The sequence below is a fragment of the Rhinopithecus roxellana genome, chromosome 17, assembly GCF_007565055.1.
Source record: "Rhinopithecus roxellana isolate Shanxi Qingling chromosome 17, ASM756505v1, whole genome shotgun sequence".
NCBI classification, from domain to species: Eukaryota; Metazoa; Chordata; class Mammalia; order Primates; family Cercopithecidae; genus Rhinopithecus; species Rhinopithecus roxellana.
This window is the reverse complement of record NC_044565.1, coordinates 113,105,883-113,177,971: the sequence shown is the minus strand read 5'-3', so window position 1 is coordinate 113,177,971 and position 72,089 is coordinate 113,105,883. Positions and strand designations below refer to the sequence as shown.

General features: G+C 35.9%; 1 pseudogene; it reads left to right on the top strand.

The window, feature by feature from the left end:
- The first annotated feature begins 16,204 nt into the window (after window positions 1-16,204).
- On the top strand, window positions 16,205-62,471 carry LOC104681701 (annotated as a pseudogene).
- Window positions 62,472-72,089: the final 9,618 nt, after the last annotated feature.

Below are 72,089 nucleotides of genomic sequence, written 5' to 3'. Positions count from 1 at the left end.
CACTTGAATTTTTTTTTTTTTTTCATTTTCTTACTGCTTTAAACATTTCAGCTATTCCCCATGCTTTCAGGATAAAAGTAACTCCCTAAAACTAAAATATAAGTCTCTTCCTCAACTGACCCTGAACACCTTGTGCAGTCTCATCTCTAGCTGTTCAGTCCAAATATTTTTTGCTGTAGCCGTCATTCAAAACCACACAGGGTCGCACACTCACTATTTTGAGTGTCCATCTTTGTGGCATGTCCTTCCCTATTTCTGCCTTTCATGGCCCAAAATCTGTCCTTTGGTAATAAATTCAAATTCATCAGCATCAATCCCCTTTCTCACCAACAAATTTTTTAAAAATTTAAATCAAAATGAGTTTATTTCAACCACTGCTCTCTGCCAGATACTATGTAGGCATTGCTGATATAAGGCTATATAAAGGCATAGATACTTGCCTTCATTGAGCATAAAATGTATCTGACCTTCCACTTTATTCTAGTAACAATACATTATCTAAACTTTCACACTTCCTGCAAGTTTATCCCTTACACCGGGATAGCAGTCATAATGTTTTATTTGCCTTTTTCTCATATCGTATACCTAATAAAAGTATCAATGATGCTTTTATTAAATAGGTTTTATGATTTTTGTGGATGAAATTGTTAGGAAAGTCTATATGAAATATATTGAATTTGGGTTTTCCTAAAATAGTTAATTGGGATTGCAGACAAAAGGAAGACATTGTAGAAAAGGGGACATAGCATTAGAAGCCAAAGAAGAAAGTTTTAATTCAACTTCTGGGCCACACAGTAAAGTGTCCAATCTGACTAGGACCAAGAGGACTGGGACAAGTGTTTAATGAGCTGATTCAGAACAAAAGATTTGAAATAAAATGTTCTAAAGTCGATGGTAGCAATGGTTACAGATACCTCGTATTCTCAAAACTTAGTACAAATCCATGATCTTCTTTCTTAGTGTATCCTTCTCAATTTTCCCTTATTTCTAACCAAACACAAATTCTAAAATATTTGTGGTTGACCAAAGCCCTGTAAACGTTAAGATAGTGTAGGTTTCAAAGCCAGGTTTGCATTCAAACCCTACCCTTTACTAGATAGTCTGCTCCTCAAATTTGAGTTTCCCTCATCTTTGAAATGTAGGCAATGACAATCTGAAAGGCTTATGGTAATATTAAATAATGTACATGTAAAATATATAGAACATGCCCCAGAAATGTGTTACTTTTTTGCTTGTTTCAATGACCTCATTTCCATAAATGATAATACTTCGTTAATATTTTGATCTGTTCTGAAGCACTCAGCTAGCTCATCTGATAGGCCGATAACAACGTGACAAATGCAGGGAATCCTTGTTGTGTTCACCATTCAGGAGTTCACAGTAGATCTTGCTAATCAATTGTTTTACTCCTTCCTGCTTAGAGTAGATAGAGCCTTAGTTAGAATGTGGCCCAAGCTGGCATGTGAGTTAAAACATATTTGCAATCCTTAATGAGGTTCCCACGAGAAAGGCTTAAATTCATAGTAATATCAGCAAAGATATGCTATTTATATGTGCAATAGCTTCTGGAGACAAGGCATTTTCCTTTCCTTCATAATGCATATTGGATCTTCTTATTTTAGCCCTCACCAGTTAGGAGTTAGAAGTCTAATAACAAAAGGAGTACACGGGAACAGGATGAGGTAGAAGAACATACATAGGTCGTCCCTTATGATGGTTCAAATTAAGATTTTTAGACTTTATTAAGGTGCAAAACCTTCACGATTTTGGCATAACATACAGTTTTCAATAAACTACGTGAGATATCCAATATTTCGTTATAAAACAAGCTTTGCATTGAATGATTTTGCGCAACTGTAGGCTAATAGGTTTTGAGCATGTTTTTAAAGGTAGGCTGAACAATGATGTTTGGTAGGTTAGGTATATTAAATGCATTTTAATCTTACCATATTTTCAACTTATAATGGGTTTATCAGGATATAACCCCACTGAAAGTTGAGGAACATGCATATATGTGTGTGTGTGTGTGTGTGTGTGTATGTATATACTTATATGTATGCATAAGCACCTACTAAGTGTATGCTAAATGTAATTTTGTGCTAAGATGACCAAACAGAATAAAATACAAACTGACTTTAATTTCTAGGTAAATTGAATATGAAAGTTTAAATCTTAATCAAATTGTAAGGACTAACAAAATATAGACCTTGAGTTATATAGGCCCACTATCCTTATAATATTTGGATATGTTTAAAAGACTATGCTAATATTCTAAGATATAATAATTGCACGAGCAACTGATAATCCTATTTAGGATAAAGAAGATTCTACTGTGGATTGGAGCTCTGAAGAAATGATAGAGTTACCAAAGCCCTGAATATATATCCAGAGATACATATTTGCAGTACAACACAAAGATACTGCAGACAAGTTATGATTTATCTCCATTTAAATGGTGAATATAAAATCCTGTTTATGTGATTTATGGAGTCTGAGAAATGCATATTTCCTTTTGGAGCATTAACAAATGACTGAGCATTCTGGTCAAGAGAACCATTAATTTAGGAAGAGGATACACTTGATCTTGCACTTAATCGAGAAACACATTTCCCTAGATTAAGAAAAGAATCCAAGAGAATTAGGAATGCAAGGTTGTCTCCCATGCAGAAAGGTCAGAGCAAACCCAAGGCGCTTTATAAAAATGGCAAGCTTGGCAGAACAGTACGCAATGCCTACTGTTTCCACAGCAGTGCTCAGGATGGCCGGGGGGAAGAGAGAAAAGGATCTACCATGTTAATCTCTTGCTTAAAAGTCTCCAGTGATAACTTTTTTCTAAAGCAGAGGTTTTCAAACTTTTTCAAGCATCTGAGGCAGAATTTCTCAGCCTTGGCACTATACATATTTGGGCCCAGATAATTGTTTATCAGGGCTCGTACTGTGTATTAGGGAGAGTTAGCAGCATCATTGGTGACCACCCACTAAATGCCAGCAGCATTTCCAGCCCTTGTCACCCAATGACTCCAGGCATTTTCCCTGGGAAGGCAAAATTATTCCCAGTGGAAAACTGCTGAACTAAGACTCATTCATATCCTCTCCACCTCAAAAGCATATCAATTATATGGCAGAAAAAAAGCAGAGTAGATCTCAAATCACTGCCACATACAGACTCCTTTTACTACCTATGTGCCCTAAGAAAGGTGTATCCCTTTTTTTCCCTTTCTACATGTCTATTACAATTCATCTCAGGTCCGGGTTCATCTCAAAGCTGTCCATGATGATGCCAGTTTCAATTAGCTGTCTGCTTTTTTTTCTCACTCATGCATCTGTAATGTTCATAGAATTTACCATACTGCATTGCAATTTTTTGTTAACTTGCCTACCTTATTTTTTAGGCAGAGAACTTCCTTAAGGTCAAGGAACCTCTCAGCCAACTGTTTATGCATAAAGACTTATGTAAGTGTTGTGGACAGACTGACTGAAAAAATGACTGAGAAAATGAATCAATGTGAGATTCATTTCTCTTATGTAATGTGTAACTTAAAGAAATCGTAAACTTAGATATAGATGTGGAATATAGTGGCAAAATAAGTAAAATATCAGATATTCAGAGGAAAAAGGAATTAAAGACCCCAGGTGGGAGAAACTAAATTTCAACCGACTCATACTTAAGGAACGCACAGAGAATATAATTGCCATCTGTTTTTTCTTTAGTGACTGGAATTATACAAATATGAGCTCTATGTATAGTAGAAAATGCTGAATCTGTGTAAAGTCATTATGTGGGCAAAACTTAAGAATGGAAACTATTAGAGTTGAAATAAGCCTCCACAAATTTCTAGCCCAACCTCTTCATAAGAATTTCTTTCATCAATGTCCTTATTATTTTTCCAGCCTATAAACCCTCCTGTTGTGAGGATTTTATGTCTATGTTACAAATGATGATCATTTAGTTTCCTTAAAATACTGTGGTAAGGTCATACAACATTTTCTCTTTACTATGTTAAATATTTCTGGTAACTTCAATATTCTTCTTGTGGCTTGCTTTCTGACCTCATCGTCAAGGTATATTCAAATGAGCAAATACTGGGAGTAAACTATTGTGGTTATCAATTTCCAGTTTAGGTATTAGTTGTACAAACTAGTAAGTGCCATTTCAAACTTCCAGTATTCTCCCTCCTTATCCGTAAAGTTAAGATAATTGTAATTTACACTCAGATTTTTATAAGAAATATTTGAAATAATGTAAATTTTCAAAGTGACACTTAGCAGGTGCTTAATAAACGTTCATTTCTATGCTTCCTCTTCATTCTGTGCTCCTCTTATGTATTCTCATTTGATCTGTTATGACAAATTATCCTTCAGAATTGTCTTCACTATCTCATACTGAGATGCTCAGAAAACCTTTTCATTTACTAAGTACTGCTATTACTACAATAATAATTAATTAAAAATAATGGAGACTTTAAGGTGCTTAATATAAGTCTGGCTTTTGAGGAAATACTCTTAAGATCTTCTTGCTACCCTCTCTCTTTCAAAGCATGCTTATTTTACTATGTTATGATATTAGGAAACTGATTCAGTTTGTTACAGGCATAAGCCCACACCTGGAGATAAAGGGGAACTAAAACTGAGTGTAATCAGGCGGGTGAGAGAGTAAGGGAGCTCCACAATAACAAACTCAGGATTCAACATGAGGTGCTTATTTCAGTAGGGTACAATGGAGTGGGAAGAGTGAAAAGAAAGGCAAGACAGAACTCTAAACAACCGGACTATGACACAGTGAGAGTAAAATTATTACTTCTAAACACAACCTGCTGGAGAACCAGAACTTATACATGCTTATCAGCTATGTTGCCTTGGCTTTAGAGGTTCAAATGGTAAAATTTCACAGTTAGAAATTCAGAATTTAGATACTGAACTGTATATAGCAGAAACTCTAGTAACAATATTTATGGAGCACTATGTAAATAGCTATAGTAATATCTGGATATAAAAATGAATAAGCCACATATAAAAAACTTAAAAGGTCACATGTAGTTTCCTTAGAATTCACTATGCTTGCTAAGCAAGTAGTAGGCAGATATACATGCTAAGAAAATGTTCTTTTTAACCCTGTAATTTTTTTAACCCTGGAAAAATGTAAAAGCTAAAGTAGTTATGTATTGCTACATAACTAATTATGCCAAAATGTAGTGGCTTAAACTGGAAACATTTATTGTCTTAGTTTCTCTCTGGCTTGGAGTGTCTCATATAATTTTCAATAACCTGTCCGCTGGGCTTCAGTCATCTAAGACTTAACTGATGATGGATGGTCTGCTTTCTGATGGGTTACTCACTTGGGTCTTAGCTGGAAGTCCCAATTTCTTGTTATACAGACCTCTTCTCAGAGCAGCCTGTGTTTTCAAGACTGGGAAGCTGTGTTTACTGGCATAAGTGACCCAAGAGAAAAATAGTAACCAAGACAGATGCCATAGAACCTTTTTACAGCCTAGTCTGGGAAGTCACACTCTGTTACATATGTTTCATTCTGTTCATTAGAAACAAGTCACTCCATACTCAAGAAGAAGGGTAAACATCCCTATCTATCACAATATACATGATCTAAAATACAGAGTAAGAGAGGAAGAAAAGGGAAGATGAGACTACATTTTATAATAGCAAAAACATCTAAGAATAGTTCATTCACTGTGCATGTGATAGGGGTCAGAATCACATTCATATACTGAAACTGAGATTGGTGGTAGAAGCTATAGGTTACTATTTTTTTCCTTTAAAAAGAAAACTTTAGACAAGTTAAGTTTAGCAAGGTTTATTTGAGTAAAGAATGATTCATAAATTGAGCAGCACCCTGAACCGGTTCAGGTGGCTTCACACAGTAACATAAGCAGACACTATTCATAGACAGAAAAAGGAAGTGATATATAAAAACAGCTTGATTGGTTACAGCTCAGCATTTCCTTATGTGGGTGTGATGTGATTGCCTTATATGGACATGTTCTATCAGTTGGAAGTCTGTGATTGGCTGAAACTTGATTGGCATGATTGGCTGAGACTTGGCTGGCTGCTACAAGATACAGTCTTAAGTTAGTTTTCAATCTGCTAAGTATGGAAGCAGCTCTTGTCCACATTTGATCTAACACTCAAACTTTTGGCACTCCTTTGATAAGATCTTGGACAAGTCACTTTTTTTTTCTGTAAAATCCTCAGTTTCCTCATCTATAAATCAAGATAGAGTACAGTGATTGTTTTTTTCCAGCTGTAATATTTTCAGTTGAGCTGCAAGAAGGGGAGGAAAGATTTAAGGTAAGTGCACCTAGATCATGACAGATATTTTTTTTTTAAGATGGAGTCTGTTTTGCCCAGGTTGGGGTGCAGTGTCACGATCTTGGCTCAATGCAACCTCCACCTCCATGGTTCAAGCAATTCCCCTGCCTCAGCCTCCCGAGTAGCTGGGATTACAGGTGCACGCCACCACACCTGGCTAATTTTTTTTTTTTTTTTGTATTTTTAGTAGAGATGGAGTTTTGCCATGTTGGCCAGACTGGTCTTGAAACCCTGACCTCAGACCATCAGCCTGCCTTGGCCTCCTAAAGTGCTGGAATTACAGGTGTGGGCCACCATGCCCAGCCGACAGATTATTTCTTAAAAAAAAAAAAAAAAAATTGGTAATCTGCATTTGGCCTTTGATGTATTGCTGTATATAAATATGTGTATATTGCAGAACAAACTATACCTAAAAATGTTTGACTCAAATTATTCTCTAAAATGATTCTATGGATTAGTGAACTCAGATGAATTTATTTGATTGGAGTCAGATCTGAAGGTTTGCCTACACAGCACATAGGAGAAGGCTGACTCACAATTGATGTTTACTGTCACTGGCTGGAGTTCAGGGCAGGCAATAAGACACTCACATGTTCTCTCTAAGTGACTAGGAGTTCTCACATATTGCTGCTGGATTTTCAAAAGCCAGAAAACAGAAGATTCTAGGTCAGTTTAGGGCTATACATAGGATTGTCACAATGTAACTTTCTCTTTATGCTACTGGCCACTTAGATTCTATGGAGTGAAGTTACAAACCTCACCTCTCAATGAGAGAGTTGTAAAGTCACAATACAGAAGGAAAAGAAGGAAGAGAGATGTTTCTGCAAATATCTTTGGAAAATATAATAGACCACAATATAGGTAAGTGATAGACATAAGGATCCTTTCTTCACAGATTCTGAAAATATTTGCATTACAAATAGGAGTCAGTTGTGAATCCTAATGTTGTCTATAATTAATCATTGATCACTGCTGGTGCATGGTCAGGAGAGGTGATTTAGCACCTCTTAGGTTGCAAATTTATGAGTTAAAATATAGCCAACACAATTAGGTTATCAATGTGGTCCACTAAAAGAATTTGGGATTCATATAACTCTTTGAGAAATTTTCTTGTGAACGCATGTATGTGTTTGTGTGTCTGTGAACATAATCTATTCACTTTCCAAGCACTTAATTGTCACACACATTTAGCAAAATTACTAGTGAACAAGTTGTCTTTTGTTTTCTTGAAATTGTTATTTAAATCGGCCGGGTGTGGTGGCTCAAGCCTGTAATCCCAGCACTTTGGGAGGCCGAGACGGGCGGATCACAAGGTCAGGAGATCGAGACCATCCTGGCTAACACGATGAAACCCTGTCTCTACTAAAAAAAAAAAAAATACAAAAAACTAGCCGGGCGAGGTGGTGGGCGCCTGTAGTCCCAGCTACTCAGGAGGCTGAGGCAGGAGAATGGCGTAAACCCGGGAGGCAGAGTTTGCAGTGAGCTGAGATCCGGCCACTGCACTCCAGCCTGGGCGACAGAGCGAGACTCCGTCTCAAAAAAAAAAAAAAAAAAAAAAAAAGAAAGAAATTGTTATTTAAATCAACAGTCAAAATTATATACCCATAGATAACAAAGGTATTTTATAGTATATTTCTATAGAACGTTAATTAGGCTTCAAGTTTTTATAATTTTCCCTTATATCTTGGCTACTTAACAAGCATATTTATAGCTCTACATTTGCTATGACAAATTCGAACCAACTTTGCCATTTTACTTTAGCTCTGTTTAAATAGTCACTCTGCATTATTAGGTCCCAAAACTTATAAAAAATTGTGATGGCTTGGTCAAAAGTGAGGTTTTAGCTTCTAGAAGATCATGAAAAGTAGAATATCTGTAATTAGATGAGGAGTTAACAGTAGAATTTTTAATGCTGCTTTTGCAGATTATTCTTCTTCCTTTATATTAAGTTTTCAATCTATGTTTTGAAATAGATGTGTAAAATCCTTTAAGTTCATATTTGGCTAAGACTATAGATGCAGACAGATCAACTCCGTAAATGATGTGTGGAGATTCCATTTCTAGCAGGAGCAGATGAGGTTGGTATGACCAACCTTCCCAGAGAGAACAACTGGAAAATTAGACAAAAATTAAAACAAACACATTTTAAAACATAGGAAATTTTTCCATAGTAATAAGAAACTGTGATGCCAAGATCAACAGAGGGAAACTTGAGTAGCGGACCTTAACTTTTGCATTTTTCTAGGAGATAATTGTTAATACTGAGGATGATTGCTAAGAAGATAAGCAGGGTATTCGGATTTGTGGGGCTGGTGGTACAAAAATTATAGATCACAGCCTACGATGGCATATTAAAATAAGAACAATAACTACCTCAACAAACACAGCAGATCCAGATAAAAGAATGATCAGACACAAAAAACAAATGAGAATTGTGTTCTAGGAAATAAAATACAAGATGAATAATTTCATGAGATAATGGAATAACTATAGAGAAAGATCAAATAGGATATCTAGAATTTTAAAAATATAAGTAAAAATTAAAGACAACTAAAGACAAAATTAACTTGGAAACATGTCAGAAAATAATACCTAAATTGAAACATAAAGATATAATGGAATGACAAATAATACAAGGCAATAGATTATAGAAGTCATTTAGAGAAAAAAATTTAGTCTCAAAAATTTGTTTGATCAGAGTCCCAGAAGGAGAAGAAACAGATAATGGGGCAGAAGCAATCCTGGAGGACATTAGATACGAATTTTGCGAAAAGAAATATCAAAAGCCAGATTCAAAAAGCACTGCAAATATTAAGCAAAATATAAACAAAAACAGTGGGAATGTCATATTAAAACTGCTAAAAAGCAAAGGCAAAAACATTAAAATCAGAAGAAATGCTGAATTTAGCCTGTTTAGATGACAGACTTAAAAGCTGAGAATACTACACCTTTCCAAAGAGAAGAATCACAAAAATATTTTAACTTTAAGAGTTTAGTGGGAAGATATTTTTTTGTGGGGATTAAGAACATAGTGGACTATGGGTACAAGTCTTAGAAAGTGGTATATATCACTCTGATATGTTATGAGAATCATAGATTACCCCCTGTGGTAAGAAATAGATTTTACTAGAAAGAATTAACACCTTTAACAAAAAGAAAGAAATCATTAAGAGTCATGTTATATAGAGGACACCTAATTGTATACATTAGTATTTCTTTACATTTTACTCTATATGATGTTTAAATATCTTGCAGTTCATTAGTTTCAGAAAGAACCTTATTGTTAAAGTATAATTAAGCAGTTAAGCGTATTAAGCTTGTTTGTGGGAAGCTATGGTTATAAAAATTCTGGATGGTAAATCAAAGCCATCACATCTCCTTGTGTCGAGTAATCTGCATAGCAAATATCTTAACTAAAAAAGAAATAGGGTTGAAGAGCTGGTCATGAGAACCCAAGTCTATAATGAGATGAAATATACTTCGGTTTTAAGATGCAGATTAAAAAACAAACAGCTTGTTTTTGAAAGTCAGAGAGTTATTTTCTTATAAAAACCAATTTTTAACGAAGGAAGACATTAAAACTTAGCCAACACATATCTCATGCTGTAATGCAATTTCTTTTATTGTGCTCCCATTTTAATACTTTAGTTTCTGTGTGTAATCACCATTTATTCAAATATCTATTTTCCATTAGTCTACTCGGCAGCAAATGAAGCAATTAGTGATATAGATATCATCAGTTTCTTCATTTTATAAGTAAAAATGTGAGGCTCAGAGTGCAAGGCCTAAGGTTATGGGCTCAGAATTTTACACACATAAGACTGTAGCAGATGTTTTCTTGCTATAAATCTTGACATTTTTCACAACAAAGAAGGTTGTTTGCTTGCATATTCAAATCACGATTGAGTACATATTGAATTTTTTTTAAAGAGAGCATGGTGCCTGACAATATAATTTGAGACAAGCTACTAGAGCCAAGAGACAGCTAGAACTAAGATATAAATATCATAAGAAAATTTGTTTTCAAGTAAACTTTAAAAATAAATATTTAATTCACTACGTAAATTTAAATATATATGGCTAGAAATAGGAAATTGATGATCAAATATAGAGATTTGGGCTAATTTCCTCATAAGTTGCCGGTACTGTGTTAAGATCAAACTGAAGATCAAATTTGTTTTTTTTTTTTCCATTAGAACTTTTTCATACTCCAGATATTTTTGACTAGTGATTTTTAATTGAACTCTGACTAGTTCAATTAAACTGGCTTAGGATCTGTGAGGTGCAGTCAGACTCTAGGCTGGGGCTGCAGTTATCTGGGACTGGAGGATCAACTTTGAGCTCAGTCATAAAATTGTTGACAGGACTTAGCTTTCCTCCACAGCTATCAGAGGAGTCAGCTTCTTACCACTTGGGCCACAACAGCAACGTTGTATGTTGAAGCTGTTTCCCAGAAAGCAAGTGACCAGAGAGAGAGGGAACAAACATGAGAACACCTAAGACATTTATAGCCTAATCTGAGAAGTGAGGCATCTTCACGTCAGCAATATGCTATTGGTCACATAGACCAACGATGGTATAATATGGAAAGGGACATATAGGGTGAAAGTTCCAGGAGGCAGGAATCATTATAGATTTGAGTAGCAGCAGGACAAAGTCAAATCCTTTAAATGAGCTCTTAGGATCTATTAATATCTTCTTTTGCATTTCAGTTTTATATTCAACACATTCCCTAAATTTTAGCAGTATGTAATTTTTCTGGAATGTCTTAATTCTAATTTAAAACATATTTTATCTATAAAATGTATTTAATATAGTATATAATAAAAAGAGCTTGTTTTAAATATAATAATTATGAAACCTAAAAAAATACAAAGTTTGCTTAATAGCATGCAATTTCCAGACTGTGTTTGGTTTTTCTGACTTGTTTCTCCAGTCCGTAAAACTCCACATAATACATTACCTACCCTTGTGGTTATCTCTGATTTCCACCGATTAAAATGGAAAACTTCTCCTCTTCCTAGGAAATGTCAATCTGTTTATTAGTGCTCTGAATTTTATCTTCTCAGATCCTTCATCTATCTCTTGCAATGATTAATTTTATGTATCAACTTGACTGGGTCGCTGATGCCTAGATGTTTGGTTAAATAAGAGTCTGGGTGTTTGTGAGGTTTTTGCTGGATGAAATTAACATTGGAATCAGTAGACTGAGTAAACCAGATTGCCCTCTGTACTGTGGGTGGGCCTTCTCCAATCAATTGAAGACCTGAATAGAACAAAAAGGCAGAATAAGAGGGAACTCCTGCTGCCTGACTGCTTTAGCTGGACTTGGGTCTTCTCCAGGCTTCAAATTCTAACTGAAACATTGGCTCTTCTTGGATCTTGAGCCTGTTGGTTTTCAGCCTGGAACTTAAGCCGTCAAGTCTCCTAGATCACATGTGTTTGACTAGAACTGAAACATACATCAGCTTTTCTAGGTCTACATCTTGCCAACTGCAGATCTTGGGACTTCTCAGCTTCCCTAATGTGAGTCAATTCCTTGCTCTGTTGGTTCCGTTTCTCTGGGAAACCTTGACTGAAACATCTTTTTTTTTTTTTTTTTTTTTTTTTTTTTGCATCATCACATTCTTCTCTACTAAACCATTTCCACTGGCAAATAAGCTCTTGCATCTCTGCCTTTAACCTCAGTTTCTCCTTCTGTTTACCGTTCCACTCGTTCTTACTCCTTAGGTCTACTACTCTGCCTTTTTGTTTTTTTATTTCTAGGAGTGTGATGTGAAGGAAATGGGGTAGAAGGAAAGGAGGTAGAGATGGTACAGGAATTCAAAGCTTTAGGTGAGAAGTCCAGGTGATAACTAAGCATATCACCTATTCCTAGGAAAATTCGAAATATACAGGAAATTTTCCTTTTGCCATTTATTTATCTGTAATTTTACTAAATTGACCTGAGGCAAACATTTACTTCCCTAGCTTAAGCCTATAGATTTTCTTTTTTCCTTTTCTTAGAGAAAAGTGTACATAGTATCTCCTGATTCTTTCCCTTTTTTTCTATATTTAAGAAAATGTCCTTTGGACAAATAGAAAAGTTTTTAAACACCAAGATTTTCTAAGCTTGATTTTAAAACTGCTCATCATAGGACCTTGATGTAGCATGCCAGCATAACCACAAAATGTATGTTGGCTCACGCACTAAGACCCCAACGACATAGGCAAGAGCAGAGAATATGTAGACACACTGACATTTGGATTCAAACAAGGTGAAAATGTTATTTCCAGATGACATATCTTGCCTTAATACAAAGATATCATTGAAAGTCATGTTCAGAGGATGACACTGCTCAGTGTAGCAGACCCCATGGGTTGATGGCAGCTGTTTGACAAGTATTCAACTGTCTCTCTAAGCAGAAGTTATGTCTACTTTGTCTTTTGGAGAATGGTGTTAAAATGGCACCCATGTGTTGTGTGGGGTAGCTGATGATGCTCTTTTTGACTCTTAATATTACCTATTCCCTCTACTTTTTATCAAGAGTAATGTTTTATAGAAGTGGTGGCAAGATGCCAGCAAATGAAAGATATAATGACTAATTTATAAGCAACCTAATAGCTTGACTTACACTTGAGTTTCATTTCTATTGGTAAATGGGTATTAGGCAAAGAACTGGTTCATATCCTGATACTTCTTCAGTGTTACCTTTATTGAGTTATCTTGCTCTTCTGGTCTGTTTTATTTACAAAATGAAACAGTACTTACCTCATCTTATTGTGAGGAATATAGACTATATGTATTTAATATATAAAATATGTATAAGTATATAGCCTAGTATAATGTCATATTTTCGTATATATTAAGAAGCTCAGTAAAATCTAATCAATATAGTTATAATAAAATTTTAAATATCCTTATGTGTTTAATCTTTGCTCAGTAAATAATTTTAATTTCATTAATTTGACAAAACACATAAGATTTAGAATCTTAATCAATTTTAAGCGTACAGGTCAATAGTGTTAAATACATTCGTATTTTTGTGGAATCACCTCCATTAATCTGCAGAACTGATTTCATCTTGCAAAAGCTGAACCTTCTATACCCATTGAACATTAACTCCTCATGCCCTCTGATATAGCTTGACTATATGACCCTGCCAAATCTTACGTTGAATTGCAATCCCCATTGTTGGAGATGTGGACTGGTGCGAGGTCATGGGTCACGGGGGTGGATCCCTCATTTCTTGATGCTGTCCTCACAACAGTGAGTGAGTTAGTTATCAGGAAACCTGTTTTTTTAAAAGTAGGTAGCACCTCCCCCACCTTCTCACCATGTAAGATACTGGCTTCCTCCATTGCCTTCTGCCATTATTTTCCTTTTTATTTTCTTTCTTTCTTTTTTTCTTTCTTTCCTTTCTTTCCTTTCTTTCCTTTATGTATATTTTGAGATGGAGTTTCTCTCTGTTGCCCAGGCTGGAGTGCAATGGCAAAGTTTTGGCTCACTGAAACTTCTGCCTCCCGGGTTCTAGGGATTCTCCTGCCTCAGTCTCCCAAGTAGTTGGGATTACAGGCATGCGCCACTATGCCTGGCTAATTGTTTTTTGTATTTAGTAGAGATGGAGTTTCACAATGTTGGTCAGGCTAGTCTCGAACTCCTGATTCAGGTGATCCACCAGCTTCGGCCTCCCAAAGTACTGGGATTACAGGGGTGAGCCACCGTTCAGGGGCCCTTCTGCCATTATTCAAAGCTTCATGAGGCCTTGGCAGATGCCAGCACCATGCTTCCTGTACAGCAGAACCATGAGTCTTTTTCCTTCATAAAGTACCCAATATCTGGTATTTCTTTATAACAATGTAAGAATGGCCCAATACACTCTCCTTCCCCAAACTCCTGCCAATCAGTAAACTTTGTCTCTATAAAGCTCACTACTCTTGGTACCTTGAGTACATGGAATTCCACAGTTTGCCTTTTAGCTAGATTAAGAAAAATGACCTCAAAGCTTGTTCATGTTACAGCATATTTCAAAATTATTTCCTTCCTTTTTAAGGCTGAAAAATATTTCACGGTATGTCCATAGCACAATTTGATTATCCAGTCATCTGTTAATGAACATTTGGGTTGTTCCTACCTTTTGGCTATTGTGAATAATGACAATTTCAGTGAGGATTGAAACAATGGCTCCTCACTTGTGTCTGTATCTCTTCAATCAGAAGAAGCAATTAGTAATCAGAGCACAGATACCTGATGTTTGGAGGTTAGGATCCTTATTGTTCACCCTGGCTCCCGCAAACCATGTGCAAGCTGCTTCAGGAAGAGGCACACAGCTTCCTACCATGGCTAGGATTGGGGATGAATAGACACTACCCAATCAAAAACTGAAACTCACCAAAATAAACAATTTACTCTGCAAGCCATCCCTTGGAAGTTAGTAAGACGTGCACTTCATATTGTCTTCATATTTATTCAATTCAGAACTTCAAATCAGTGACATCAAACAGATTCTGCCAGTACAGTTGCTGTCTAGGTGGGGAAACATATTTCTGGAGCTTTCCACTCTGTGGTCTTCCCAGAGTCATTTTCTCAGCAACTATTTTGGGAAAAATAAATTTAATAAAAATAAACAACTTGCATTTTTTTCTTCACATTTATTTAATTCATTCATTCATGGATTAAAGGTGTGCCATTTGTTAGGCCTCCAGGACTCTGAGGCAAATAAGTAATACAGCCTTCTAGTTTCCAGAAGTTTTAAGTCTAGTAAGAGAGAAAGATAAGCAAACAACTGCAACACTGTGTGAATAGAACTTTAATTGAATACTGCAAAGGTTCAGGCCACATGCCTTCCTCTTGGGTGTGAGGGGTAGATGTTGGAGAGCAGGAAATATTTCATTTAATGCACTATCTCCTACATATAAGTAATTGGTAAAACAAGGATACCCCTTCTTCTGCCTTTCCACTTGGGCTGCTTTGCCATCTCCAAGATCCTGTAAAGGAAGCAAACACGTATTAAATGTGGGAAACTGGGTAAATCATTAGTTTTTACTCAAAACATTCTGTTTAATCTCTTTACCTGTCTTTTTCGATAGTCCACTGACTTAAGATATATCTTTTCTGTTTAATTCTAGTCTTCCTTTCTCATGCTCATGAATTTATTCATCAATTTATTAATTCTATAAACATTTGTTGAGCACCTAGTATGCTCCAAGCACAATGCTAGACATTTTGCTACTATCTGGCAATAGAACGGCAATAAAGACAACTTGAAAATATTATCTGTACTATGCAGCTTGTAGTCTAGTGAGAAATATAGACATTAAATAAGTAAATCCAAGATGAATGCCATGTTTCACTTTCTGTCTCTGACACAAATCAGACACATGGCAAATTAAATGATTTATAGGTTCTGTGTTCTAATGGACTCAAAAAATAGGACAAGTATGATTCTCTTTAAAAATTCCATTGAATGCTGCTAATTTTGTACCAGCCAGCCCATAAATACATTATTTTTATTTTTATCCAATTTCTACATCTTGCCTGAGGTGGCACCTTGTCAACTGAGAAAGGCCTTTGCAGCTCAGTTTGCTGTATTCTTTATTCTTCCACAAAGGATGGGCATGTAATCTGTTCCAAGACTCAGTGGCTCCTATTCTTGTTATCCTGGATCAAATCTCGTTTTATACAAGGCCCAGGAATCAGGCCTTCACTGGAGGCAGCTTTGGAGAGCTTCTGATATCTCTGTTTCACAATGTTCTACATATGCTCAGTTTTTGTCCACTTACCAGGGACAGAAGCAGAACATGGTGCGACATCATGAATGGCATTATTTAGCAATGAGCGAGGAGGATACCCCTAGAGAAGTATGTAATTTTAAATTGGAAAAAAAAATGATCAAGATCCATGGGTGTGAAGAAAACAGCAGCAGCAGATGTTGTAAACCACAGGTAAGAAAGAAAGGTGACAGCTGAGAATGAATTCATTTTCCTCCAAAGCCTTATGTACTTACTCAATCATGCCAGATGGAGAAGCAATCTCTAAGACATGAAGTCCTGTTGGTCTCACTGCCCTTATCACAAGAGAACTAGTTAAAAATGCTTTCCCAATGCAGTATAATGATAAAAATAAATGCAATGTTTCATTTATTAATCAAGATTAGATTTATCTCACTCATTGGAGACAGCAAGCTGTGATGGAAAATAGCAGACTTTGGGTTACAGAGACATGGCTTTGAATCCTGATTATTTTAATTGCTACCTGAATGACCTTGATGGAATTTTTCTTTCTGAGACTTGGTATCCTCACTTACAAAAGAGTAAGAGCTCACATTGATTGAGGCCTTACCTTGAGCTGGACATTATGCTAAACAAATTGTTTTATTGTCCCATTTAATACTTTTAAAAAAAATATTTGCCCTATGTACTCTTTGCTGGTTTTAAAAAGAAAATAAAATAGAAGATAATTTAAGGAGTTTAATTAACTTGCAAAAGTCAGCAACCAAATGTAGAAGTTAGGGGATTGAGTGATCCAGGAAGATGTGCCTGAGTTCAAATCCCAGATTCATCATATTAGATTGAACATCTTTTTAAACCTCCTTGTACCACAATTTCTTCATAGATAAAAGCAGGTATTGAAAATAGCTGCATTATATAATGTCTATGGAAGTAGATGTGATAGTATAAGCTTTTTTTTTAGTTTCATTCCTAGAATATAATTGTTCAATATGTTAATAGTTTTAGTAGTTTATTATTGTTACTATTTTTATATTGAATCAATCAGTGTCTAAGAAATATCTAAATTTAAATCTAGGTCTGTTGCCCTTGAAAGCCCACGCCATACTCACCTACACTGGTGAGTGTTCTTGTTGAGGGTTAAGTGCTAGAGTAATTAGTGGAAATCTTGGCAGTTATTAGGTGCTAAATATTTTGATTCCTCCTAGACTCTCTTTATTTTCCCTTCTAGCTGACAAGAGAATAAAATATTGGATTTGATGAATGCTGCACATCTCTCTTTTAAGTTTTTTGATAAATTTATCCAATTTCCATTGTATTCTTCAGGTGTCTGTGTTCTGTTTTGTTTTCCAAACCATTTCCTGGATTTTTTAATCCCTATTCTACCTTGTAAATATTGATGATATTCCGGTTTACATACTTGGTAAAATTCTCTTCTTTTTGTTTTCTCATACCAATTATATATTAATTGTTCTGTCAAATACACAATAAATATGAACTGAGTAAGATATTTTATTCAAAAGGAGTATTGAAAATGGTTAGGGGAAGAGACTATTGTCATAGAAAAATGAGGGCTGTTACAGTAGGGAGAACATTAAAACCAGAAACTATGAGTTTATCAAAAGTTAGACAGATGGGTTTTGTTTTTGTTTTTTTAATGAGAAAGAGTAAACAAAGATCAAAAGAACCAAGTGTGGAAGTGAGATAAACAGTGTCATGATTCAGCAGATAAGGGAGTGCTTTCTTGAGGCCAGCCTATTGGAAGTGACTTTTGAAGATGGGATGTATGTTGTCATAGACTAAGGTTACTCAAAGATAAAGGACTTGGAGGAAATAGAATCTTAAGCAGAGGTTAGTTACCAAACATTTTGTTTAGACTGAGCAGTGGGGACAAAGAATTTACTAATTCTTTATCTGACAAAGGATGGGAATTTGGAACAACCTTGTCTGATCTTGTCATAGGTAAATAAGGAAGCATGTTTGAGTCCCATCCACGTCACTTAGTAAGGGTGGTTCTTGTCAGTAAGCCATTTCCAAAAACATAAAAAGTGAAAAGATTTTTTGACCTTCTGTTTTTCAGGATCACAGAGCTCGGGTCAATTTCAACAATGTCTAATTTAAAACATGATTTCCACATATGCCTAAGTATGTCAGAAAGACATGTTAAAAACTTAAGGCAAATTTAATAGAGTTTAATTGAGTAAAGAATGATTCATAAATCAGCCTCCACAACCAGGATAGATGCAGAGCAACTCCGGGGCTGCTACGTGATCAGAAAACATTTATGGACAGAAAAAGGAGTGTGATGTATGACGTAGAGAAAATGGAAACGGGGTACAAAAGCAGCCAGACTGGTTACAGTTCAGTGGCTGCCTTTTTGAACACGGTTTGAACAGTTGGCTGCCTGTGATTTGACCACTCTGTGATTAGCACAAGGGTAGGTTATAGTCTGTTTATATATCCAGTTGTTAGAGTACATTATGTATGGAGAGAACTGTTGGCCAAACTTAAAATATGTAAGAGGGCAGCTTTAGGCTAAACTTTATTTAATAGACATCACAACCCTGGAATGACAGTTCTATTCAACATTTCCAAAATTAAAATCATCTTTACTGTTAAAATTTATATTATTTTTGGATTTTTTTTTCCTTTTCTTAGTGGCACCTAGTTACCTAACATAAAAATGTGAAAATGAAAAGGAAAGAAAAAGGAGAACGGCTTTAGCTAATCCATCCTCTCCTGGGTGTCTCATACAGTCAACCTTCCGTAACTACAGGTTCTGTATCCATGGGTTCTGCATTAACAAATTCAACTGCAGATTTAAAGTGTCCATGGGGAAACAAACATAAATCCAATATAATTAAAAATAATACAAATAAAATATAATAGAGTATAACAACTATTTACATAACATTTACATGATATTAGGTATTATAAACACAGTAATCTAAAAATCATTTCAAATATACAGGAGGATATACAGGGTTCATATGCAAACACTATACAAACCTATAAAAGGGAATTGAGTGTTTGTAGATTTGGAAATGGGGTTCAGCTTCCTGGAACCAATCCTCCAGGCATATTGAAGGAAGACTGTATTTAACATATGAATTATTATAGATGAACAAGAAGGAGATAGGCAAGTAAAAACACACTTTTAAATTGAGCAAGAAGTATGTGGAAACAAATGACTAGAGTATTATAATAGTAGGAAGCTCAGTAATAAACAGACTTTTTCTAGAAATATATATTGAGCTGGGCATTTTGTAATTTTTATAAAACCTTTTTTCTTACTGAAAATACAATATATTCTTATCAAATATATTTCATAAAAAGCATATATACACATAGAGATGTGTAATAAAACAAGATCACTTTACATATGTATTTTGTAACTGCCATTCTTCTAGTTAAGAATGTGTAATGCCTATTTTCCAGTGACATGTAAAATTATTTAGTGGTATCATTTTGAGGTTTCGTGCTTTGTTAAAATACAGCCAGAGGCGGGCGGAGCAAGATGGCTGAATAGGAACACCTCCAGTCTCCAGCTCCCAGTGCAAGCAACACAGAAGAGGGGTGATTTCTGCATTTTCAACTGAGGTACCGGGTTCATCTCACTAGGGAGTGCTGGACAATCAGTGCTGGTCAGCTGCTGCAGCCCGACAAGCAAGAGCTGAAGCAGAGCGAGGCATCGCCTCACCTGGGAAGTGCAAGGGGGAAGGGAATCCCTTTTCCTAGCCAGGGGAACTGAGACACACAACACCTGGAAAATTGGGTAACTCCCACCCCAATACTGTGCTTTACCAAGGGTCTTAGCAAACAGCACACCAGGAGATTATATCCCACACCTGGCCAGGAGGGTCCCACGCCTGTGGAGCCTCCCTCATTGCTAGCACAGCAGTCTGAGATCTAACTGCAAGGCAGCAGGAGGCTGAGGGAGGGGCACCCACCATTGCTGAGGCTTAAGTAGGTAAATAAAGCTGCTGGGGAGCTCCAACTGGGTGGAGCCCACAGCAGCTCAGGGAGGCCTGCCTGTCTCTGTAGACTCCACCTCTGGGGACAGGGCATAGCTAAACAAACAAAGAAAAAAAGCAGCAGAAACCTCTGCAGTTGCAAACGACCCTGTCTGACACCTTTGAAGAGAGCAGTGGATCTCCCAACATGGAGGCTGAGATGTGAGAACGGACAGACTGCCTGCTCAAGTGGGTCCCTGAGCCCTGAGTAGCCTAACTGGAAGACATCCCTCACTAGGGGCAGATCGACACCCCACACCTCACACGACGGGGTACACCCCTGAGACGAAGCTTCCAAAGCAAGAATCAGACAGGTACACTCGCTGTTCAGCAATATTCTATCTTCTGCAGCCTCTGCTGCTGATACCCAGGCAAACAGGGTCTGGAGTGGACCTCAAGAAATCTCCAAGAGATCTACAGCTGAGGGTCCTGAGTGTTAGAAGGAAAACTAACAAACAGGAAGGACACCCACACCAAAACCCCATCAGTACGTCACCATCATCAAAGACCAAAGGCAGATAAAACCACAAAGATGGGGAAAAAGCAGTGCAGAAAAGCTGGAAATTCAAAAAATAAGAGCGCATCTCCCCCTCCAAAGGAACGCAGCTCATCACCTGCAATGGATCAAAGCTGGACAGAGAATGACTTTGATGAGTTGAGACAAGAAGTCTTCAGTCCATCAAACTTCTCAGAGTTAAAGGAGGAATTACGTACCCAGCGTAAAGAAACTAAAAGTCTTGAAAAAAGAATGGAAGAATGGATAACTAGAATAATCAATGCAGAGAAGGCCATAAACGAACTGACAGAGACAGAAACCATGACACAAGAAATACGTGACAAATGCACAAGCCTCAGTAACCCACTCAATCAACTGGAAGAAAGAGTATCAGTGATTGAGGATCAAATGAATGACATGAAGGAAGAAGAGAAGTCTAAAGAAAAAAAGGAAAAAGAAATCAACAAAGCCTTCAAGAACTATGGGATTATGGGAAAAGACCAAATCTACGTCTGACTGGTGTGCCTGAAAGTGAGGAGGAACACGTAACCAAGTTGGAAAACACACTTCAGGATATCATCCAGGAGAACTTCCCCAACCTAGTAAGGCAGGCCAACATTCAAACTCAGGAAATACAGAGAATGCCACAAAGATACTCCTCGAGAAGAGCAACTCCAAGACATGTAATTGTCAGATTCACCAAAGTTGAAATGAAGGAAAAACTGTTAAGGGCAGCCAGAGAGGAAGGTCGGGTTACCCACAAAGGGAAGCCCATCAGACGAACAGCAGATCTCTTGGCAGAAACCCTACAAGCCAGAAGAGAGTGGGGGTCAATATTCAACATTCTTAAAGAAAAGAATTTTAAACCCAGAATTTCATATCCAGCCAAACTAAGTTTCATAAGTGAAGGAGAAATAAAATCCTTTACAGATAAGCAAATGCTTAGAGATTTTGTCACCACCAGGCCTGCCTTACAAGAGACCCTGAAGGAAGCACTAAACATGGAAAGGAAGAACCAGTACCAGCCATCGCAAAAACATGCCAAAATGTAAAGACCTTTGATGCTAGGAAGAAACTGCATCAACTAACGAGCAAAATAACCAGTTATTATCATAATGACAGGATCACGTTCACACATAACAATATTAACCTTAAATGTAAATGGACTAAATGGTCCAATTAAAAGATACAGACTGGCAAACTGTATAAAGAGTCAAGAACTATCAGTTTGCTGTATTCAGGAGACCCATCTCACAGGCAGAGACACACATAGGCTCAAAATAAAGGGATGGAGGAAGATCTACCAAGCAAATGGAAAACAAACAAAAAAAAAAAAAGGGGGTTGCAATCCTAGTCTCTGATAAAACAGACTTTAAACCATCAAAGATCAAAAGAGACAAAGAAGGCCATTATATAATGGTAAAGGGATCATCAACAGGAAGAGCTAACTATCCTAAATATATATGCACACAATACAGGAGCAACCAGATTCATAAAACAAGTCCTTAGATACTTACAAAGAGACTTAGACTCCCATACAATAATAATGGGAGACTTCAACACCCCACTGTCAACATTAGACAGATCAACGAGACAGAAAGTTAACAAGGATATCCAGGAATTGAACTCAATTCTGCACCAAGTGGAACTAATAGACATCCACAGAACTCTCCACCCCAAATCAACAGAATATACATTCTTCTCAGCATCACATAGCACTTATTCCAAAATCGACCACATAATTGGAAGTAAAGCACTCCTCAGCAAATGTACAAGAACAGAAATTATAACAAACTGTCTCTCAGACACCATAGTGCCATCAAACTAGAACTCAGGACTAAGAAACTCAATCAAAACTGCTCAACTACATGGAAACTGAACAACCTGTCCTGAATGACTACTGGGTACATAACGAAATGAACGCAGAAATCAAGATGTTCTTTGAAACCAGTGAGAACAAAGATACAACATACCAGAATCTCTGGGACACATTTAAAGCAGTGTGTAGAGGGAAATTTATAGCACTAAATGCCCACAAGAGAAAGCTGGAAAGATCTAAAATTGACACCCTAACATCACAATTAAAAGAACTAGAGAAGCAAGAGCAAACACATTCAAAAGCTAGCAGAAGGCAAGAAATAACTAAGATCAGAGCAGAACTGAAGGAGATAGAGACAAAAAAACCCTCCAAAAAATCAATGAATCCAGGAGTTGGTTTTTTGAAAAGATCAACAAAATTGATAGACTGCTAGCAAGACTAATAAAGAAGAAAAGAGAGAAGAATCAAATAGACGCAATAAAAAATGATAAAGGGGATATCACCACCGATCCCATAGAAATACAAACTACCATCAGAGAATACTATAAACACCTCTACGCAAATAAACTAGAAAACCTAGAGGAAATGGATAATTTCCTGGACACTTACACTCTCCCAAGATTAAACTAGGAAGAAGTTGAATCCCTGAATACACCAATAGCAGGCTCTGAAATTCAGGCAATAGTTAATAGCCTACCAACCAAAAAAAGTCCAGGACCAGACGGATTCACAGCCAAATTCTACCAGAGGTTCAAGGAGGAGCTGCTACCATTCCTTCTGAAACTACTCCAATCAATAGAAAAAGAGGAAATCCTCCCTAACTCATTTTATGAGGCCAACATCATCCTGATACCAAAACCTGGCAGAGACCCAACAAAAAAATAGAACTTTAGACCAATATCCCTGATGAACATTGATGCAAAAATCCTCAATAAAATACTGGCAAACCAAATCCAGTAGCACATCAAAAAACTTATCCACCATGATCAAGTGGGCTTCATCCCTGGGATGCAAGGCTGGTTCAACATACGCAAATCAATAAATGTAATCCAGCATATAAACAGAACCAAAGACAAAAACCACATTATTATCTCAATAGATGTAGAAAAGGCCTTTAACAAAATTCAACAGCCCTTCATGCTAAAAACGCTCAATAAATTCGGTATTGATGGAATGTATCTCAAAATAATAAGAGCTATTTATGACAAACCCACAGACAATATCATACTGAATGGGCAAAAACTGGAAGCATTCCCTTTGAAAACTGGCACAAGACAGAGATGCCCTCTCTCACCACTCCTATTCAACACAGTGTTGGAAGTTCTGGCAAGGGCAATCCGGCAAGAGAAAGAAATAAATGGTTTTCAGTTAGGAAAAGAAGAAATCAAATTGTCCCTGTTTGCAGATGACATGGTTGTATATTTAGAAAATCCCATCATCTCAGCCGAAAATCTCCTTAAGCTGATAAGCAACTTCAGCAAAGTCTCAGGACACAAAATTAATGTGCAAAAATCGCAAGCATTTTTATACACCAGTAACAGACAAACAGAGAGCCAAATCATGAATGAACTTCCATTCACAATGGCTTCAAAGAGAATAAAATACCTAGGCATCCAACTTACAAAGGATGTAAAGGACCTCTTCAAGGAGAACTACAAACCACTGCTCAGTGAAATCAAAGAGGACACAAACAAATGGAAGAACATACCATGCTCATGGATAGGAAGAATCAATATCGTGAAAATGGCCATACTGCCCAAAGTTATTTATAGATTCAATGCCATCCCCATCAAGCTACCAATGAGTTTCTTCACAGAATTGGGGAAAAAAAAACTGCTTTAAAGTTCATATGGAACCAAAAAAGAGCCCGCATTGCCAAGACAATCCTAAGTCAAAAGAACAAACCTGGAGGCATCATGCTACCTGACCTCAAACTATACTACAAGGCTACAGTAACCAAAACAGCATGGTACTGGTACCAAAACAGAGATATAGACCAATGGAACAGAACAGAGTCCTCAGCAATAATACCACACATTTACAGCCATCTGATCTTTGACAAACCTGAGAAAAACAAGAAATGGGGAAAGGATTCCCTATTTAATAAATGGTTCTGGGAAAATTGGCTAGCCATAAGTCGAAAGCTGAAACTAGATCCTTTCCTTATTCCTTGTATGAAAATTAATTCAAGATGGATTCGAGACTTAAATGTTAGACCTAATATCATAAAAACCCTAGAAGAAAACCTAGGTAAAACCATTCAGGACATAGGCATGGGCAAGGACTTCATGTCTAAAACACCAAAAGCAATGGCAACAAAAGCCAAAATTGACAATGGTATCTAATTAAACTAATGAGCTTCTGCACAGCAAAAGAAACTACCATCAGAGTGAACAGGCAACCTACAGAATGGGAGAAAATTCTTGCAATCTACTCATCTGACAAAGGGCTTAATATCCAGAACCTACAAAGAACTCAAACAAATTTACAAGAAAAGAAAAAAAAACAACCCCATCAAAAAGTGGGCAAGGGATATGAACAGACATTTCTCAAAAGAAGACATGCATACAGCCAACAGACACATGAAAAAATGCTCGTCATCACTGGCCATCAGAGAAATGCAAATCAAAACCACAATGAGATACCATCTCACACCAGTTAGAATGGCAATCATTAAAAAGTCAGGAAACAACAGGTGCTGGAGAGGATGTGGAGAAATAGGAACACTTTTACACCGTTGGTGGGATTGTAAACTAGTTCAACCATATGGAAAACAGTATGGCGATTCCTCAAGGATCTAGAACTAGAAGTACCATATGATCCAGCCATCCCATTAGTGGGTATATACTCAAAGGATTATAAATCATGCTGCTATAAAGACACATGCACATGTATGTTCATTGCGGCACTATTCACAATAACAAAGACTTGGAATCAACCCAAATGTCCATCAGTGACAGACTGGATTAAGAAAATGTGACACATATTTGCCATGGAATACTATGCAGCCATAAAAAAGGATGAGTTTTTGTCCTTTGTAGGGACATGTATGCATCTGGAAACCATCATTCTCAGCAAACTATCGCAAGAACAGAAAACCAAACACCGCATGTTCTCACTCATAGGTGGGAACTGAACAATGAGATCACTTGGACTCGGGAAGGGGAACATCACACACCAGGGCCTATTATGGGGTGGGGGGAGGGGGGAGGGATTGCATTGGGAGTTATACCTGATGTAAATGACGAGTTGATGGATGCTGATGAGTTGATGGGTGCATCACAGCAACATGGCACAAGTATACATATGTAACAAACCTGCACGTTATGCACATGTACCCTAGAACTTAAAGTAGAATAATAAAAATAAAATAAAATAAAAATACAGCCAACTAATCAGTATTCTTTTTCATTGGATGTCAGTGTCATTTCCAGTTGTTTTATGTAAATATTTGTATAAATGTATATTTTTTCTGGAGGATAAATTCTTAGAATCAAAAGAAATAATCACTTTACCAATAGTTAGTAAAGTCAAATTGTCTTATAGGAAACGACTATCACCTTGCATTGTTCAGGGAAAAGATGAAATTGTCTGTTTCCTTTCACAGTCATCTATAAGTATTGTACTTACAAATATATAATTAATTGGGTGGGTAATTTACATTTATTTGCCTTGCAAGTTTGAGCCTTTTCTCATCTGTATTGACCATCTGTATTTCAATGTCGTGACTTGATCCACATTCTCACGTAAATGTACCTTATATAGGTGGTTACGTATATAATTTCCTATAAAGTCAAATTTTAAATCCTAATTCAAGACTCTTGCCCTAGCTAGGACTTCCAGTACTATGTTGAATAGGAGTAGTGAAAGTGAGCATCCTTGTCTTGTTTCAGTTCTTGAGGAAAATGCTTTCAACTTTTTCTCATTCAGTATGATATTGGCTGTGAGTATGTTATATATGGGTTTCACTACTTGGAGGTATGTTCCCTCTGAGTAATTTGTTAACAGCTTTTATAAAGGGATGCTGAATTTCATCAAATGCTTTTTCTGCATCTATTGAAATGATCTGTGTTTTTTAAAAAATTCTATTTATATTGTGCATCACATTTATTGATTTGTATATGTTGAAACATCCTTGCATCCATGGAATAAAACCCATTTGTAGGTCTATTCTTTTTGATGTGCTGTTGGATTTTTTTTCCTGTATTCTGTTGAGGATATTAACCTATAGTTTGCTTTGTTGTTGCTTTCTTGCCTGATTAGAGTAATATCAGCTTCATAGAATGAGTTCGGGATGAATCTTCTCCTCATTATTTTTGAACAGCTTCAGTAGGATTGATATCAGTTTGTCTTTTTACACCGTTAAAATGCAGCTATGAATCTGCCTTAAACCTGGGCTGTTTTTCTGGGCATGGAGGGGCAAGTTTTTTATTGCTGATTAAATTTTATGACTAATTATTGGTTTGTTCCTGACTTCTCTTTCTTCCTGGTTTTCTCTTGGGAGGTTGTATGTTTCCAGGAATTTATCCATTTCCTCTAGGTTTGCTAGTTTTTTTCCATAGAGAAGCACATAGAAATATCTGATCTTTTGTGTTACTGTGGTATCAGTTGTAATGTCATCATTATCATTTCTGAATGTGCTTATTTGAATTTTCTGTTTACCTTTTCATATTGTGTTCTGAGAATTATTTATACATTCTGGACACAAGTTCTTCAATATTTGATATGCAAGTACTTTCTCAAGTCTGTGTCTTTTTTCATTTTCTTAGTGTTTTTTGCAGAATAAAGGTTATTTTAATTAATTTATTTATTTTGAGATGGAGTCTTGCTCTGTCACCCAGGCTGGAGTGCAGTGGCGTGATCTTGGCTCGCTGCAACCTCCACCTCGTGGGTTCAATTGATTCTCCTGCCTCAGCCTCCTGAGTAGCTGGGATTACAGGCGCCCACCACCACACACACCTAACTTTTGCATTTTTAGTAGAGATGGGGTTTCACCTTGTTGGACAGGCTGGTTTGGAGTTCCTGCCTCGTGATCTACCCGCCCTGGCCTCCCAAAGTGCTGGGATTACAAGCGTCAGCCATAGCACCTGACTTTTTTATTTATTTATTTTAAAGGAAGAAATTGAGGCAGCAATAAATAGCCTACCAGTTTAAAAAAGCCCAGGACTAGATGGACTTTTTTTAGTTGATGGCTATTCTTCTTTGTACCTCTACCAGAGGTGCAAAGAAGAGCTGGCGCTATTTCTACTGAAACTATTCCAAAAATTTAAAAGCAGAGCACTCCTCCATAACTCATTTTATGAGACCAGCATTAGCCTGACATCAAAACCTGGCAGATATACAACACTAAAGATGAAAACTTCAGGCCATTATCCCTGATGAACATCAATGCAAAAATCTTCAATAAAATACTGGCAACTTGAATCCAGCAGCACATCAAAAAGTTTATCCACCGCAATGAAGTTGGCTGTATCCCCAAAATGCATGAAGGTTTAACATATACAGATCAATCAATGTAATTCATCACATAAACAGAAAACTAAAGACAAAAACCAAATGATTATCTCAATAGATGCAGAAAAGGCCTTCAATAAAATTCAACATCTCTTCATGTTAAAGCTCTCAATAAAGTAGATATTGGAGGAATGTACTTCAAAATAATAAGAGCCATATATGACAAACCCACAATCAACATCATACTAAATGGGCAAAAGCCAAAAGCATTCCCCTTGAAAACCAGCACAAGATAAAGATACCCTCTCTCACCACTCCTGTTCAACACAGTATTGGAAGTTATGGCCAGGACAATCAGGCAAGAGAAAGAAATAAAAGCTATTAAAATAGGAAGAGAATAAGTCAAATTATCTTTGTTTGCAGATGACACGACTCTATATCTAGAAAACCTCATTGTCTCAGCTAAAAGGCCTCTTAAGCTGATAAGCAACTTCAGCCAAGTCTCAGGGTACAAAATCATTGTACAAAATTTTCTAGCATTTATATACACCAAAGACAGGCAAGCAGAGATCCAAATCATGAATGAACTCCAATTCACATTTGCTACAAAAAGAATAAAATGCTAGGAATACAGCTAACAAGGGAAGTGAAGGAACTCTTCGAAAAGAACTACAAACCACTGCTCAAGGAAATCAGAACACAAAGAAATGGAAAAACATTTCATGTTCATGGATAGGAAGAAATGATATCTTGAAAATGGCCATACTGCCCAAAGCAATTTATACATTCAATAGTATTGCCATTAAACTACCTTTGACATTCTTCACAGAATTAGAATAAACTATTTTAAAATTCACGTGGAACCATAAGAGAGCCTGTATAGCCAAGACAATCCTAAGCAAAAAGAATAAAGCTAGAGACATCATGCTACCTGACTTCAAACTATACTACAAGGCTATAGTAACCAAAACAGCCTGATACTGGTACAAAAACATAGACTAACGGAACAGAATAGAGAACTCAGAAATAAGACTGAACGCCTACATCCATCTGATCTTCAACAAACCTGAAAAACAATGGGGAAAGGATTCCCTATTCAATAAAAGGTACTGGGAGAACTGGCTAGCCACATGCAAATGATTGAAACTGGATTCCTTCCTTACATCTCATACAAAAATTAACTCAAGATGGATTAAGAACTTAAATGCAGAACCTAAAACTGTAAAAACCCTAGAAGAAAATCTAGGCAATACCATTCAAGACATAGGCATGGGCAAAGATTTCATGATGAAAATGCCAAAAACAATTGCAACAAAAGCCAAAATTGACAAAAGGGATCAAATTAAGCCAAAGAGCTTCTGTACAGCAAAAGAAACTATAATCAGAGTGAACAGACAACCTACACAATGGGAGAAACATTTTGCAATCTTTTCATCTGACAAAGGTCTAATATCTGAGTCTACAAGAAACTTAAGTTTACCAGAAAAAAGCAAACCACATTAAAAAGACAACAAAGGACATGAATGGACACTTCTCAAAAGAAGACTTTCATGTGGTTAACAAACATATGAAAAAAAGCTCAACATCACTGATCATTAGAAAAATGCAAATCAAAATCACATTCAGATATACCATCTCAGGCCAGTCATAATGGCAATTATTAAAAAGTCTGGAAACAATGGATGCTGGCAACTTTGCAGATAAAAGGAAATGCTTTTACACTATTGGTGGGAATGTAAATTAGTTCAAGCATTGTGGAAGACATTGTGGAAATTCCTCAAAGATCTAGAGGCAGAAATACCATTTGACCCAGCCATCCCATTTCTGGGTATATACCCAAAGAAATATAAATCATTCTATTGTAAAAACACATCCACACGTATATTCATTGCAGCGCTATTCACAATAGCAAAGACATCGAATCAACCCGAATGTCCTTCAGTTATAGACTAGATAAATGTGGGACCTATACACCATGGAGTACTGTGCAGCCATAAAAAGAATGAGATCATGTCCTATGCAGAGACATGGATGGAGTTGGAAGCCATTATTCTCAGCAAACTAACACAGGAACAGAAAACTAAACACCGCATATTTCTACTTGTAAGTGGGAGCTGAATGATGAGAACACATAGACACATTGTGGGGATCAATACACAGTGGGGCATGTCAGAGTGAGGGGGCTGGGAAGGAGAGCATCAGGAAGAATAGCTAATGGATCCTGGAGTTAATACCTAGGTGATGGGTTTGATCTGTGCAGCAAACCACCATGACACATGTTTACCTAGGTAACAAACCTGCACATCCTACACATGTACCCCAGAACTTAAAAGTTGAAGAGAAAAAATAGTGTATGTGATCTAGGCCTTGGTAATGAATTCTTAAGACATGACACCAAAAGCAATCAATCAAAGGTAAATTTTCTTTCTTTTCAGAGTCAACTTTTTATTTAATTGACACCTTGTATTGCTTATTGGTTGCAATATTACTTAGTTCTACTTCAGTCTTTCTTTTCCTTCCAGGTATGAGTTTGGTTTGTTCTTGAGGAACAAGTATACTTTATCATTTGAACTACAAAGTAAACTCATTATATGATAATACATTTATTGAAATATCTTAAAGCCTTTTACTTTATTTTTCTTAATTTTTCAAGTTTTATTTTTAATTGACAAAAGTTGTGCATATTCATGAAGTACAATGAGATGTTTCTATAAATGTACAGATTGTGGATTAACATATACCTTGTCTCAAATACTGTTTTGTAGTGAGAACATTTAAAATTCATTCCTTTAGTTGTTTTAAAATACACAATATAGTAGGCCCCCCTCATTCACAGGGCATAACTTGGAAGACCCTCAGTGGATGCCTGAAACCTCCAATAATACCAAACTGTACATATACCATATGCCTTTTTTTCTATAAATAAATATATATAGTAAACTTTAACCTTTTTCCTTAAAGGACAAACTTTGTGGCTTTTCTTTGGCATATCTGAAATACCACGATCACTACTCTTGCACTTTGGAGCTCTTAGTGTTACTTGAACTATAATATCACAACGAGTGGTCTGATAATCCAGACAGCTACTAAGTGACTAATGGGTGAGCAGCATATTTAGCATGGATATGCTGGACAAAATGATGATTCATGTCCTCGGCCAGAGAGTGGAATGAGATTTCATTATGCTGCTCAGTACATCCTGTAATTCAAAACTTATGAACTGTGTCTGAATTCTTGTTTAATATTTTTTAACCATGGTTGACCATGAATAACAGAAACCAGGGAAAGTGAAACCACACATAAATGGGCACTACTGTACATTATTTTTAACTATATATACCATGCTGTACAATAGATCACCAGAACCTAATTCTTCCACTCTAACTGAGCTTATGTAGCCTAAGTGTTTCCTCTAGCCATGACCTCCTATTTCCCCAGCCTTGAGTAACAACTATTCTACTCTTTTCTTCTATGAGTTCGTTTTTTTCTTTTTAATTTTGCACATGTAAGTGAGATCAAGTGGTATTTGTCTTTCTGTGCCTAGCTTATTTTATACAGTGTTATATATGCTAGTTTCATCCATGTTGTTGAAAATGACAGAATTTCCTGTACTTTTAGGACTGAATGGTATTTCATTGTGTCTAAATACCACATTTTTTAATCCATTCCTCCATTGATGCACACTTCAGTTGTTTCCATATATTTGCTGCTAGGAATAATGCTTCAAAGAGTATGGGAGTACAAACATATTTTTGACATACAGATTTTAATTCTTTGCATACACAGAAATTAAATCATGTATCATATAGTAAATCAATTTTTAGTTTGAGAAACCTTCATACTCTTTTCCAAAACGACTATATTAATTTCCACGAACAGTATATAAGGTTTTCCTTTTCTTTACATCCTTGCCAATACTTGCTGTTTTTCATGTGTTTGACAATAGCCAACCTAACAGCTGGGAAGTAATATCTCATTGTGGTTTTATTTGCATTTCTCTGACTAGAGATGTTTACTGTTATTTTTCATTTATCTGTTGGTTATTGTATGTCATCTTCTGAGGGTCTATTCAATATCTTTACTCAATTTAAATAGTGATTTACTTTTTATTGAGTAACTTGAGTTTCTTTTATCTTTTGAATATTAGTCTCATATTCAAGGTATGATTTCTAAAATTATTTTCTACCTATCTGTAGGTTTTAAATATCTCTTCACTCAGTTATATCCTCTACTGTGAGAAAGTTCTCTGGTTTGATGCACTCGCATTTGTTTATTTTTGCTTTCGTTGTCTGTGGTTTTGGCGTTATGTATAAAAAGTCACTACCCAAACCAATGTCATGGAGTTTTGTATGGTATGTTTTCTTCTAGCAGTTTTATAGTTTCAGATCTTACATTTATACATTTAATTCATTTTAATTGATTCATATCTAAAGGGTAAGAGTCCATTTTCACTCTCTGGGTGTGCATATCCAGTTGTCCCAGTATAATTTATTGAAGAGATTGTGTTTTCTTGGCTTGTCAAAAATCAGTTGAGCATAGATGTGTAAGTATGTTTCCGGGAATTCTGGTTAGTCAATGTGTCTTTATGCCAGTACCATTGCTATTTTAATTATAGTTTTGTAATTTAGTAGTATGATGTCTTCAGCTTTGTTCTTTTTGGCTAAGATTGGTTTGACTATTCAGGGTCTTTTGTGGTTCCATACAGATTTTAGGATTTTTTCATTTCTGTGAAGAATGACATTAGTCATTTTATAGAATTGCATTAAATCTGTTCTTTACTTTGGGTATTATAGTAGGGTCATTTTTACAACATTAATTTTTTCCAATCCATGAACATGGGATATCTTTTATTTTTTGTGTACGTCCTTTTTTTTCTTTTTTTTTTTTCTTAAACAAATGTTTTACAATTTTTATTGTACAGTTCTTTCCTTGTTAAATTCATTCCTAGGTTTTTTTTGTAGCTATTGTAAATGGAATTGCTTTTTTATTTCCCTTTAGCTATTTTGTTGTTGGTATGTGGAAACACCTAATTTTGTAGCCTGCTATTATACTAAATTTGTGTATTACTTTTGAGGTTTCTGGTGGTGTCTTTAGGTTTTTCTACATATGAGATTATGCCATCTGCAAAGTTTACTTTGTCCTTTCCAATTTGGGTGCTCTTTATTTCTTGCTTGCCTAATAGCTCTGAACAGTGCTTTCCGTACTATGTTTAATAAAAGTGTTAAAAATGGAAATCTTTGTTTTGTTCCAACTCTTAGAGGAAGCTTTCAAAGTTTCCCTATTTAGTATGATATTAGCCATGGGTTTGTCATAAGTGGCCTTCATGGTTTTGAATATATTTTTTTGTGTACCCAATATATTGACAGTTTTTATTATGGAGGGTTTTTGAACTTTATCAAATGCTTTTTTGGCATTAATTGAAATGATAATATGGGTTTTTTTTTGATTCTGTAGATTTGATATATCCTATTTGTTTAATTTATTTTAAATTTTCAATATATTTAGTGGTTATAAATGCAAGTTTCTTACATGCATATATTGTGTAGTGGCGAAGTCTGAGATTTTGGTGCACCCATCACCTGAATATTGAACATTGTACCCAGTAGGTAATTTTTCAGTGCTACTTTCCTCTTACCCTCCCACCTTTTGTAGTCTCCAGTGTTCATTATTTCATTCCATATGTCCATGTGTACCTATTGCTTAGCACCTACTTAAAAGTGAGAATATGCAGGCTGGGTGCAATGGTTCATGCCTACTAATCTTGCCACTTTGGGAGGCCAAGGCAGGTGGATAAGTTGAGCTCAGGAGTTCGAGACCAGCCAAGACAGCATGGCAAAACTCTGTCTCCACCAAAAATACAATAAATAAATAAATAAATAAATAACCAGGTGTGGTGGCACACTCCTGTGGTCCCAGCTACTCAGGGCTCAAGTGGAAAGATTGCTTGAGCCCGGGAGGTGGAGGCTGCAGTGAATCAAGATCACGCCACTGCACTGAAGCCTGGGTGAGAGTGAGACCCTGTCTCAACAAAAAATAAAATAAATAAAATTGAGAATATGTGGCATTTCACTTTGTTTCTGAGTGATTTTAGGATAAAAATCACTAAATTTTATTAGGATAAGAAATCAGCCATAAAATCATCTGGTCCTGGGGTTTTCTTTGATGGGAGACACTTAATTTCGAATTCAATATTCTTGCTTGTTATTATCCTGTTCAGATTTCCAAAGTATTCATGATTTAATCTTGGTAGGTTACATATTTCTAGGAATTTATTCATTTTTTCTAGGTTTTTCAATTTGTTGACCCAATTGTTCCTAGTAATTTCTTATGATTCTTTGTATTTCTGCTAAGGGTTAGTCTGCTAAGGGTTTGTCAACTTTGTTCAGCTTTTGAAAAAACCATCTTTCAGTTTGTTGATCTTTTTCAGTTTTTTTCATTGTCCTTAGTTACTTCTACTCTGAACTTTATTTTTTCTGCTAACTTTTGATTTACAGTTGACCCTCAAACAGCATGGGGTTGAATTGCATGGATCCACTAATTTACAGAATATTTCAGCCAAATGCAGATGAAAAATACAGTATTTGTGGAATGTAAAACCTGTGTATACAGAGGACAACATTTTGTAACCAAGGGTTCTGCAGGTCTGACTGTGGGATTGGATTATGCAGATTTTGGTATACATAGAGGGCCCTGGAACCTATCCTATCTGTATATCGAAGGATTATTGTAGTTGACTTTTTTTCCTTTTCCCCAGTTTCTTCAGGTATAATATTAGGTTGCTTATTTTAGATATTTCTTATTTTCTTATTAAAGGCTTTTAGTGCTGTGAATTTTCCTCCTAGAACTGCTTTGCTGCCTCCCATATATATTGGTAAGTTGTGTTTCCATTTTCATTTGTCTCAAAGTATGTTCAGCATTTCTCTCAATTTCTTCTTTGACTCAATAATTGTTCAGAGCATATTGTTGAATTTGTTTATTTTCCATGATTCCTTCTGTGATTGAATTCTTGTTTTATATCATTGTGGTCAGAAAAAAAAAAATACTTGACATAACTTCAATTTTTAAAACTGTGTAAAAACTTTTTTTCCCCCTAACATACAATCTATCCTGGGGAATATTCCTTCTGAACTAGGAAAAAAATATATTCTGTAACTGTTGGATGAAATATTCTGCCTATGTTTGCTAGGTTCATTTCAACTAAAGTATGCGTTAAGTCCAATGTTTTTTTTCTGTTGTTGTTGTTGTTTTTTGAGACAGAGTCTCGCTCTGTCACCAAGGCTGGAGTGCGGTGGTGCGATCTCAGCTCACTGCAAACTCCACCTCCTGGGTTCATGCCATTCTCCTGCCTCAGCCTCCCAAGTAGCTGGGAATACAGGCGCCCGCCACTGTGCCCAGCTAATTTTTAGTATTTTTTTTTTTTTTTTTTAGTAGAGATGGGGTTTCACCGTGGTCTGTATTTCCTGACCTCGTAATCCGCCCACCTTGGCCTCCCAAAGTGCTGGGATTACAGGCGTGAGCCCCTGCGCCTTACCAGTCCAATGTTTCTATATTGAGTTTCTGTCTGAATGATCTGTCTAGAGTTGAAGGTGGGTTACTTAAATCCCCTACTATCATTGTGTCGCAGTCTAAGTCTCACTTAAGATTCTTTAATATTCGTTTCATATATTTAAGTGCTCCAGTGTTGGGTATATATCTATTTACAATTTGTATATTATCTTGGTAAATTGACTTCTCTATCACTATGTAATTACCTTATTTTCCTTTTTTTTTTTTTTTTAAATAGATTTTGACCTAACATTTACTTTGGCTGTTATAAGTATGGCAGGAGGAGGTATCCCCCTCCTGCCCTCCTTTGGTATCTATTTGCATGAATATTTTGTTCTATCCCCTCACCTTCAGTCTGTAAGTGGCCATTAAGGTAAAGTGAATCTCTTGTGGGCAGCAACCTATAGTTACGTTATTTTTTTTTTTTTAGATGAGATGGAGTTTCACTCTTTTTGCCCAGGCTGGAGTGCAATGGCACAATCTCAGCTCACCGTAATCTCCGCTTTCCGCGTTCAAGCGATTCTCCTGCCTCAGCCTCCCAAGTAGCTGGGATTACAGGCATGCACCACCAAGCCTGGATAATTTTGTATTTTTTAGTAGAGACAGGGTTCCTCCATGTTGGCCAGGCTGGTCTCAAACTCCCGACCTCAGGTGATCCTCCCGCCTTGGCCTCCCAAAGTGATGGGATTACAGGCATGAGCCACAGCACCCAGCCAGTTACATCTTTTTTGTTTTGTTTTGTTTTAGTGCTTACTCTTTTTTTTTTTTCTTTTAATGCCTTTTGATTGGGAAATATAATCAATTTGTATGACTAACAGGTAAGGACTTATTCCTGTCATTTTGTTAGCTGTTTCCTGCGTTATTATGGGTATCCTTTGTTTCTTTCTTCTTCTCTCTTTTACTGTGTGGTCTGATAGCTTTCTGTCATAAAATGTTTTGGATTTTCTCTTATCTTTTGTGTATCATATGCTTTTGCTTTGTAGTTGCCTAAAGGGTTAGATAATTACCATATACTGAACAAGCTACTTCATGCTGATAACAACTTAATTTTTTATTGTACACACAGATTCCATACTCCCCCTTCTCTCATGTTTTATATTTTTGGTGTTACAATTAACAATTTTTTATATGTTTTCACAAATTGTTGTAATTTTAGTTGCTTTTAATTAGTTTTGCATTTTAACCTTAATTCTAGATATTTAATGTTGGTTTTACTTACCACCATTGCAGTATTAGAGTGTTTTGGATTTGACAATGTATTTTTATCAGTTGTTTTTTTACTTTCATGTTTTTATATTATAAACTCGTGTCCTCTTTCTTCAACTTAAATAATTCCCTTTAGCATTTCCTATAATGTAGGTCTACTGGTGATATACTCTCACCTTCATTTGTCTGAGAATGTTTTTATCAATATTTTTTTTTTTCAGGGTTGTGAATGTATCTTTCCACTCTCTTCTGGCCTGTAAGATTACAGATGAAAAATCTTCTGATAATACAATGAAGTTTCCTTTGTACACGATTATTCAGTTTTCACTTGCTGCTTTTAAAACTCTCCCTTCATCTTTAAATTTTGACAATTCAATTATGACATGTCCTGGTTTGGGTCATTTCCATTATTTATTTGAATGTGTTTCTGTCTTTCTCTTCTTCTCCTCCTGAAAACAAATATGTGTGTGTTGTTTCACTTGATGATGTCTCATATATCTCTAAAGCTATCTTCACTCATCATTCCTTTTTTTCTTCTGCTGATTCAGATTAGAAGATTTTCATGTATCTTTCTTCTAATTCACTGACTTTTCTTCTTGATTTCTCTGCTGTTGAAACCCTCTACTGAATTTTCTAGTTGTTATAGTTTTCTTCAGTTCTATGATCCCTGACTGGTATCTTTTGTACTTTCTATCTTATTGTTGAAATTAATGGGATTTTCTCCTTGCATTGCTCTGCTGTCTTCGGAGGTCATCTTTGTTAAAGCAAACTAAATATGGCCTGAGAAGGACTTTGTACTTCTATATTTGAGTCCCTGCGGATAAACTGTAACCTAGCTTAATAGACAAAATTGAAAACCTAGAGTATGGGCCTATAACAATAACTGAGTCTTGGCCAATCCCAGCAGCAATACTTCAACCACTCAAAGACTGCTAAGTGTTCAAACTGTGTTCAGTAAGGCAATGCCAACCTGTAATCAGTCCAGCTATTTCTGTACTTCACTGCCAATTCCTGTACATTATTTCCTATTTTGTGTCTATAAATCTTCTACCACGTGGCTGCCCTGGAGTCTCTCTGAATCTGCTGTGATTCTGGGGGTTGCCCTATTTGTGAATCATTCATTGCTCAAACTCCTTTAAACTTAATTTGGCCGAAGTTTTTCTTTTATCTTTATGAGCTTTATTTTGAGTTCCCTGTTGGGTAGCTTCATTCTACTAAGACTGTTTTTTTAGAGATTTATTTTTTCTTTTATTTTGAATATATTTCCATTTTTTTCTTTTTCTTGATTTTTCCATGTTGGTTTCTGCACATTATATAAGAAATATGTCTCTCCTAGTCTTTTCAGATTGTAGTTGTGTAGGAGAATGATATCAGCAATCTATCTGGCCAGACATTTTAAGGTGCCTCTTCTAATATTTGTGTTTGTATGAATTGCTTTTTCTGTTTTTGGTAGTCCTCAGAAGATTGCGATGTGCGATGTCCCATCAGCACCCAAAGACTGATAAAGTTTTCCTAGTTCCTTCTATCTTCATGGTGAAGCTAAACACAGGTGTTTGTCTCTCACTTTGTACTAAGCTGGGGAAAAAACATGGGGAAGATCCGCATTCATATTCATATTGTACCATCTGACCTTGAGGAGACAGCTACTGGAAGTTGTTTTATTGTATGTCCAACCCTTTGTTTTCTGTGGTCTAAGAAGACTCAGGAAGACAAAGTCCTGCAGACTCCCAGAGCTAGATCACTACGCAAACAGTGGAATCTAAAGTTGTTGTGGCCTTAGTACATGCATAAAGTGTTTCCAGGTAGAATGACTAGACATGGATTTATCACAGTGGTGAGCCAGAGAAAAGGCTTAGCAAGTGCTGAGCTCCAGCTCAGGCAGGTAGAGGGTTACTGTTGTGTCCCTGTATAGCTCCCTGAAGCAAGTTAGAAGCCAGGCCATCAAATAGCCACTGGAAGATTGTATTATAAACCCCTGCTGGAAAGAAACAGGAAGTTGTTTTCAAGCCCTGTTTCTGCACTGCTTTTAGGGGACAAGGCTCTTAAAATTGTTTGCATGCCCATAAAAAACTGTCACTTTTTTCTCTGTAGTCTGAAGAGACTCAGATATGCCTAATTTCCTCTGCTCTTGAAGTTGGTGAATTAAGAGCCACACTATAGTTAGAGTGCTATATGTGTTGTCCAAACCCTCGTCTCCACAGAGAGAAGCTGGCTGTTTGGGATTCCTTCCTGATTTTATTTCACATACTGGGGTCCCTGGTCCATGCCTGAGTGTACCTCAGCATTTTTTGCTGGTTCGATACAAATGTTTTCTTAGTTGATAAGAAGAAGCCTCTTAAATCATTTCTGACTTTTAGACTGAATTAATCTGTGAATAAATGTTTATTCAGAGTGCCTGCTGGTAGAGAGAGTCAGGAGCCTTCTATTCTGCCATGTTGCTGATATCATCTCAAACCCTCTACATTATTAATGTCCACAAAAAAACCTATGAGATGAAGATTATTTTTCCTATTTGATACAAAAAAATTGTGACTAAGGAATGTCAAGTCAATTTCCACAGGTTACACATCTAATAGGTGATGGAGTGTCTTAGTTCTCACATTGCTAAAAAGAGATACCCGAGATTGAGGAATTTATAAAGAAAAGAGGTTTACTTGGCTCATAATTCTGCAGGTTATATAGGATGTATGGCTTAGGGCATTTGCTTAGCTTCTGGGGCAGCCTCAGGAAACCCACAATCATGGTGGAGGGTGAAGGGGGAGCAGGCATCTCATACGGTAGGAGCAAGAGAGAAAGAACAAGGTGCAACATACTTTTAAGCAGCCAGATCTCATGAGAAGGCACTCACTATCTATCATAAAGACAGCACCAAGCAGATGGTGCTAAACCATTATGAGAAATTCACCCCATAATCCAATCACCTGCCACCAGGCCCCACCTACAATACTGAGGATTATAGTTCAATACGAGATTTGGGTAGGGATACATAACCGTACTATATCATAGAACTTAGTTTATCAACTTTTGACAAACTCCTTATTGTATATGTTACAAAATGTCATTTGACTTAATACCTATTTAAGAATTCTGAATAGTTTCTAAGGTTTATACTTTTTTTCTTATACAGTAACATACTTTAGTAGATTTACAATGCAGGGATAAAGAAGTTTGACAAGTAGGACTGAGGGAGAAGAGTCATGATCAGAGAAAATGGATGCCAAATGTATTCCAGTGTTAGTCTTAGTGTCATTGGTACCACATAGACTCTGAACATTTTGAAGCTATGACAACCTAATCAATAAACTAATGATTGAATCACTTCATTACTTAATATTACATATGGTAATTTATAACTCATATGCCAACACTTCACAGTTTTCATAAAACATTTGCAGAGTGATTTCCATAAGCATATGGTTTTCTGTGATACTAGTTGATGACCCTCCATGATGGCACCACCCCCAGGCTTTTGCATTAGGTTGACTGAGCAGCCTGACTTTTTAGTGGTTACAGTACCATTATTTTTACATTTATCAGATAATCAAATTCCCTAGGAAATAATATCAAGTAGGATTATTCATGATCTATGTTCTGCTTTGGACCAACAGAGTATCTTAGAATCAGATTGTCTGGTTCGAAAAAGACAGCTCAATGATTTTCACAACTATTTATGGTCACATCTTTCTGATGAGATGGACAGATATACAGGAAGTATTAGGATAGACACATTAGGAAATATCTGGGTATAAAAGCAACTCCTGCTATTAAGTGGTTGGTTTTCCTTTCTGTTCTGACAATTGTGCGCTGTGTGTGAGGAGAAACATACATTGCCTTCACTCCCACCTTCATACTCTGAAACTAGATACATATTCTCTACTGCTGGAAGAGAAAAACTCAAATTGTTTTTTGTCATTCTCTATGATTAAAAACAAAGAGGGAAGAAGAGAGGGAGGGAGGAAAGAAGGTAGGAAGGAAGAAAAATGATAAAATACCCTATGTATTTGACATCTAAACTAACTTATCTCTGGCATACTGATTTAGGCAAGAGTCACCTTCTATGCTGAATTGGAAGGAATTGCTAATTATCATGTCTTTTGACACATAAATCAGGAAGCCCCTGAGAAATCCAAAATCATTACCTGACTACATATGTAGCTGTAATTAATGACTGTTTGTAAAAGAATTTGAAGATGAAAAGCACTTTAATTGAAGTAACCCTCAATCATACAGAGGCAGGAAACCTAAGTAAATGAAAATATTAGAACATGAATGGATTATTTTAAACTAAAATAACAGGACTTTAAATGTGTGATTGTTTTTTTCTCTTGTCTTGGAATGTCAGTTAAAGTTACAAAGCTAAAATCAATATGCTAAGTATTCTAAATAGAGCTACAAACATATCCTATGGGACATAGTAAGAAAAGCTGCACTTGGTTTGACTGTCATCTCTCCTGACATACCTCGAGCCTACGTAAAAAAAGGAAAGCTACTTTGAAAGGAATTTGTAGGACTAAATTTCCTTTTGGATTTTCTTGTGTCCCAAGAGAAGGAGGGATGTGTTGTGTTTTTCTCAAATTGAAGAAAGTTGAGCAGTTCTTTTAGCAACATCTAAGACATGGGGTGCTTGCAAAATTAAAAAGATGGGCATTTTACTCAATGGATGGAAAAAAGAGATCTTTCTGTGGTCATTAGGAATAAAAAAGGGACAAATTGGCAAAAGTTATACATATATATAAATCATTATTTTATTTTCCCTTGGAACATAGGGGATTTCATGACAATAGAAATTTTGACCTGCTTCCCCTATGAATTTCTGATATCAGAAGTCTGACTAGAGCAGGCAACAATGGCAGAAAGGAAAAAGAGCAACAAATACTACACAAAATATATTTTGAATCATTTATCAGAGCAAATATCCACCAAATTAACGGACCCTAAAATGTGTTTTTCATATAACTTAACACCAAACAAACTAGATTATTTTTATTTTTATTTTAGAAAGTATACTTTTTGAGATTTTACTTTAGGACATACTCATATTTTATAATCCATGTTATGCCTGATCAACAATTTAACCTTATCGCATTAGTCACACCCAACTGCTTAGGAATTAACTCCCAAAATTAGTATTTGCTCTATTTTTTCCTTTCCACATTATGTGTACTCATTTTTTATAAGTTTGCCAAATGCAAAAGTAGTAATCTCTACTGTTTCTGCTTAAATAAGTGGAGGTTTATTACTAGTATGACACATTCACAATGACAATAAACCTATAGCAGCAGACAGCGATCTTTAAAGACCTTCATGATCAGCAAGAAAACATCTTGCCACTGCACAGTGGTTGGTGCAGCCACTTCCGGAGGGCAGCCAGGAAGGCATTTCAGAGGCTGACTTTCTGGTGGACATAAAAGCCATGGGTCCACTGTTGATTCCTTATTGCTTTGCTAATGTCAGTTTGTCAGGTTTTTTAATAGTGTTGGAAAGCTGGCATTCAGCCAGTAGGATAAGCACATAATACATTTCAACTCTAAAAATGGGAAGATACAATCAGATCCTGGTAGATCTGCAAACAAAATGCAAATATATGGCCTGGACTATGGTGTTGTAGTGACTAGTGATTCTGGTTGGCGGAGGAAGGACTAGAAATTACCTTGGCATGAAATCTACATAATACCTATGCTAAAGAGAAATAAGTTTCTTGACTACTTATTTCTACAATAAAAAAAGGTCATTTTATTACTGTAAAAGTTAAGACATATGTTCCTTTCTAGAAGTTTATCATGACGAAGTATCAGGTTTGTGTAAATTTATACTTGAGTATGTGTATGTAAAATCTTTGTAACAGGTTTTGAAAATTATAACATACCTCTAAACTTTCTATGTACTGGAAGCAAGAGCTTGACCTAACTTTATCAATTATCTGCCTCTTTTAGTCAAAACTAATATGATTTTGTAATTACTTAACATTAATCAGTTTCTCATTGAGTTTGATGTATTTGAATATAATGAGAATAATGTGAGGTTCTGCTTTCTTGCACAGATTTCATGAGACACAATCTTGGGATGCTATTTTAAAACGGTGAAAACAGAGTAAGATCCAAAGTGACTTAGGGTCATATTTGGACTTTATTACCTACTAATTCTTACAGCCTCAATTCATTCATTAATAATGAAAAAGAAATGTGATACTTTTCAGATTTGTTGTGAGAATTAGATTAAAAGATTATGCACTTATGTGTCTGTATAAGATAGCTAATCAAATATTAAATCTGTTAATATTCTCATTTTTAGATTTATTTTAAAGTACCTAGGATAAGGCAAGATATCTTTATTTGAAGTAAAATTTTAATGAGCTGTCTACCACCATATTTTTTCTATCCGATCTGCTCTGATAGTTTGAATCAATTGTTTCAACAAATATTTATTGAAAGTCTATGATGATGCTAAATAGAGTGATGCTAGTTACTGTAAACATTAAACAGATGAACTGAAAATGCATTCCAGATTTTAAAATGTCATGGCCAGGTGTAGTGGCTCACACCTGTAATGCCAACATTTTGAGAAGCAAAGGCTAGATGATCCCTTAAGACCAGGATTGAGACCAGCCTGGGCTACATAGCAAGGTCCCTTCTCTACAAAGATAAACCTATGAGCTGGGCATGGTGGCACACACTTGTGGTTCTAGCTACTTGGGAGTGTGAGGTGAGAGGATTGCTTGAGCCCATGAGTTTGAGGATTCAGTGAGCTGTGATTGTGCCACTGTACACCAGCCTGGGTGATAGTGGAAGACCCCATCTCTTAAAATAGTCAGAATTCAATATGAAATATAACATATTCATAAATACTTTTACTATAAACAAAAAATGATATTAAATCAAAAAAGGACATAAAATTTAAAATGCAAAAAGAGATAAATTACAGCCATGAGTAAATATGAAAGTTAGAAAAGTTTCTGGAGGCATGCAGGCATGAATAAAGGGGATATATATACACAGGAAAGTTTAATTACAGAGGAGGGTATATGTCTTAGTCTGTTTTTGCTGCTTTAAGACAATGCCACAGACTGGCTAATTTACAAATCTACATAAATTTATGTCTCAAATAGTTCTGGAGGCTGGGAAGTCCAAGATCAAGATGTCAGCAGTTTTGTTGTCTGGCGAGGTTTCAGTTTCTGCGTACAAGGTAGTTTCTTGAACCGTCTTTCCTGAAGGAGAAAAACACTGTGCCCTTAACATGGCAGAAGGGAGGAGGGCAAAAAAGGATGAAATTTCCATCAAGGTATTTTATAAGGGAACGTAATAATTCATGAGGGTGAAGCCCTCAATGCTCAATCCCCTCCTAAAGTTCACACTTTCTAATACTGTTTCATTGGGGATTGAATTTCAACATGAACTTTAGAGAGGACAAAAACATTCAAATCATAGCAGCATAAGAAAGACTTAGAGGAGAGAAAGCCATGAAGGTAAATGGAAAATAGCAAAATACTCATTGTTTTTTTTCTCTGAAGGAGATACATGGTAGAGTAGAAGACGATATTGAAAGATAAGGTTTGGACAAGATCATAAAGATCATGAAATGCTAATTTAAGTGGTGTTTTATACTTTTTTCCTCATAATATTAGGCATGAAGCAGTCTGTCTCCAAGATGGTCTTTAATTCTCCTCCCTGCTCTTATTCAGTCTTTTGTGTAGTCCTGTTCTACACTGAATTAGGGACAGCCTTGTGTGATATACAGTGGAATGACACAATGTGACTTCTGAGTCTAGATCATAAAAAAGCATTCTAGCTTCCTCTTTGGTATCTTGGATAATTGGCTCAGGGAAAGCCTGTAAACATGTTATGAGAATCCTTAAGGAGTCACATGGAGAGCTCCATGTGAAGAAAAACTGAGGCCTTTATCCAGCATTCAGAAAGCTACACGTTTCATAAGGGAGCCACCTTGGAAGTGGATCCTCCGGCCCCAGTTGAGCCTCATGTAAACCAAACCAAACAAAAACAAATAATCCAAGTCAGTATATTTACAACTGCTAAGACTTAACAATAATCCATCTGTGTGCTATGGTGTGTGTATATATATATTTATACATATATATACACATATATATTTATACATACACACACACACACACACCCCAATCTTAGCTCTGATATTGTATTGTGGTTTTTTTTTTTTTTTTTTTTGAGACAAGATCCCACACTGTCACCCGGGCTGGAGTGCAGTGGCACAATCTCGGCTCACTGCAACCTCCACCTCCCAGTTTTAAGTGATTCTCCTTACCTCAGCCTCCCAAGTAGCTGGGATTTAAGGTGCCTGTCACCACACCCGGCTAATTTTTATGTGTTTTTAATAGAGATAGGGTTTCACTATGTTGGCCAGGTTGGTCTCAAACTCCTGATCTCATGGTCTGCCTGCCTCAGCCTCCCAAAGTGCTGAGATTACAGGTATGAGCCACCACACCAACTGTATGTTTTAATTTTAGAGAGGAAGTTGCTGGTAGAAATTGAGAATGGAGTATCATGTAAAATTCTTTCTAGAACAGTTTTTTTTTTTTCCCCAGTGAGACCCAGAGAACTAAAGTGTGTGTATACATATATAATATATGTAATATATGTATTATATATTTAATATATGTGATATATAATATGTGTGATATATCAAATATATAATATGTGTGATATATATATTCACACACACACACATATTTTGTCTTAATATCTTATTCTATTTTCGATTAATTGGCACTATCTTCCTGGGAAGATGTATGGTAGAAAAGGTTGAAGCTACACTTATTTTTGTAGAAAAATAATATAAAATGCAATGATTAGAAATGGAATCAATGAGAAGGAAAAGGAAGGCTCTCCGGCCTGTCATGAATTTTCTATTGTTGTCCTCAAGTTTCACCAGTGTCTTTGTAGTAACACTTAAGAATGGTAGCTTTAGAAGAGACCAGAAAAATGGTGCACTTATTATTTTACCAAAGTTCTTCAGGTAGTCCAGATCCTGCTGAAGTTGGTTAGGTACAATTAAATTAACACCATATCTGGGCTGATCCTCAAGACATGTCTGGAACCCAGGAAATGAAAGAAAATGATATATGGTGAGCACTAACCTATATGACAGTACTAAGCCAAGTGGGCAAGTATGCATTGTGAGACAGAAGCATTAGTGTTTCCTTCTTTTTTTTTTTTTAAGACGGAGTTTTGCTCTTGTTGCCCAGGCTGGAGTGCAATGGCACGATCTTGACTCACCACAACCTCCATCTCCTGGGTTTAAGCAATTCTCCTTCCTCAGCTTCCCAAGCTGCTGGGTTTACAGATGCCCACCACCATGCCTGGTTAATATTTTGTATTTTTAGTAGAGACAGAGTTTCTCAGTGTTGGCCAGGCTGGTCTCGAACTCCTGACCTCAGGTGATCCACTCGCCTCAGCCTCTCAAAGTGCTAGGATTACAGGCACGAGCCACCGTGCCCGGCCTAGTGTTTCCTTCTATCGCCTGTGGAAATCATACTATCATATCTATTATGTGGTCAGTCTTCAACACTAGGTTTGATTGACTCAAAACCTTGGTATTCTTACACATCCAGCATAAAGTCCTTGATATTCTTGGAACTCCAGCATGATTCCTCTGTTTCCTAAACCCTAGCTATTTTCTAGGACCCAAGTAGCCTTGAATTTTCTTAGTTCTGGGTGTCAGACTTCAGACTCAGCCTCTTCCATAAGCCTGAAAAATTTCTCTATATTTAACTTATCCAATGTGATATTTTAATTTTTAAAAACTCTTTGCTAGAGCATAAAATGTTTGATAAACATGATGCAAGGTCTTATTGAAATTCATTTGAAAGAGCCCCCTGAAATTATAAAATAACCATATTTCTCTGACTTTGATTACTTTCACACATCTAATTATGAGGTACAGGAAGATTTCTTGTGTGTAGAGCTCAATAGGAATGGTTTAAGGATGCTGGAAAACCAGTGCAGCTGTCATGGTGACACCTCTCCAGCTGTGAGGACAGAGAGAGTGGGATGAGAATAGTCTTTCCTCCTTGGAGCTTTCAGATGCCTGGCAGCAACCAATCTGTGCCCAGAATCCTAGGGGCAAAGAAGAGGAAGTAGCTAGGTAGCAGCCTAATAACATTTTGCTTAAGCCATCTGGTTCTAGAATGTGATATGCAATGCTTGAGGAATATAGAGTAGGCAGGAGAAATGAGGGCTTTTAACATCAATAAGAAAAAAAATATTCAATTTGAAAAATGTTCTGACTCACCTTTGGCTAAAGGTCACCTTTTCTAAGCCCTCTTTAAGCCAACCCTGATTATTATTTAAAATATAATATTTTTACAATAAACATAATATTTGATACTGGTAATCATATTAGTAACAGAAGTGGAATCGAACAAGTGATTTGAAACTAGAGGTTTGGTAATAAGGGAAGAGAGACTTTGTATTTTGAAATAATCATGAGTATCTGTTAAAATAGTACTTCCAGGTTTTGCTGTCTTCCACCGCCTCATCACCCTTTTCCCAACCCCCACGCTGGGCAGGCCCTTATATAATCACCTTCACTTTAATCAGGCAACCTTTTATACAATGAAATTCCTTGATGAGAAACTGCAGTTCTCTGTTTCAAAGAGCAACGGTGTAGACTGCATGTTGTTGTTAGCAGTGGTAGTGTTACATGACATTTCAATGGACTATAACAAGGTTTTCCTTTTCTCCCTCCCCACCCCTGCAAGAAAGGCTCTTGAGGGGAAAGAAGATCAAATATATCAATTCTACAAAAGTTTCAGACATATTCTCAATGAATATACTTCCAGATTATTTTGTCCATTATTTTCATAGTCTGCCTTTGAGTATTGATGATAAACTATTACCCAAACATCAACTCACAATGATTCCCTAACCTAGGCTTTGTGGGAGTAAACAAAAAGGATCCCAGGAACCCTTAGGTAGCTAAGTGCACTTTTGTTAACTGAAGACTTACGAATCTTGATATTATTTGGATATTTGTCCCTGCCCAATCTCATGTGGGAGGCGGGGCCTGGTGGGAGGTGTTTGGGTTGTGGGAGCAGATGCTGTCTTCCATAGTGAGTTATCATAAGATCTGGTCATTGAAAAGCATGTGGCACCTCCCCACCCACCCTTTCTCTCACTTGCTCCTGCCATGTGATGTGCCTGTTCCCCTTTGCCTTCGACCAAAATTGTAAGCTTCCCGAGGCCCCCTAGAAGCAGAGCAGATGCCAGCACCATGCTTCCTATAAGGCCTGAAGAACCATGAGCCAATTAAACCTCTTTTCTTTGTAAATTACCCAGTCTCAGATATGTATTAATAGCAATGCAATAATGCCCTAACACAAATGTACTCCTTGTATGCAGAGGATCTAAGAGAAAGGAGAGATATTCAGTAGAACTGTGTGTGTATAGGGAGATGTGAGCATGTGGATGTTTGCATGGTTATTTGTGTTTGGAGAGGCAGGCAATTTTAGGAAAAGATACAAGCGTAAATTGGGCACTGAATAATAATCCTATCATCATTAAGGTCACTGGTAGAATTTCAGGGTGGTTGCAATCTTGAAGTCATAGATCTTAAACTCGCTCAGTTTTGTCATTAAAATGGGTGTCATGCATGTACAGTAAGTTAGAGAAGTCTTTGAGTGCTTTACAAAGTATAAAACGCATTAATAATGTTTTTTAAAAAAATTATTATGCTTATTATCCTAAAGTATATATCCATCTTCTCTAACATTCCAAGAAAACAAAACAACACGAAAATATTTACTTTGAAAATCCTGGTGAACTTGTCTCTTCTCTAGCCTGTCTTTCACTTCCTGCCAGAAAATTCACTGACTTATCATAAGAAACTTAACTTTAACCTTACAAGATTCTGTCTGGCTTAAGACTTAAATATATAAACTATGTGTTGAAAATATCTCCCTAATTATGGGATAATAAAGTTTCAGAAGACAAGGATATTAACATCAACCCCATTCTATCTTAGGAGCACTGACTCAGAAGTTGGGTTGGCTAAAATTTGAATCTTGTTCTTACTATTTGCCCTTGTATAATCTACCTAATATTTCCTTGCCTCAATTTTTGTCTTCTGTATCTGAGAAATAAGAATTACTTTCTAGGATTCTTGAAAAAATTTAATACATGTAACTCAATAATAATATCTAGTAAATAGTCAATTCTCAACATTTAGATTTATTATAAATTGTTTAAGTCTATTTTCTACAATTTGAGTCTTTTCAACCTCCTCACTTTATGATCAATAGTCATAAAAGAGTGACATCAATATGAGTTTAATCCCCATAATTCTTAAATTATTAAGGTTTGATCAATGATGTTAATACCCTGGTTTCCAGTTATTGACTTTGGCTTTGTAAAACACATCTATCTGAAGTATCTATCCAATAGCAGATGTACCTGAAGCTTTTCTGCATTAGTTTCTTAGATTCTGCTCTCCTCCAAAGATGGCTGCAGATTTTCTGAACTGGTTCAATGCCTTTTTTTTTCCTCTGGAATTTTAGCTTCACAAATTGTAGATATGATAAATCTATAAGAAATTGATGAGGAAATTAGAGGGCAGCCGGAACTTAATATGGTGCTGAGCATGAGAGAGTCTGAGGAAAACAGGATGAATTGATTAAAAAAATAAAATGCTCCAAATAATGTTTATGAAGGCAGTCAGAAGATTGTTTAATGAGCTCCAGGAAAACAATCTGAAACAGAGGAAGGAGCAAAACGAGTCTCCAAGTGTGGTATTATATGCCAAAGAATTAGCAAAGACATCTTACCTTCACTTCTACTCCTTAGGAGTAGTCTCAGTGATTTAACATGTCACAGAGATTTTAATGACACACTACTGAAACTTTAATTAATTTTTTCATCCATATGCAAGCACTCAATTAAAGCTCTGCCTCCTCCCCATATGCTCTAAGACTTGCTAGATACATTTCAATTTGATGCATTGGTGCAGAGGTATAATGCTAAGGAGTGGTTTTATTTACAAATGAGGTCAAAAGAATATAAGATTTTTTAAGAATCTGAATCGCTTAGTAGAATGGGAAAGACACAAAACCTATTGCATCACTAGATCTCAATCAGGGATGATTTTCCTCCCCCTTCTCTGGGAATACTTGGCAATGTCTACAGACATTTTTCATTACCACAACTGTGTCAGTCCTACTAGCATTTAGTGGGTAGAAGGGAAGGTATGCTGCTAATTATTCTTTGGTGCACAGAACACCCTCTCACAACAAACTATCAGGGTCTTAGCAGTGCCAACATTACTACTACCCTGTAATAAGTAGTTATTTATGAAGCATTTGCTTTGTACTGAGTAAGCCCCATTATTTCTAACTATATATAAATAATAACTGTCTCTTTTAAAATTTATTTCACTGGAAATTAAATGATCTAGTTGATTCAACTCTATAATAGGCAAGGCAGGAGGTAGAGTGGGATAGAAGGAAGGCTTAGGAGTCTATTTCTATCTATCAAATAGATGGCATATATTAGAAATGAGAAATGGGGAAAAGAAAACATTTCCTTATGATTTGATAATGAACTGAACATTTTGAAAATAATCATAAGGAAGACAGAAATTCATGTTGAGGGTGGCACCTTTGCCTGCAATTATAACCAAAAGATTTAAGAAGGAATTGAAATTTTGCTTAGTAGGTTTCTAAAAAATACTATTATTTTAGTAGTCTTCTGGCACTTGTTTTTTATTTTCTTTTTTCTTTTTTTTTTTTTTTTAAACTTAGGTGACATAAGCCTTCTAGAAATATAGTCAGGGTAAGGAGTTTCAGGTAGAGACTCAACAAGAAGGTCTCCTGTTTCTTCCTCACTATTGTCTTTGCTCTCAGCATCTCTATGAATGAAAAGTTGGTGAATAAAATCTGACAGCAGATATAAAAACTTTCTATGAAGACAGATAAGATTTAACAAAGACAGATATATGCTTGAAGAAAACTCTTAAAAATATTAGATTAGGAGTTTTTTCAGATATCTGAAAAAATACATTTAGGCAAATACAAAGAAAACACTTTTTTGTCCCAATTTACTAGAAAGACAAGCAGAAAAAAGAATTCAAAAGTCTGTGACTTAAAAATTAGTTTATATAAGATGCTGCAAAGCTTGAATCATGCCCAGCCTCTTTTATCTTCAATGGCACAGAATGCAGATGATATAGACTCCCCACAAGTAAAAAGTCTCTTCTAGGGAAAATAAGAAATTAAGGATAAACACTTCCCCAAATGCCCTCCAATTTTTTTTTTTTTTTAATCAAATGGGGATAGATCTTCCCCTGTATAGGAGGAGGTCATCAATTTTAGAGACTAGTTCCACCTTAATGAGTTAGTATCTCCAATTTCACCCACTGCTCCTCCTGAATCTTCTGGGAATCATGGGTTAGCAGTTTGGTTTAGGGGCTAAAAAGTTTCAGAAGACTAATAAAATAACTTATATGAGTGAATTACTTAAGATAACTCTAAGATCTCACTTTATATTAGATTATCTTCCCATCTTTACTCATTTTTTATCCATATTGTCTAAGTTAATATATATTATGTAATCTTATATACATTAAGTGGCAGAAATAATCCCAAGCTACAATGTCAATTATAGAGATATTCCTTTTAGTTGTGCATGGGCCTTCTAATTTCATCAAAATCAAAGGAGAAATTATGTAAAATTTATAAACATAAAAAATATTAAATTTATCTTGGAAGGCAAAATCTAAAGTACAAAAAAGTTCAATATTTATTATATTACACATCAATATAGTCTAGTATAGTCTAGTCTTACTCAGATACTCAGAGTTAAAGTTCCTTCAAGTTGTTTTTCCATTTCAGCACCTGTCAAGTTGAATAAATCGCATATTCCATGCTGTTTAAAAAGTCTAAATATTTAAAGGCATACAAGATTAACACATTATTGGCCCTAAATTTCAACTGATAGACCTTAGAGCAGTTACCCTAAGAAAAATGACTTTCTTTGAAGCCAATATTTAGTCTAATCCAATTTGTGCTTTTCATTCCTGAAGAACATAGACTTCATAATACAAGAGTAGACTAAGAAATACTTCGTTTACATTTTCCAGTACATGTACCTATGCCAGTTTTCCAGAGCTTATGGCCTGTAAAATTTTAATAAAATAAGAGAAATCACTTATTAAGAAGTTAATAATTGCACTGAGAATGAAAGGTACCTATAGGGTATCACTTCCTGGGGTGATTAATGGTGATATTTAATATCTATTTTTGTTTCTCTTTTCTGGATACATGTTGAGATTACACTTTCTAGCACTCTTGTGATAGTGTAGCTCCATAAGACTGGTCATGGTTAATAATTTGTGAGCAGGAGTAATGTGTGTCACTTATGGGACCTTTATTTTTCAGTATAAAATCACCCAGAGCTCTATTTTTTTCTGCAAGTCTCTTGGTAATACTCCAGATAGCAGGTGCTCCATCAGCCTGAGTCCCAGAGTAAAGAAGTAAAAAAGGAAACTGATTTTTGAGGTTGGAATAATGCTCTCCATGTTTTGAAGGGGCAAAGCATTTGTCAAAACTATTGTTTGTGTTTATTTGGGAACAGATAAGGTACTGTAGTAGACAAATTTCTAGCCCCCTAAAGCTGTCAGTGTTCAAATCCTCAGAACCTGCAAATATGTTACCTTGCAGGGTAAAAGACTGTGGATGTGATGAAGTCAAGTTTCTGGAGATGGGGAGATTATCCTGGATTGTCCAGGTAGTCCCAATGCAATCAGAAGGGGATTTATAGAAAGAAAATAGGGGTTAAAATCAGAAGGGAAATATGAAAAATGCAGAAGTTGACATGATCCTCTCTGAAAATGGAAGAAGGGGGTACAAGCCTAGGAATGTAGGTAACTTGTAGAAACTAGAAAAAAAAAAAAAAAAACAAGAAAACAGATTCTCTCCTGGAACCTCCAGTAAAAATGAAGCACTGATTTTAGTCCTGTAAGAACCACATAGAACACCTAATCTCCAGAAATCCAGCTTACAAGGGATGTAAAGGACCTCTTCAAGGAGAACTACAAACCACTGCTCAGTGAAATAAAAGAGGACACAAACAAATGGAAGAACATACCATGCTCATGGATAGGAAGAATCAATATCGTGAAAATGGCCATACTGCCCAAGGTTATTTATAGATTCAATGCCATCCCCATCAAGCTACCAATGAGTTTCTTCACAGAATTGGAAAAAACTGCTTTAAAGTTCATATGGAACCAAAAAAGAGCCCGCATTGCCAAGACAATCCTAAGTCAAAAGGACAAAGCTGGAGGCGTCACGCTACCTGACTTCAAACTATACTACAAGGCTACAGTCACCAAAACAGCATGGTACTGGTACCAAAACAGAGATATAGACCAATGGAACAGAACAGAGTCCTCAGAAATAATACCGCACATCTACAGCCATCTGATCTTTGACAAACCTGAGAGAAACAAGAAATGGGGAAAGGATTCCCTATTTAATAAATGGTGCTGGGAAAATTGGCTAGCCATAAGTAGAAAGCTGAAACTGGATCCTTTCCTTACTCCTTATACGAAGATTAATTCAAGATGGATTAGAGACTTAAATGTTAGACCTAATACCATAAAAACCCTAGAAGAAAACCTAGGTAGTACCATTCAGGACATAGGCATGGGCAAGGACTTCATGTCTAAAACACCAAAAGCAACGGCAGCAAAAGCAAAAATTGACAAATGAGATCTAATTAAACTAAAGAGCTTTTGCACAGCAAAAGAAACTACCATCAGAGTGAACAGGCAACCTACAGAATGGGAGAAAATTTTTGCAACCTACTCATCTGACAAAGGGCTAATATCCAGAATCTACAAAGAACTCAAACAAATATACGAGAAAAAAACAAACAACCCCATCAAAAAGTGGGGAAAGGATATGAACAGACATTTCTCAAAAGAAGATATTCATACAGCCAACAGACACATGAAAAAATGCTCATCATCACTTGCCATCAGAGAAATGCAAATCAAAACCACAATGAGATACCATCTCACACCAGTTAGAATGGCAATCATTAAGAAGTCAGGAAACAACAGGTGTTGGAGAGGATGTGGAGAAATAGGAACACTTTTACACTGTTGGTGGGATTGTAAACTAGTTCAACCATTATGGAAAACAGTATGGCAATTCCTCAAGGATCTAGAACTAGATGTACCATATGACCCAGCCATCCCACTACTGGGTATATACCCAAAGGATTATAAATTATTCTACTACAAAGACACATGTACACGTATGTTTATTGCGGCACTATTCACAATAGCAAAGACTTGGAATCAACCCAAATGTCCATCTGTGACAGACTGGATTAAGAAAATGTGGCACATATACACCATGGAATACTATGCAGCCATAAAAAAGGATGAGTTTGCGTCCTTTGTAGGGACATGGATGCAGCTGGAAACCATCATTCTTAGCAAACTATCACAAGAACAGAAAACCAAACACCGCATGTTCTCACTCATAGGTGGGAACTGAACAATGAGATCACTTGGACTCGGGAAGGGGAGCATCATGCACTGGGGCCTATCATGGGGAGGGGGGAGGGGGGAGGAGGGAGGGATTGCATTGGGGAGTTATACATGATATAAATGATGAATTGATGGGTGCTGACGAGTTGATGGGTGCAGCACACCAACATGGCATAAGTATACATATGTAACAAACCTGCACGTTATGCACATGTACCCTAGAACTTAAAGTATAATAAAAAAAAAAAAAAGAAATGTAAGATAGTATATTTGTGTCATCTAGCTGATTTGTTCTTCCTTGACAAGATTCTAAGCGTGATGAAATGTCACAAAAGACATGGATCCAGAAAGTACTTTCCAGGACCATGATGTAAACCAAGGAAAGCAGATAGAGATGAGAGAGTATTGGAGCCCATAGAGAAGCAAGTTTCTTTATTAAAGATTATAGTAAAAGCAGCTGGGATGATTAAGAGGCCAAGAAGGAGATGAATAAACTACCTTTGTGAGGCAACCACCAATGCCACCAAGACATTCTGTGTCTTAAGGAGTAAATATATTTTTTAATCAAACCAAATCTTATTTTTATGGTTACTAGAGGATAAACATTAGTGTTAGTAGCTCTTTGATCATCTTTTGATAGTCTTTCAACTCACTTTTTGGTAGAGGAATATTACAGTATGGTGTGATTACAGTAAGGGCCACATGTATAACTTGTTTGACTAGAGAAGTGTGCAGTCTGTCAGGCTGCATATTTTCTTTCCTGCCAGATGTTTCCAACTGCAGTTATAAGGCTATATTAAAAAAAAAAAAAAAGTGAGATAGATTTGGCTCTATCACATTTCTTTGCTATGTTGTTTAGTTGCTGGTTCTTTTTGCTTACCATACATTGAGAACAGAATTCAAATTGTTTACTGTGCAAGATAAGCTCCTATGTGAATAGAATTTTTAGTTTTGCTTCATTAGGAGTGGGCGATTTTACTTTCAGCGAGTGTGATACAGGGTTTTGACGCCATAACGATGTCTTCAGTTTCCAGTACTGTTAGGGATTATTCTCTAGAGTACAAGTACCATAGGCAGATATCGCCTTTGCCAAAGGTTTTTTCTTAAGTTCCAAGGTACATGTGCAGGTTTGTTACATAGGTAAACATGTGCCATGGCGATTTTTAATGATAGGTTGGCCACTCTTAGTTGTTGGAAGGATTATTTGTCATGGTGCAGACATGAGTTAGGGTAGACAAATATTTTAATGGAGATGATCATACTTTTCATGTATGGGAATTGTTCAGTTGTAGCCAAAATCCAGTGTAATTCTGTAGTCTGTTTTCAATATCATGTGTCCCCTATCCATCAGCATTTTGAGTTTTAAAAGAAGAAGATGCTGACTGGGATATAGTAACTTGAAAAAATCAAAACCTTTGGATATCTCTAATACTTTCAGATTTGGGGGATTTGCTACACAAAGCATGAGCCATGGAGGGACATCACTACATGGGAGCTTTTTAGATATATAGAAATATATTTAAATCCTACACTATGTTAGTGTGCTCTTGAATCACTATAAAGAAACACCTGAGACTGGGTAATTTATAAAGAAAATAGTTTGATTGGCTCATGGTTCTGCAGGCTGTACAGGAAGCAAGGCACCATCACCTGCTTCTGGTTGGCAAGATTTCTTTTGTGGCAGAAGGTGAATGGGTGCAGGTGAGTCACATGGCAAGAGCCAGACCAAGGGGGTGGGGGGAGGTGCTACATTATTTTAAACAATGAGATCTCATGTGAACTAACTCAGCAAGAACTCACTTATCACCAAGGGGATGGTGTTATGTTCCAGTGACCTCCGATCAGGCCCCACTTGTAGCATGTGGAATCACATTTCAACATGAGATTTGGAGGACACAAATATCTAAACCATATCACACACCAAACTTACATACTCAGAATCTGTATTTTAACCAAATCCCCAAGTGATTAATATGTACATTAAACTTTGTTAACCATTGTTTTATACTTCTTATTCTAAGCAGTGACATTACTAATGAAAATTAGGTACTTTTATTCCAAGATTCAAGGCTGATTTTCTAAATGCTGGCTTGGAGGTGCTACTGTCAGATCAGAGGACAGTGTGGTCCTGAAGAAGCATTATGACTGAATATAGAGTGGGATTTCTGGCACTAATTGCTAAAGAGAATCACCAGGTATGAGAGGTTGTCACAGACAAACTTAAAAAGCCATTTTCTTAACCTCCTTGTTTTGGACTAAAGTCAATTTAGTTACTTGCCTGAGACATCAAATTAAAAGGAGGTGTGGAAACCTGAGATCGAGATAAATAATATTTTAATGTAGTACCTTGTCCTCACTTGAATCACCCTAATCTTGGCCCTGACTGAGATGCTGACATGTCTAAAATCTCATTTGTGGAAAGATCTAAAGATAAAACTTCCACAAATGTGGACATTCTTACTGACCTATACATTGGTGTTATTATTTTTTTAAAAAAATACATAAGTACAATAATAAAAATAAACTCTGCTGCCAAAATTCTCCATTTTTTGCTAGTGAAAATCTAATAAACATTCTCCACATAATGCAATTGAATCTTTATGGAATAGTAGACACTGCATTTAAAAATGTATTCGATGATTTAGCAAATAAACCCTTTTAGACACCAGGTTTACTGCACTGTTACATTTTTACTATAAGAAGTAAATCTTCTTTAAAAGATTTTCCTAAAGACCTTTGTTCTTGTTTTAATTTTTTAGAGTAGAAATATAGGTGAGATCAAGCCTGAGTGTTTCTAGAAATCTAAGAAAGCAGTATTTAGAAGTGAAATATAGGGTAGAGTTTACTGCTATATGGTTGAGTTGTGAGTCCCCAGCTAATAGAGCCAAAGGACTTTGATAAAACAGGTGATTGTCAAGAAGAGGCTTATTTCACCAGCAGTGAGCATGCCATAAATAACCACACACATGAGAGGTAGAAGAAGCAAACACTATTGCTGCATGTCTTGGTCAATGATAGATCCCGGAGAATTTGTGAAGTTTTGTGGAAAAATCAATGCTATGATGTCAATGTAGAAGTCAATGTACACTATGCTTAATTCAACTGCTATCTGAAGTGGATCCTGGGATGCTGAGTATATTATTCTGTTTTCATGCTGCTGAAAAAGACACACCCAAAACTGGGAACAAAAAGAGGTCTAACCGGACTTACAGTTTGTGGAGGCCTCAGAATCATGGTGGGAGGCAAAAGACACTTCTTACTTGGCAGCGGCAAGAGATAATGAGCAGGAAGCAAAAGTGGTTTAAACCCCTGATAAAACCCATCATCTCATCAGACATATTTACTATCACGAGAATACCACAGGAAAAACCAGCCCCCATGATTCAGTTACCTTCCCCTGGGTCACTCCTACAACATGTGGGAATTCTGGGAGATAAAATTCAAGTTGAGATTTGAATGGGGACACAGCCAAACCATTATTAGTGAGGCAAAATTTTAGTGAGGTACATATATTGACTCATTTATCCTTATTTCCAGAAGGCATATGTTTTTCATCACTAGGCATGATGTGGCTCAGAATGTGGATTGACTTAACATCACTGCATATATAGTCTTCTGGATTGACCAATATGTAATTCTTATTAGACTCCCCCATTTTTCAATGACCCACCCTTTCTTCATGGACAAAATCTTACCTTTTGTCTGGTATACTGACACTTCACTGTCAGGTCTTAAAACATCTTTCCAACTTTATCTTCCATTAATTCCCAGTCTAAAATCTTCACACACATTAATCAACTCATTGACTCTACAGAATCTGATGTTTGTGTTTTCATAACAAAATTGCTCTTTCACTATATTCTATACTTATTTCTGAAATCCTGGTCTGACCAAGGCTTTTCCTCTTCCAACTACAATTTTCTGACCATCCAAATACAAGGTGGTCTCATTCTCCTTTCATTTCTTATATATGAGCATTCACATAAGTAGTAAGAATTTATTACCTTTTCAATAATGACATATTTTACTGTAATTTTGCTTTTTTTCCCCCAATAAATGTGCTGTATGCTTTCTCAAGTGACATGGAACACTTTCAAAGTTAGTCACATAGTCATCTTTCTTTATAATCTCCAAAATACATTTTGGGCTACAGCAGCACTAGGCTTTTCTCAGATCTTCAGCTCATAGAAATAAACCTCCATCCACATAATTTACCATTAATTAGATCCATCCATCTAATTTACTCATTTTCCATTCCCCTGCTATAAACCCATAAAAACTGAAGTCCTTCCTGATGCCTTTCTCTTCCTTACATTCTACATAGAATTTAGGTTTAGAATGTATTAGATATTTCACTAAATATCTTCAAATGTCTTTCTTTCTATTCCCATTATCAGCATACTTAACCAACCACTATCACTGTTTCCAGGGACTATTCTGACGGCTTAGAAACCAGTATTTTCCCAACCCATTATGCACACTACAGACAAAATGGTCATTTAAACAACTTATCATTTGTTTGTGTCTTCTCTGATTTCTTTGAGCAATGTTTTGTAATTCTCATTATAGAGATCTTTCACCTCCCTGTATTCCTTGGAAGAATTAGTATAATTAAAATGGCTATTTTGCCCAAAGAAATGTACAGATTCAACAGTATGTCTATCAAACTATCAATGGTATTTTTCACAGAACTTGAAAAAAATATTTTAAAATTTATATGGAACCAAAAAAAAAAAAAAAAAAAAAAAAAAAAGAGCCTGAATAGCCAATGCAATCCTAAGCAAAAAAAACAAAGCTGTAGGAATCACATTACCCAACTTTATACTACGAGGCTACAGTGACCAAAACAGCATGATATTGGTACAAAAACAGATACATAGACCAATGGAACAGAATAGAGAGCTCAGAAATAAGATCACACATCTACAACAATCTGATCTTTGCCAAAGCTGCTAAAAACAAAGCAATGGAGAAAAGACTCCTTATTCAATAAATGGTACTGAGACAACTGCCTACCCATATGCAGAAGACTGAAGCTGGACTCTTTCCTTACACAATATGCAAAAATCAACTCAAGATGGATTAAAGACTTACATGCGAAACCCAAAACTATAAAAATCCTGGAAGACAGCCTAGGCAATACCATCCTGGACATAGGAATGGGCAAAGATTTCATGACAAAGAAACCAAAAGCAATCACAACAAAAGCAAAATTGACAAATGGAATTTAATTAAACTTGATAATTTCTTTTGCTGGGCAGCTCTTAACAGAGTAAATAGACAACTTGTAGAATGCGAAAAATTACTAAGAAACAATGCATCTGACAAAGTCTAATATTCAGCATCTATAGGGAACTTAAATTTACAGGAGAAAAACAAAAGTGGGCAAGGGACATGAACAGACACTTCTCAAAAAAGTTCAATATCACAGATCATTAGAGAAATAGAAATCAAAACCACAATCAGTTACCACCTCACACCAGTCAGAATGACCATTATAAAAAGAAACCCATATCCACTGTTGGTGGGAGTGTAAATTAGTTCAGCCATTTGTGGAAAGCAGTAGGGTAATTTCTTAAAGAGCTACAAGCAGGACTACCATTTGACCCAGCAATCCCATTACTGGGTATATACCCAAAGGAATATAAGCCATTCTACCATAAAGACACATGCATGCAAATGTTCACTGCAGCACTGTTTACAATAGCAAAGACATGGAATGAACCTAAATGTCCATCAATGACAAACTGGATAAAGAAAATGTGTTTCATATACCCCATGAAGTATTATGCAGTCATAAAAAAGAATAAGATCATGTATTTGCAGGAATGCAAATTGAGCTGGAGACTATCATACCTAGCAAACTAACACAGGAACAGGAAACCAGATACCACATATTCTGACTTACAAGTGGAAGCTAAATAAGAACTTACGAACACAAAGAAGGAAACAGACACTGGGGTCTACTTGAAGTAGGAGGGTGGGAAGAGGGAGAGGAACAGAACAGATAACTATTGAGTACTGGGCTTAATACTTGGGTGATGTGATAACATGTACAACAGACCTTCACATGTACCAACAAACCTAAAATATTAAACTTATCAGAGCAACTAAATACATAAAGCAAATATTAACAGAACTGAAGGGAACAATAAATAGCAATACAATAATAGTAGAGAACTTCAATACTCCCACTTTAAACAATGGGTAGATTATTCAGGGAGAAAATCAGTAAAGGAACAGCAGATTTAAACAGTCTAGACCTTCTGGATACATACAGAATGTTCTCTTCAACAGCAGCAGAATACACATTCTTTTCAAGTGCACACGGTGAAAAATTGAAAGGAAAAACAAAACAAAAAATATATATCTCTAAATATAAAAAAAACTACAAAATCAAAGTGCACACAGAACATACTCCAGGATACATCATATGTGAGGTCAATAAACAAGTCTTAACACATTTAAGAAAATTAAAATAATATTGAAAATAGTTTCTGACCACAATGGTATTAAACTAGAAATTAATAAGAGGAAAACTGGAAAATTCTCAAATAGGTAGAAATTAAATGATACACTTCTGAAAAACCAGACGGTCAAATAAGAAATTAAGAAAAATAAAATGTTAAGACATATAAAAATATGAGGTATCAAAATGTACTGGATGCAGCAAAAGCAGATCTGAGAGAAGTATATAGTAACAAATGCCTAAATTAAGAAAAAATGAATGATCTCAAGCAACCTAACTTTATAGAATAAAAAACTAGAGAAGAAAACAAATTAAGCAAAATTCAGAAGAATAAACACAATAATAAAGATCAGAGCAGAAATTAAAAAAAAAACAGACTAGAAAAACAATAGAAAACATCAAGGAAACTAAGGCCTTTCTTTTTTTTTTTTTTTTTTTTTTTTTTTGAAAAGATACAATTGATAAACTTTTAGTTAGACTAAGAAAAGACTAAAAATTATAAATGAAAGACTTTACAATTGACAGAACAAAACTGCAAGAGATCATAAAACACATGGAACAATTATATATCAACCAATTGACCAAGAAGAAACTGAATACATTCATATTAATAGAAACATGCAACTTACTAAGTCAAAATTACAAATAGTCAATGTGAATGAAACAATAACTAGTAAGGAGATTGAATCAAAAAGTAAAAACTTCGCAACAAAGAAAAGCCCAGGACCTGATGACCTCACTGGCAAATTACACATTTAAAGAATAATTAGGGCGGTCTCAAGGGCCTCTGGCGCCGCGAGGTCAGAGTGTTCCATGGGAACCGGTACAAGCAGACTCTACAGTGCTCTCGCCAAGACACTGAACAGCAGCGCTGCCTCCCAGCACCCAGAGTATTTGGTGTCACCTGACCCAGAACATCTGGAGCCCACCGATCCTAAAGAGCTTCTTGAGGAATGCAGAGCGTCCTGCACACCCAACCTCCCCGGTTCCAGAGGGATTTTGTGGATCTGAGGACAGATTGCCTTAGTACCCACCCGCCCGCCTATCAGATTTATGCAGTGGAACATCCTCACCCAAGCTCTTGGAGAAGGCAAAGACAACTTTGTACAATGCCCTGTTGAAGCACTCAAATGGAAAGAAAGGAAATGTCTCATCCTAGAAGAAATCCTGGCCTACCAGCCTGATATATTGTGCCTCCAAGAGGTGAACCACTATTTTGACACCTTCCAACCACTCCTCAGTAGACTAGGCTATCAAGGCACGTTTTTCCCGAAACCCTGGTCACCTTGTCTAGATGTAGAACACAACAATGGACCAGATGGCTGTGCCTTATTTTTTCTTCAAAACAGATTCAAGCTAGTCAACAGTGCCAATATTAGGCTGACAGCCATGACATTGAAAACCAACCAGGTGGCCATTGCATAGACCCTGGAGTGCAAGGAGTCAGGCCGACAGTTCTGCATCACTGTCACCCATCTAAAAGCATGCACTGGCTGGGAGCGGTTTCGATCAGCTCAAGGCTGTGACCTCCTTCAGAACCTGTAAAACATCACCCAAGGAGCCAAGATTTCCCTTATTGTGTGTGGGGACTTCAACAAAGAGCCAACAGAAGAGGTCTACAAACACTTTGCTTCCTGCAGCCTCAACCAGAACAGTGCCTACAAGCTGCTGAGTGCTGATGGGCAGTCAGAACCCCCATACACTACCTGGAAGATCCAGACCTCAGGGGAGTGCAGGCACACCCTGGATTACATCTGGTATTCTAAACATGCTCTAAATGTAAGGTCAGCTCTCGATCTGCTCACTGAAGAACAGATTGGACCCAACAGGCTACCTTCCTTCAATTATCGTTCAGACCACCTGTCTCTAGTGTGTGACTTCAGCTTTACTGAGGAACCTGATGGACTTTTATAAATACTTGCTTTTGTCTTTTTAATCACAAGAGTCTTAATGGGATGTTTCAGGAAACAAATAGGATATGACAATGCCAGAGGAAGGATAGAAACATGGGAAATTTCTATCATTTCATTTTCTGTTGCCAGCATGCCCTTGGAAAATACACCCTTTAGTTCACAGATCTTTTCAATTAAAACCTATAGCAAAAAAGGTGTTTGCACTCCAAAAAAACAAGAATAGTTAGCACCAATTCTTCTCAAACTTCTCAAAAAGACTGAAAAGGAGGGAAAATTCCCAATTATTTTTACAAGGTCAATGTTTCCCTGATACCAAAGTCCAACAAGGACACCACAAGAAAATTGAATTACAGGCCAATATCCCTGATCATAGATGCAAAAATCCTCAAAAAAATACTAGCAAATTGAATTCAGCCACACATAAAGAGAATTGTACAGTATGATCAAGTGGGATTTATGCCTAGAAGACAAGGATGATTCAATACATGCCAATCAAATATGATATACCACATTAATAAGATGAAGAAGATATTTTAAGATCAAATTAAAAATAATTTCCTTAATCTATTAAGATTATCTTAATGGAAACAGAAAAAAATCATTTGGCAAAATTCAACATTTTTTCAGGATTTTAAAAATCTTGCAACAAATTAGATGCAGATGGAATGTAGCTCAACCTAATGAAAGTTATGTATGAAAACCCCACAGCTAACATCATACTCAACAACTAAAAGCCAAAGTCTTTTTTGGAATAAGGCAAGGATGCCCACTCTCACCATATTTATTCAATATAGTACTTGAAATACAAGTCAGAACAATGAGGCAAGAAAGAAATAAAAGGCATCTAAACAGATAAATAAAATTTTCTGTTTGCAGATGACATAATTTTATATACAGAAAACTTTAGATGCCACCAAAACATTATTATACTAATAAACAAATTAAGTAAATTTACAGGATACAAAATCAACTGGAAAAATTCATGCCCTTATGTACTAACACTGAACTATCTGAAAAAGAATTTTAGAAATCCCACTTACAAAGCATCGAAAGCAATAAAACCACTTAGGAATGAATTTAAGCGGGTTAAAAAAAGCTGTAAGCCGAAAATTAAAGAATTGATGACAAATAAATGGAAAGGTACTCTGTGTTCATGAATTGGAAGACATAATACTGTTAAAACAGCCATGCTACCCAATGCAATCAGTACCTTCAGTGCAACCCCTATAAAAATTCTAATGGCATGTTTCGCAGAAATAGAAAAATATTCTAAAACCTATATTGAACTATACACACATAAAACACAAATAGCCAAATCAATATTGAGAAACAAGGACATAGCAGACGGTATCACATTACATGTTTTCAAAATATACTGAGGTATAGTAATCAAAGAAACATAGTACTGACATAAAAACAGATGTCTAGGCCACTGGAAGAGAGAGCCAAGAAGTGAATACAGTTATTGTCAATTGATATTTGACAAAGTTTCCAAGACCTTTGAATGAAGAGTCTCTTCAATAAACGGTGTTGGGAAAACAGTGTCCATGTATAGAAGAATGACATTGGACACTTAATTGTTACACTTGAAACTATAAAAGTAGTAGAAGACAAGGGAAAAGCTTCTTGAAATCTTTCTTGGAAATGATTTTTTGGACATGACCTCAAACGCACAGGCAACAAAAGCAAAAATGGACAATGAAATTGTATCGAAGTAAATAAGTTCTGCACAGCAAACAGAGAAAAAAGACAGCCTGTGGAATGTGAGAAAATATTTGTAAACCTTCTGATAAGGCATTAATTTCCAAAATAAATAACAAACTCACACCATCTCAATATCAAGAAAACCCAATTTAAAAAGGGAAAAGGACTTGAACAGGTATTTTCCAAAAGAAAACATACAAATGGCCAAGTATATGAAAAAATGTTCAACATCACTAATCAGAAAAATGCAAATTAAAACCACAATAATATACCGTCTCATACCCATTACAATGGCTATTATCAAAAAGATAGATGATAAAGTCTTGGCAAGGATGCAGAGAAAAGGAAACCTTTGTATGCGGTTGGTGGGAAGGTGTAAATTAGTACAGCTATTGTAAATAGCATTGAGGTTCCTTAAAAAATTAAAAACAGAACTACCATATTATTACCTAGCAGTCCTACTCCTGCATACATACCTAAAGGAAATAAAATAAAGATGTTAAACAGATATCTGTACTCTCATGTTCACTGCAGCATTATTTATAACAGCTAAGACGCATAATCAACTTAAGTGTCCATCAGCAATAGATTAAAAAAAGACTGTGATGTATATATACAACGTAATATTTATTCAGTCTTAACAGAAAATCCTGTCCTATGTGACCTCATGGATGAACCTTGAGAATATTACGCTAAGTAGAATAAGCCAGACACAAAAAGACAAATGCTGTATTACCTCACTTGTATGTGGAATCCAGACAGACAGAGAATAGGGGGTGGGGGAAGGGAATAAGGAATGATTAGTCAAAAGACACAAAGTTTTAGATGAATAAGCTCTGGTGATCTATGTGTGCAGCATGGTTACTACAGTTAATAATAATAAATTATATACTCAATTACTGAGGAAATGCTAAATGTTCTCACCACAAAAATAATAATAATAATAATAATAATAATAAGAGGGGATGGGTAATTAGCTTGATTTAATCATTTTACAATGTATACATATATCAAAACATCATATCGTACACTGTAAATATATATAATTCTTGCTTGTCAATTATACCCCAATTGGATTAGCCATTATAGAGTTTTAGTTTTGCAAGAGGAAAACGTTCAGGAAAGTTGTTGCATAACAATGTGAATGTACTTAACATTACTGAAGTATACACTTAATAAATGGTACATCTTATTTTGTTTTTCCACAATTTCTTATTTGATTGTTTTATCTGTATTTTAAAATAATAAATGGTGACTATTTCTTCTTCCAATGAAAATATAAAGTATCTACATTTCCTGGTACAACAGACATGGAATTGTCTATGTGTTTCTTTAGCATTACCTTCCAATACTCTCTATCAAACGCTTAGTATTCTAGATTTACTAGCTCTTGTTAAGTCTCCGAATAAGCCAATATCCTTCCAACCTCAGGGATTTTAAATATTTTATTCTTGTTACCTACACTTTTCATGAGCAATCTCATTTACCTTTTTGGCTAGATCCTATTAATTTATGATATGTCAGGTTAAAATTAACATCCTCAGGCAAACTTTGACATCTCTGGGAACAAGGCAGGAACATATATATATAGAGAGAGTCTATTGGCATGTTTTACTTCTTTTTTGTGAATATGAGTGTGTGTATGTGTAAGAACACCATAACAGCTGGAACCCTTGAAGCTCCGTCTTTGCTGACTGGCTAACAGAACCAACACTTGCATTCTTGGTCATTATGAAATATGAATGTGTACATTTCTGATACTAACATTAGGGATGAACTCATGAACCAAAATAGAATCATCAGAACATTTTAACCTCCTAGCCACAGTCTGATTAAAGAATGAGCATGTGCCTCAATATAGAAAAGTAGTAATTAGAAAATCCTTCGTGATACTTTTGGGAATGATCATGAGATAAGTCAACTGAGATTATGAATTATGTGTTAAACATACACCTGGAAGGTAACAAATGCTATGGCCATTTTGTTTATGTACTGTAGAGGAAGAAGAGCAGGAATATGGAGAAAATAAGGTAAACTTTGCAGAGTATTATTTTACTGGATCTCACCATAGCTGAAAGCAAAGGTTAATTGTACATTTTCTAGAGAAGTGAGTGAAGACTTTCCACCCTTTTCCTTAATTTTAAATAGTTAAATTTCTTTCACTTTTTATCAAAGTAATCATAATATACTATTTTGGTGTCTTGAGTATGTAACCAAGTGCTGAGCACCTAGAATCTATTCAATCTATGCTGTTTACTGAGTTAATGAATAAATGCGTGATCAAAAGTTTTATGATATCTACAGCAGTGGCTTAACATAACTTGTTATTCTGATCATATATATGGAATAACTGTTAAAACAGTGATTACAGTAACTTTAATATCATGTCCCATTGATTGATTACATTCTGCTCTTGGCTTAAAAAACACAATCAGGTCACAGTTGGAGATGGAGACTAATAGAAGGTTCAAGACCTAAAATAACAGGTTAAAATAAGAAATAAAAGTTTAATTTCTAGTGTGCATTTTCCAGATAGCATTAAGGTATATAGAATATTGATCAGTGAATAGATCCCACTTGTCATAATTTGAAAATACTGATATATTCTATCTCCTATAGCATTTTATAGCAGGTGGATAAGGGAGTTTCAGCAAGTATGGTTTCTTTAGTGAACTTAATATTACAGTCCAATACTGCTATGTAGGTGCCATCTATTGAAACTTCATAATGTTTAATGGCTTATGTTAAAAAGAAGTTTGTGTGGATGATAGAATTACATGAAGAATAGCATGCTAAAGGATGCCTAAATTTATCACCCTGTAAAGCAAATGAGAAAAGTATTGGCAGATGTAAATATGAGAGGGGGGAATGGGTGGATTTCTGGTGAATGGAATCAGAATTTCCAATAGCTTCTCATTCCCCAGGGTTCTTAATACTAGCAAAGTGCAAAGCAACCTCAAGGATCAATAAAATTGCAAGTCAATGAAATTTTACTGTTAAGGGGAGCAGAAAAGAGTCTACTTCAGATGTTTGTTTTATAACTGATAGAATCTGTACAGAAAAGCTAAAATCACATATTTTTCTATTTATTGCTATTCAAGTAAAAAAAAAAAAATCCATTGCAGATGGAACTATGAAGAATCTTTTATCACGAAAGCTAGTAAGTTTCCTCTGTAAACTGACTAACAAAGGCAAAATTGTAGGGAAGCAAATCTCCAAGTCTCAATTTATCTACCCTTTTCAAGAATCTGGAGGTTACAGAGTAGCAAGCATTTTAAAAAAATATATTATCCTGATCTATTTTCTGAGGCCAAGAATATTGAAGAGTTTGACAGGAAAATACCTTAAGCTCTTCCCTACTCCCCCAAATGCACTTTTACATTGGTTCTACATGTGCCTGTTGGTGCATAGTTTTGATAGAATTTCAGGGCCCTTGAACAAATAAACTGGTCCACACAGGGTTCAAAGTTGTGAGTTTACCTCAGAAACCCTCATGGCAAGAAATGTAATCAGCTGGTTTCAAATGAAGCTGAATCCCCAATATTATCATTCTAGCTAGGTGTCTCTATGTGATTGCTAGAATATCAATCCAATTCTTTCTTGTTCTTTAGCAATTGTGTTAGGGATAAAGCTGAATAGATTTTGAAGCCCTGTATAATTTGACCCTGGTTCAACCATTAAATACCAAATGTACTTTCTTAGCCAAGTTACTCTAAAGTTTAGTTTTCTCACATGTAAGATGGATGTACTAATCATTACCACATTTAAATTTCTATTAGACAATGGTAAAGGATGAACTAGTAAACTGAAAGATCTGTAGAAGTTATTCAGAAAGCAGTAAAATATGATGAGATTAAAGGGAGATTGAATAAATATCTTTTGAATATTAATAGATCAAGAAGGAAAAAATAAATTAAGTTTAAAAGTGCTATGAAAGATTTAAACAACAAAATTAACATGGGATGTTGATCTTTATAAATGCGTGATATACATTCTTTTTTAACAACACAGACTATAAAAATTGATCACAAGCTAAACCACAAAGCTAGCTAAAATACACTTTAAATCTTACCTTACCAGATCATATTCATTGTTTGTTATAAATTTAAATTAGAAATAACACAGAAGGAGAATAAAACTCTCATGTTTAAGAATTAGTAAGATTTCTAAACAACTTTGGGATCAAAGATGAAATTTTACAGACATACATATTTTTAAATACATATTCTATTAATGTAGTCTATTACACTGATCAATTTGCATGTGTTAAATAATTCTTGAATTCCAGGAATAAATTTTATTCAATCATGGTATATAATAATTTTAAATATATTGCAGAATTTGTTAGTATGTGCTGAGAAATTTTGCCTTCATGTTTATAAGATATCTTGGTCTATAATTTTATTAGTGTCCTTGTCTTAGATATCAGAGTAATGTTGGCCTGATAGAGTAAATCGAGAAATATTTCCTGCTGTTCAGTTTTCCAGAAAACTTAAAGATTGTTGTTCTTCTTTAGCTATTTAGTATAATTCAACAAAGAAATAAGTTCACTTAAAAAAGCTCCAGGTTTAGGGTATTTTTTTCTTTTTTTTTTTTTTTTTGGTCAGGAGATGTTTGATAATGAATTCAATCTCCTTAATAGTTATAGATTTATTTAGATTTTCTATCTTTTCATGACTTACTCTGACTGGATTTTGTGTTTCTAGAAATGTGTTCATTTTATCTAGATTATCCAATCATTGCTATGTAATTGTCCAGAGTCCTATTTTCTTTAGAAACAGGAGTAATATACCCATTTTCGATTCTGATTTTAGCAATTTGAGTCTTCTCTTTTTTTTAGTGCTAATGTTTCATTCATTTTGTTCATCTTTTCAAGGAAGTAACTTTTGGGTTTATTGACTTTTCTCTATTTTTCCTCTTCTGTTTATTTTGTAGTGACATGTTTAAATTTCTTACTTCTTGTTGTATATATACTTGTTACCATGTGGATTACATTTAACATTCTAAAGCTATAATATTCTATATTAACTTTGTATCAACTTAACATGAATAACATGCAAAAACTTTGCAGCTTTGTACTCACCTCTTTTAGTCACTTATGTCATAGAATTACACAGGTATATGCTGCATGCCCACAAACAAGACGGGTAATTCTTTTAAATGTATCAGTCTTAAATTATATTTTAAAAACCACAAAATGTGGAGTTGCAAACTAAAACTATAACAAAACTAGCTTTTAAAATTATTTTTAATGTATTAGTTTCTTAAATTATGTAGAAATCAAAAAGTGAAAGTACAAACCATTACAATAACACTAGTTTTATAATCTCTCATGTTCTTACCTTTGTTGACATCTTCATTTCTTTATATGGCTTCAAATTACTATCTAGTGTTCTTTCATTTCATTTTGCAGAAGTCTCTTGAAACTTTTCATGTAGAATAAGTCTATTGGTAATAATTTCCCTCAGCTTTGTTCATCTAGAAATGTTTTAATTTCTTACATTTGAAGGACAGATTTCTGTAGGATTTTTGGTTGGCAGCATTTTTGTGGCTATTTTGTTTGTTTTGTTTTTGTGGGTTTTTTTTGTTTTTGCTTTCTCTAGCACTTGGGAGATTTTCACAGTCCAATGCCTTCTGGCCTTCAAAATGTCTCATGAGAAATTTGATAATGTTATTGCTGATCTCTTGTATATAAGTCAGTTGTCTTGCTGCTTTTAAGATCCTCTTTTTGTCTTTATCTTTCAAAAGATTATAAAGTGTCTTAGTATGGGTCTCTTTGATCTCATTTTGATGTGTTTTGATTTTTTTTAATGTTCATACTTGTATCTTTTTCATATAAGAGGTTTTTAGCCATTATTTCTTTGAGTATTTTATTCCATTTTCTTTTTCTTCTTCTTCAGGGATTCCCACAATGCACGAGGTGGTCTGCTTGCTCTGTCCCACAGGATCTGTTCCCTTTTCTTCCATCTCTTTTCTTGTTTCCAAGACTCAATTTCCATTGTCTTATCTTCAAGTGCACTGATTCTCTTTTCTCCCTGCTCAAATATGCTTTGGAACCTGCATGACATAAGAAAATATGAAAGTCATGTTAATAGAAGAGAGTAATTGTGGAAAAAAGAAAGAAAATCAACGATTTTCTTAGATAAAGAAGGGGAGCATTTTGCCCTACTTATACCTAAGATTGAGATTGTTTACCATACTTCATTTGTACAAGCCTGATAATATATGAGGTGATTGCTGGCCCATGCCTATAATTCCAGTTCTTTGTGAGACTGAGGTAGGAGGGTTGCTTGAGGACAGGGGTTCAAGTATAGCCTGGGCAACATTACAAGGCCTTGCCACCCCATCCCCCACCCCAAGAAAAGATAATTACTTAGACTAATATGGTGTTACATAGAATAGTATGAGTCATACAGGAAAAATGTCAGGTGCAAACAAAAGTAGAATTGCCAGCATTCTATAGTGTATCTTTTCTGCTTTAATAGTTGCCTTTATGTATTAGACACATCTTCTTCCACACTAGTATGTCTTATATGAAAAGTCAAAAATTGAGTAAATGAATAAACAAATGGAGTGATATCTCAACTTTGGCACTTACTATGTTCCACAGAAAGTTTTTGGGAGGAGACTATGGAGTTGCAACATCTTTCCTTAGCACCGCTATACCTAACTCTGTGCAAAAAACCACAAACACACACAAAACCCAAAATAAAACATGGCTTTTGATCCATTAAGTCCTGGGCCTATACTCTGTCTTCACTGGCATCATTACTACCTATGTGAGTTTTATACTTTTTTTTCAGCCTGTCTAATCTCAGTTTCCCCATACAAATAATGAAATGTCTTAGCTCAGCTGTTATAATGTAATACCATAGATAGAGAATCGGGTTGCTTAAACAACACAAATTTCTTTTTACTCTTTGAAGATTGGGAAGTCCAAGATTGGGATGCAAGAATGGTTAGGTTCAGGTGAAGGCCCTCTTAGTGAGTGGTTGATTGCTTTTGTGCTGTATCCTCACATAGCGCAAAAAAAAAAAAAAAAAAAAAAGAAAAAAAAGGCTCGGGGGGCAGTGAGCAAGACAAAATATCCTCTCCTGTCTCTTCTTATAAGGACGCTAATCCCAGCCTGACGACCTCACCCTTATGATCTCATCTTAATGTAAGTACCTCCTCAAAGTCCTATTTCCTAACAGCATTACATTAGGGACTAAGGCTTTTATGTTAGTCCATTTTCACACTGCTGATAGAGAAATACTCAAGACTAGGCAATTTACAAAAGAAAGAGGTTTATTGGACTTACAGTTCCACATGGCTGGAGAGGCCTCTCAATTCTGGCAGAAGGCAAGGAGAAGCAAGTCACATCGTACATGGATGGCAGCTGGCAAAGAGAACTTGTGCAGGGAAACTCTCATTTTAAAACCATCAGATCTCATGAGACTCATTCACAAGAACAGTGCAGGAAAGACCTGCCCCCATAATTCAATCATCTCCCACCAGGTTCTTCCCACAACATGTAGGAATTGTGAGAGTTACAATTCAAGATGAGATTTGGGTGAGGAAACAGCCTGGCCCCTCCCAAATCTCATGTCCTCCCATTTCAAAACCAATCATGCCTTCCTAACAGTCCCCCAAAGTCTTAATTCATTTCAGCATTAACTCAAAACTCCACAGTCCAACATCTCATCTGAGACAAGGCAAGTCTCTTTCATCTATGAGCCTATAAAATCAAAAGCAAGTTAGTTACTTCCTATATACAATGGGGGTATGAGCATTGGGTAAATAGAGTCATTCCAAATGGGAGAAGTTGGTCAAAACAAAGAGGCTACAGGCCCCATGCAAGTCCAAAATCCAAGAGGACAGTCAAATCTTAAAGCTCCAAAATGATCTCCTTTGACTCCATGTCTGGTATCCAGGT